The 72,089-nt window shown below is 35.2% G+C and overlaps 1 protein-coding gene across 1 annotated transcript; it reads right to left on the bottom strand.

Moving 5' to 3' along the window:
- Nucleotides 1-28,922: 28,922 nt before the first annotated feature.
- On the bottom strand, nucleotides 28,923-71,849 carry LOC138307533 (ras-related C3 botulinum toxin substrate 1-like). Its single transcript, XM_069248333.1, has 6 exons — nucleotides 71,712-71,849; nucleotides 50,274-50,445; nucleotides 43,896-44,010; nucleotides 42,007-42,124; nucleotides 39,641-39,801; nucleotides 28,923-38,247 (listed from the first exon to the last, which is right to left on the bottom strand). The coding sequence occupies exons 2-6, from the start codon at nucleotides 50,423-50,425 to the stop codon at nucleotides 38,170-38,172; spliced, it is 624 nt and encodes a 207-aa protein (XP_069104434.1). The 5' UTR covers nucleotides 50,426-50,445; nucleotides 71,712-71,849; the 3' UTR covers nucleotides 28,923-38,169.
- Between the last annotated feature and the right edge of the window lie 240 nt (nucleotides 71,850-72,089).

The raw sequence follows: 72,089 nt of genomic DNA, 5'->3' as shown, positions 1-72,089 counted from the left end.
TAATAAAACATGAAAAAAAAATACTTGTGTCCGAACTAGTAAAAAAGTTAACACTTGGTATTTTGAATCAGTCACATACATTATGTTTTTCAAAGGACGCTGGTTTTTTTTCAATCCATAGATCAACGATACGAGCTTGGTTATTGGTTGCTTTTTACGTAAATGGAAGGAAGGGGCGCAACTGCGGTTGACCAAGAGGTGGCGCAGTACGGAAACTTCAACTCAGACGCGGGATCCGCCAAGTGCACCTTTGGCTAGCGAAATTGAATGTCGTTTCAAATTTATGTGTACCATAACTTGGTGACAAATTGTCTTTTTTCAGTAATGTTTTAAAAACCATCAGGTTTTGTGTATTTAGCTGTGATGATTATGTATGCTTAGATGGAAACTTACCTGCAGAAATCACTTTACAATTACCACTTATATTGTGAAAATGTGTAATAAATTTGAAGACCTCATTTTGGCTTCACGGTCCGTCCGTACATGTTTGTACACATTTCATTGCATGTATGCATTGTATGTATTGCAATTCTCAAAATGTTGATACTTTGTGATTAAAATATGAAAAACACCTCCCTTGAATCGTTATTATTAAAATTACTCCATATCTAACTTTAAAGCACATATTTATTAGCAAACAATTACTAGCATTGCGTTTATATTTAAATAGTGACAATAATTGATTAGCACATGATAGACAGGTGAATTCTAATATCTATGACAAACACTTCACACTTGATCCACTTATGGAAAGAACTTATTTAGTCTTTCCTGTTATTCGATACTTTTGAAAAATGCCGTTTGTATATCTAATTTATTAAAATGGAATAATAACTGTATAGTTATGAAATCTATTAATATATTTGTTATAATTTATTGTCAGTTTTAAATCTGTATTTACTGTGACTCCAGTTGTAACATCCGCACCACACCCTAGAATAATCTCCTGCAGTAGTAATAAATTATTGCTATGACTGCACTGACCCAGAGACTAGATCTTTATAAGAGTTGCAAGGAAAATAAACGTAAGCCGCGGTACGGTGAATGTTTCTTAAAGTAATGCGGGTAACATATCTCTTTATCGAATACACTGGCTTGATTTTGTTATCGTTAATTCTATACTAATCATTCTGACCTAATTCCTAGCGTGAATGATAATAATTTGACTTGAATAGTGAACAAACTTATTCGTGTAAAAACAAGAAAAAAAACAACAAAGGGACGAATGTTGACTAGATAAAATTGATGAATGAAATTATCCTGAAAACATCGAACGCATCTGGTACCGGCAGTTGCATTATGGCAAACATGGTGATTCTGTTGCGTTTTAACATTGTACCGGAGCTCGAGAATTTAGACCAAACTCATAATAATCGTCACATTTGATTGATTGATTGTGATATTCTATTTTTAGTCTCACAAACTGATAGGTATCACGGGAAACAAAAGCCCATATGATGATTTTTATCAACACATTTTGAAATAAAAATACATATCATTTTGTCTCTTGCCTTAATTACTAAACTGCAATCTTCGATTATGCACGAGTTGAAATGTGTGAAAAATTATGCAAAAACAACACCCTGTATCCGTATCTAACTTACATAAACTATGTCGTCAAAATACCGAATAATAAAAATAATAAAATCTTTTGAGTCATGCAGATGTCGAGATGAAAGAACTCATAGTACGGAGATAGTTTATCATAACATTAACATCACTCCTCGAATATTTATGCTGAGTGATAAGATCTCTGGTACTGCGACAATTACAACCGATTCGTGGTATCGTGTGCAACATCACTAACATGCAACATTCGGTCGAACGCAATCGTTTCGAAGTCAACGGGCCATAACCATATTCGAAATATGAAGAGTTTTCGAGATAACTGATATTTTCTACTCACTACATTTTTATGTTTGAACTATTACATTTTGTCAGCAAATTCGAGATAACTGGAATTTTTTGTCAGACAATTCGAGATATTTTCTATGTACATTTTTGTACTATGGGTAATTATTATAGTTTGTGCAATTTTTAGATAAATGTTTTTGTCATTTTTATTTTGAGTTCAACAAGTTTTGTGTGTTGCCAAATTCGTGATATATATATAGTAAAGTAAATTGTATCATAATATGAAGTATGAAATCTGTTAATTCGTTAATGTTTATTTTTCAGTTCCTTTTACATTATCATTGATTTGGTTAGGGAGGTTGTGTTCGCAGTAAAATAACAGTTTAATTGAAGATATAGCATGCCGTATATTCGATTGTATGGGTTATTTTTTCTGAAGATTTTGACTAAAAATGAGACAAAAATAAAATGATTTTGAATTTCGCGATTTGGCTATACGTGTATTTATAACGACTGACTACACAGTACTTCATATAGACTTGATACTGATTTACTCAAGTTACATAAAATAACTGAATGACATGATAGAATTTGAAGCAGAATGAATATAAATATACAGGTATATATAATGTTTCCACATATACTATGTATGTTATGAGATATAGAACTAGTTCATGAAAGGCACATTACTTATATTAAAGTACACGAAAAAATCGTTCCCATAGGAAAATAGACATGAGAGACTGAAAGGCTCGGTTAAAGATGTTCCGCCGACGACAGAGCATAAACGATACTAATAATTTGAACATGGATTGGTGTTTACTCATGTAAATGTATAGCTAATATCTAAAATAATAATACAAAAAACTTTATTTGCTTTTGGTGGATGCATAATAAGTATTTTATTCCATACAGGGCATAGTGTCATGGTAGTGTCATGGACGTTTTTCGGGACGCTATGAATTGTTTTTAATATTTTGTATCTTTTCAATGGTGGTCATGTTGTAAATTTTTGTAACTGAAGACAAACGCTAATTCGTCTGCTCCTGTATTTGATAGAGATTTTTTTTTTTCAATTCATTTCTCCACTGCACACTGATATATAGCTGTTGTAGTAAGCAGATAGTGATGTAAGGGAAACAACTCAACAAATAACGCTGTATTTAGAATTTGAAATCATCTTTTGTATCATGATATTTAAAAAAGGCTTTGTGGTAAATTATTTCGTTTTATTTGTTGAAATCAAATACATTAAAATAGGCGAAACACATGTTTTATTGAAAAACAGCATTTGTAGAGTTTTGGTTTAGAAAATAAATATTTATGAACAAGCAACGGAAATGAAAGCATTAAAGCAACTAGTGTTTCAAGATTAGCATAGCATTAATTACCCCGACAAATTACGAAAAATAGAGAAAGGCACTATGGAGAAAAGATAATCAACAGTGGGTTTTGATATTTATATCTGTGTCTTAATCTATAATTAAATTAATTAATAACATTCCATTTTCAGAATGAGCAATTAAGTGATTTTTGTTAATTTTGATGCTATAACGGCGACATAGGTATATTGTTGGTTTAATGTTTTAACACTATGTAATTACAATTATTCAAAGCCATATAATAATATGTATTGTGCAAATAATTCTACAACAGCAGTGAGTTAAGAACCTACATGTATTTACAACCTAGATATTGTCACTTAATGTTTCTATGTTCCTCGATTTATCTTGTATACATATACTAAATGAGATAAAGTTGTCATCAACATGACTTCATTTAAGCATTGGGAAAAATACAAATTTTGAAGAGATATTCAATCTAAGGTGAATGTTAATTTACGCAAAATTATTAACGTAAAGTTTAAATCGTTGATATGAACCGACCACTCTGTCCTAGAGAAATACCAAGAATATTATTAATCCGACAACATTTATTGTAATGGAGATGGCGGGAGAGTTGGTTGTGATTTGAGTCCTTTTATAAAGTGACAAGATTTCAAGTTTTGCAGGATCGAATTTTAAATTCCACATAAATGAGCATTCATTAAGATCGTGATATGAAACATTTGTAATATTTCTATTTGAATTGACAATAACGTATAAGGTATAAATTAGATTTTAATCTTTCGAAATATTATGCATAGATGATAGAATTATCAGATGAGCTCAAAGTATGGGATCCGCAGGTACATGTCCATCAACATGAAATATTTGGCCAAATAAACAAAGGTCTTTCACTTACTTCTTTTTGTTTACGATATAAGATATTATTTTACAACCATTGTAGAACTGACGCTTTTGATTCCTGATCCTATGGCAAAGTTTCGGAAGACCTTTATGCCAAACAACGAAATGTTTTGCTAACATTAATAGATATCACTAATATGTTTTCCTCTACTTAGTTGAGTAGATATGAGTGATGCTAAAAATAATTTGCAGGTGAGTCTTCGTATTTTAATCCCAATTAACGAGTGGAGATAACAGAAAGTTTGAGTTGAATACTTATAAAGACACCTGCGTTTTCCCAAAAAAATAAAAAAAAAATAAATAAATAAAAAAATAAACGAGAACATTATAGTTTATAAATTTTGCGATATAGATTTACTTTCTTTTAAACAATTTTTCTATACATGCTTGACATGAACTTATTTAATCCCTGAAGGAACTACGACAGCAAACGCAACATGTCAGTGAGGGTTCATTAAAATATCAACAGTTTCTTTCAGTGCATGTGTAGTCGAGCATTGTAATATCGTGGGTGAAGGCGTTTCCGCAACCAATATCCTGAAATATGTAAAAAAAATATTCGTTACAAATTGGTTTTGATTTAAAACAGTTACTATTTTTTGTGTAAATGAGTAAAGCGTAACACAAAATGAATCTCAGTACTAAAGTTAAAGTGATAATGGAGTAGAATATGTGTTGCATTACTATTTAATATTTGAGACATTCGGCTAGTAGTACCATGAACTCCTTTTTATTAATTTGTCATGATCAGAACTGTGTATGAATTAAGAATATAATACGTTATGTTGTAGTATTGTTTACCATGTTAAACAATATCTCCCATCGATTAATATTTTGTTTGTTACATTGTTTCTAATGTGTTCCTTCTAATTCATTTCAGCGTTTCAAAGCTACTTTCAATTTCAGAATTTAGCAAAGGTATATATTATCAGTAGATGTAATGTATACTACTGCTTGCTAGTTTCGCATGTATATACCTCTCCATTTAGTAATTTTATATAAGGAATTTTACTTTTATTTTTGAAACTTTGTTTCCAATATTGTCATATACATTATTTTATTTTGCTGGGCGTCTTTAAAGCAGAGTTAATATTGTTATTATCATTCTCACTTGCGGAAAATATATACCAAAAGATTAAGATTATCTGGAATAGCACTTTATGGAGAGTGTACTTTCTTAACAAATAGAGAAAACAAAGTACTCTCTTGGAATTGAAACAGAATTTGAGAATGATTGAGATTGAATTATGCTCATTCTAAATTAGCAAAGATTCCAATCCTAGAAAATTCCCGTGAAGTTGAGCACATCAACTCTTCGTCAACTCCCTATGGACCTATTAATCGTATGAGTTCACACATGATTTATATAATTAGTTAAATTACCCCCAAACTTTTTATAATGTTTATACTCAAATTATAAAACTTCGTCACTTACGCGCTGTTTAAAAGTTTTAAAAGTAACAATAAAAGGTTATTAGCAGTCCAATATCCAATCAGGGCTCATTAACTGTCATTTTAAATGGTCGACAGAGCTAAGAAGAAGGTTAACCTTTAGCAATCTGATGAGTTATGTGAGCCCTGTAAAGTTTCCTTCTGAACCCCCGGCACCAAGCTACAGTAAAACTTTAATCTAAGAATGCAAAATTGACTTCCACTCATAGAGCAATCATATTAATTCACTATTATTCAGTTACTAGCAAATTATATAGCGAGAAACAGTCGGGCAATCAAAATTCAGGAATTGTAAAACGAGCGGAATGTGGGAGGATTAGGAAATTTATTAACCGGAACTTGTCACCAAAGACACTTGTTTAATATGCTTATACTCCTAATATGTTCTGTGTGGTTTTACAATTGGTGGCATCAGATTTAAATAACCAAAGAAAAAAAATGTTATTACATAATTGCAAAATTTTATGTAATATTTGGCAATATTGATAGGCCTTCCTGGCGAAAGAATTTCACCAACATGTCAAGATGGCCTTAAGTGTTTAAGTGATATATAATGTCCAGTTCTCATTTAGTTTTAATTGCATTATTCGGTGAATTAATTCAAGTTTAAATCTGTAAAATTTCAGATACTATAAAAATTAAACGAAAACAAACTCTTAATTGGACTTGTTTTAATGATTGAAAATAAATATAAACTTGTAATTTTAAATATGCAGTCTTAAATATGTCATGTTTGATTCTCAAGGCAAATTTATAATGGTAAATTTTCTGCCATATAACGTCCAGCAAAGCAAAATTCTTTTTTTTAATATCGTACTTTTATAATGTAAAAACAATATAAAATACACTCGATACTCAAAGAATAACAAATAAGAATAAATACAGTCATTCTCTTACACCTGGTTCTAAATTTCAAACATGATAATAATCTAACGAATGTCATCATATAAATCAGTCAATTAATTCATGGATAATATTACATGAAAATACTTAAAACTAAATTTTCGTATTGACGCACTTTTTCTGAATCAGACTGACTTGTGTAATGCGCAACGAATGGACTGTTACACACACAACTGCTCACAGATTGTTGCATTCCCGCATGTCATAGTGCACAGGGAAATTAAATACGCCATTATTTTTTGCATCAAGCGCGGATTGGTTTTGAAAACAAAAGAAATTCGCCAAAATGATTTAAAAGACTATTTTCTTTGCACAATAACGATCTTCTGAGTTTTTATATTATATGATGTTTTTATTGATCTGCCTATCACATAGACTACAATTTGTAACCAGTAGTTAAGGTATGTTTTAAATGATTTGTCCCATACCCCCTTAGTTTGAAAAAAATTGGTTGGGTACAATGACTGTGTAATCCATCAACACTTAAACAGTTTGCTCAAGCTTCAACGACCCAGCTCAATGTTATTCGTAAAGAATGGGAATGAAAATGAAAATGTTCGCTATCGTAATCATAATGGTTAAATCAAATTTTGGCGAAAAATTATTGAGCAGGGTAGCGCAATGCTACATTTTCCGCATCCGTAGTAATAATTGTTATATTTACGTTGTATATATATTATTAACGCAAAATGTGCGGAAATATGGTTATCGCTAAATGTTCAAGTTTCGTGTGAAGGAATCATATGCATGTATACATGTATATAGAGTATATTCCTCATTTCTTGGTGAAGAACAGTTATATATGATCGTATGGGGTGTAAAGTTTGATATTTTCAGTATTGCGAAGTACGAGTGAAAAATATGAAAGCTTTCGCCTCACGAAATGAAACATAACTGTTATTGATCAAGGAACAATGACTTTTCTATTTATCACACAGTTCGCCTGATATCCAGTGATACATCCTGTGTAATATTTTTGCATATACAAATGTATGACTAGTTTAATATGACCTTGGGTTCTTTGGCTGGAAATTCATTGTGACGTCAGACAGAAACAATAAAATGACAAAGTACATAGGACATAAAATATAAGAACTATAAGATAATTATTTGATATCATGTTTTGTGTTAATTAGACATACATATACACGATTACACACCAATTATTGTTCGAATGATGAGAATCTTTTATGCTCTGTCGGCGGTGGAGCAAAAATAAAAAAAACTCGTTGACTCGTTTCATAAAGAACACTAATGTAATATCCTATATTCATTACATGTTTACGACTCTGTCCTAGGTCAGGAGACTCTAGACTATAGGCCTACTGATACAAGTACATATTTATCACATGTTTACGACTCTGTCCTAGGTCCAGAGACTCTAGACTATAGGCCTACTGATACAAGTACATATTTATCACATGTTTAGACTCTGCCCCAGGACTAGAGACTCTAGACTATAGGCCTACTGACACAAGTACATATTTATCACATGTTTAGACTCTGCCCCAGGACTAGAGACTCTAGACTATAGGCCTACTGATACAAGTACATATTTATCACATGTTTACGACTCTGTCCAAGGTCCAGAGACTCCAGACTATAGGCCTACTGATACAAGTACACATTTATTACATGTTAACGACTCTGCCCCAGGTCCAGAGACTCTAGATTATAGGCCTACTGATACTAGTACATATTTATCACATGTTTAGACTCTGCCCCAGGACTAGAGACTCTAGACTATAGGCCTACTGATACAAGTACATATTTATTACATGTTTACGACTCTGTTTGATTCCTTTCCAATTTAATACAAAATGTAAAATAATTAAAATGATAGATATAAAGATAAAAGTCTTAATTACTTTTCTACTAGATGTACATAATGTCAAGAAAAAGATACCAAAGATTTTTCAGCAGAAGGATCCAAAGATTGTTTGTATTCCATGTAAGATCACGAGATCTAGTATCTCAGAGATGTAGTAATTAATCTTGTCATAACGAGCACATGCTTTAATTTCGTTATACCGAAGTCCATGAAAGAACAATGGGACGATCCCTTGTCTTCAAATACAAAATGAACTGATAGGCTGAAGTTCTATTTGTTTTTGTTTCGTCTGCTTTAAACAATAATATGATATCAAGTGTTACATTTACCTATTTCAAAGGGTTATTGCAAGTTCTCTGTCCTGTAACACAGCGATATCATTATCCAACGGGGAAGAATAATTAATAACTATGATATTCTATCAGTTCGTTATTGCGCGATGCCTATTTAGTCCTTTGAAGGGACATGAAGCATGTCCATCTGTTTGTTTACATTCATATTGTTTGCCTTATCATCGAAACATTACATCAATGAATCCCTTTGTAAAACATCGCTCTATGGCAACTTTCATTTGCATGGCGACAATTTATTACAAGTTTGATGAAATCGCGACATCAGTAAATAATGAGGCCCTTTCAACCTCGACCATAAAGATAACACCGGTATATTTATGGTATTCTTTTCATTAAGTTGCTCTGTCGTTTATAGACTATAAATGGTATCACAGGCAACCATGGCGATGAGCCATAGTCTGATAATGGAATCAAATGAATTCTCTGGCAGTTCCAAATATTAAAATCAGCGGCTGCTTCTCATCGACTTATCGTCACCAGTTCCTATACGGCAGCTAATTTCAAAAAGGATAAATGTTACAATTAAATGTGAATTTAATTCTTTTTCTGACACTAGTTTGTAAGGAAATGTAACTCATCGAAATTGAGTTAAAGATTTATATTATTTTTATCTTCATGCCATTTATCAATTAACACGTCTCAGAGTAGCCTTGTGCTGAAAATATTGTGTGTGTAATTTAGACTTTTATTGCCTTTTTGGAATTAAAATTTAGTGAAAACTATTAAATCATGATCTTAATTATAAACATCTTGTTTAAATGTTCAAACTGTTTTATCTCTTGGTGATGTTATATATACAAAATGAATTGGTTTTTGATAAACAAAACCAGCTACATTTAGATAATAGATAAGCTTATTTGTTCTTGAAAATTTATCAAAATCGTAAGCTATTTAGAATCTCAAAGCTGTAAATAAAAATTCCTCGAGAAATAACAGCGAAGCGAAATCACATTATTGGTTCTTAATATGGCGTGTTCGCTCGGTACCAACGCTAATTTGTTTTCACATCAAAAACATTCAACATTCTATTTTAATTCGTTATTGATATGCCTTTATTCAATTTGGAAATCGAATTAGGTCACAGGTAATTTGGTGCGATTCATGTAGTACTAAATTAAACCATCGAGTAATTATCAGCCTTACATTTCAGCTCATACTGGGAAATAAATTCAATGAAATAACAATAGAAACTATTTTATCAAAATAATTCTCATTTATTTTGTAAATATAAACCACCAAAATTCGAGCTGGTTTTTAAGAAGAATTTCTTTAATCTCTTCGCAAACTGTATATCATAAATAGTTCGGCCACACATTAGAGATGGCTTCGTTTCAAAGGTCTTGCATACAAAAGTATATACTTTTATTAAAGTCTATTAACATTCCCCACTGTTTTATATGAAATACTCAAAAAGAATTATTTTTAAGCCATAATCAATTATTTATAGGGTTTAACATAAACAAGTCCTGCCAATTACTATTACCAGTTATCTATAAAAATAAACGAGATAAAAAATAGCTATTTCACAATGCTCTGCTATTTCAATAATTTCTTAACTATTCATCCCTGGAAGTTCACAGTGAACTGTTCAAGCAATTGAAACAGAAGAATTCAAACGTAAAATTAAAAGAACTACATAATTTGGTCACTCGAACTGCAATAAACAACTTGATATGTAAGTATAGATCTAATATAAAAAGAAATCAACAAAATGCAGTATTTTCTTTCATATTAAATCTGAAAATTTTGCTGTTTACTTTTGAAATGTCAAGAATATCTATATGTATGTAAGACGAAAGTCTTGCGTGTGTTTACGTATGCATGTTATTATGTACAGTGCATTCAAGCGTGACAAAGTGATACCTTATGATATCGAAAACCTATAGTTCATATATAAAAATATTGCAATGCAAATCCACGTAACGGCATTAGATCATACATCAGACTGTATCCATTACTGATATATAATTGTGTTAGAGCTTCTTCTAATTTCACAATTCTGTCTATAGACATAATCAGAACTTGTCTCCGTTATAGCCTTTATCTACAACAAAGGCCTTAACAAGAAAAATCACATGCATCATGCAACCTTATGCATTTTTTCGCGTGAATTTATAGCATACAGACATTTTTCGTATAGAATTAGTGAGATTTAACAACTTTTAGAAATTCAGTTTTAGTCGGATTTCTTTGTATGGGATTAACAAATGATGAGGAAGGAAACCTAAAAGGTTTTTACATTGCATTATACGGACTTAAATGAACTTATGTTCACATGAAAATCTCTGAATAATACCAGACTTATGCTATAGTTATCAATATTCACCCGAACAAAACCAATTCTTCGCGTCTTAATTCAATGTATAGGATACTTTGAAAGTGTCTTGCAGAGTCCATACAAAATGTTCTCAACTCTCTCGGCTTTGTGGATTCCATCCTAATGGAAGAGGATAATGCGACATAAAAGAATGCACAGAGACCTCAACACGTCTCAGGATGTGATCTGTCTAGTCAAAGCTCCATACAATACCTTATTATGGTCTGTTTCGACGTCGTATCAATCTCAAGCTATTTAGCTCAGCAATCGGGTAAAATTCCTCGTAACGAGTTGTATTCATTTCTAACCAAAGCTATTTTCTCCTATTCCGTTCATTCCCGCTGATTACTGAAGAACATACACTGTATTGAATATGGCGAATCCTAAGCTGATTTGTTCCCAACATTGCTATGTTTTCTATGATCAGAATTGAAATTTAATTAGAAGCATGGATCTAAGAGCTCTGCCATGCTGTTACGAGGTAGCGCGGTCTCCCGAGAAACGGTAAACCTCATTCCGACAGTAATAATGACTTTCATTTGGAAACGCAGGTATTCAATACCTATGTTTAGTAATTACGAGAGATTCTGATAATAAACTGCATAAAAGTCAATAAAAGTCTTTAGAAAAGATGAAGTGAAAAGAAAGCACTTTCATATTAGAAATTTTCTATTTGCCAAAGTTGCTATGGCAACGAAACGATATATTATCGTTATGACCTTTCTGCAGTCATGTACTATGTGATATATAATATATGCCAATAGAGTTGTTAATGCTTAACAAACAATATAACAATGTATAATTTTTCTTGTAAATTTCATTTTTCGTTGTAATATTTTGTGAAAATGTAAAATTTGAAACAGCGCCTTATACTTGTTTTGTCCTTTTAAGATTTGTCAGTGGTATTACGCCATAGTAAAAATTATTAAGAACATCATACATGCTATAATGCTTAGCTACTAAAGTTGCATGGTCTGTGACTTGTTGTATTTTTGGCATAGAAAAAGCATTAAAAATATTCTACATATATTTCCCCGCCTCTCTAAGTTTCAAACTTACGATATTTACCGACTTTTGTTAAGTTCGTATTCGCAAAATTATTAAACAATTAAATGAAAATAATGATTTTTAACATGTACACGACGTTTATAGCTCGGAGGTATCCGAACTGTTCTGATCTGTACGGGTATTGCCGATTTTGACCACATGATACGGCATGTGATGCAACTCGGTTTTCCGATATTACCCGCGAGTTTGAAACATGGCGTTGACTTTGGTGGTTCTTTCAAATCGTGTGATATTTCCTGTGACATTTACCGCTATGTCAATTGTATGATGGTGCTTTCATGACTCTGAACCATCATATATAAGCATCCATATTCACACATTGTATGTTTTATGAGAGTTTGTGATGGTGAAAATTACAAGAAATACAACTTTATGATAATAGGTAAAACATGTTATACTTTTCAGTATTGTAGGACTCGTCAGTAATGTTAAGTTACAGTGTAAAATACTAACAGACCAATAAAAGACCAATAAAAATGCCATAGTGAGGGTACGGTCATCCTCGATATTCCAGGGGTTCCGATCACTTACGATCTCTACACCCCTGGACTATCTCATAGTAAAACTGGAGGCAACTGGAAAGAACAGGTAATTTAGTCCTTTGATGTACATCAAAAGAACCGTATAACGGTACACTGTGGTTGACTGTGTGACTCTGATGTTAGGCGTCGCTCTCTCTGTAGTCTTCAAAGGAAATCTTTGCTGGCCTGTGATTGGTCAAATGTTTTCAGCTGAGCTGCCTTCAATTTCACTATGAGATAGTCCAGGGGTGTAGAGATCGTAAGTGATCGGAACCCCTGGAGTATCGAGGATGGGGTACGGTAAAAGTTAGAGAAACATAAAGTGATCATGCCCTTGTCAGTGATGTTACGATACATTTGGAATATTAACTATAAGACACTGTCATAATACAGTATCACATCAACCGACTCCCGATCGTCATATTTTATCGACGGAAACGTGAACACTCTCTGCTAAAATCCTCCGCTCTCCTGACCAGTTTAAGGGCCACTTAAAGCAGACAAAGCGTTTGATATCAGTTAGATATTTAGTTATTCTCTATTTTGACTGTTACGCAAACATTGCATCCATTGCATGTCTTGTACGAGGAAGGCGATGTACGATATTTATCAGATTTTAATTCATTATATTGTACTTTAGGCATGGGAGAAAAGTGATCAAACATGGGGCATCAAATGGACAGGTGGACAGGGATATATCAAACCTGGCGTAAGATTTGGACAAGTCAACACTCGGCAAGTTTGGTGACCAGCCAAAATATTACTCTCGCGTTGATGAAAGAACCTGTTCATTCCAGAAGAAGATTTACTTAACTCCTGCCTCCTGTCGTAAAGCCCGTTACCGTATTATAGGCGGTTATTTTCACAGTTCATAAAATACGTGATTTTGACTTAAGACGAGAAAATATTCGAAATTTCGTGATATCTACATTCGACTACACGTAGTTTAATATTTATTATTATTGACAGCATGTTATCATTTCGTGGAATGAAATTTCTCAACAACCATGGTATCTTCCCGACAATATCATACTACAAGATTAGATTTTACCATCAATGTTTTAAAACTAATCATAAATAAATAAATACATAGACAGCCATTTATGTCAAATACTAATTGTTGGCCTATTTAACCCTTGGTCAAATATGAAAAAAATGCAATTAAATTTGTTTACTAACTACTTCATAGGCGGCGGTTATTATCATAGGTCAATACATAAGCGTTCTTTTGACATAAACCGGAAAAAAGTAACTCTCAAAATTTCGCGGTCCAACCAAAAATGTATACATGCATTATCATCACTAATTATTTACAATACAATAATAAACCGCTTTATCACGGAATTATCACCCCCACAAAAAATACCGGCTATTATCAACTAACGTATCATCGCGTAGGTCGCGGGAGGTCAGAAATCGCGAGATTTTTCGCCACGAAAACCTCTAAGCAAAAGCTACAATACACGACTCTGAATCGCGTAATTAAATCTTCGTGAAAAAAAGTTTTAAGACATAAAAAAGCGAAAACAAGTCACCACAAACATCAGCTGGTTTATAGTATATGTACTGTATATGAAATTCGTTTTGTGATATACGCAAATTTTCTTTTAATTATTTCTTAAGAAAAACTTGATAAAAAACTGGAACTGCAAATTTTAACAATTACATATTCGAGTGAGCATGATATTATTTAGATAAGCAGTCTTAAAATTTGTTCATTCATTCGCAATTTACACGAAATGATAAATATTTGATAATATAGTTTTGCTCGATTCGAATAACACTAATTTATAGGGTAAATTTCTGCTTCAAACATAAAATAATGAAGGCAATTTAGGAAATATCAGACCCAGATCTTGTTACTAGTTATATGCTGTAAATCTAGAATTTCTAGGATTTTTTGTAAATAATTTCTTATTTTAAAAATTGAAAATTAAATTTTGGATGATTTACATCTAATGCAATTGCTTTTCTGGTTTATATAATGAATACAGCCTGATGATAATTAATGTAATCTGTCTCTTTATCTCACATCTTTATGTATGTATAGTAGTTCACAAATGTAATTAGGATTTGCAAAAATAAAGCAATTTTCGTATAGATGTATAATATTGAGATTTACAAGTGATGTTCCCAAAACGGAAGACATAAAACCTAACCATTCTGCACGTGTTCTCGCGAGATTCCGCGGGACTTATGATGGATGTACTTATTGATGAAGTGTCTATTTTGTCAGTTTCTGACTTTATGAGGCTAACTTAAACACAATTTTCTTGTTTCTGTGATTTATCCATCTAGTAATGACAAACCATTGGCAAATACATTGTGAGAAAACGTAACATTGTCAGAGAGCTGTCAGTCTATTTTGCGATATTCTTGACAAGTCTATTGTGTTTCTGAACCCAAACACCGCTACAATCACTCTAACATGCAAATCAGCACAACAATCAAGCTGTCTTTTGAAAAATCAAACAATATTCTAATCATGTCTGCCATAAAAAGAATCGATATGACTAAGAAAACATCTTTCCGTCGGTGATGACTTTCATTAAAACAACCGTTAAGCGCTTCAGAGAGCTACACAGTTGACCTTTTCTTCGCCAAACTACATTAGGTGTGCTAAATATTGTCAGTTATGTTTGTAAAGGGAACACGATATCAATCGTAAAAGTTGATAATTATATTTCATCATTGATTATTGTTAGCGAGCCCAGACCGCCGCTGTTCCAGCGCTCCACGAGTAGGCAAAGTCTGTATATTGCTATGGATTCTAATCTCTTTAAACTTACATCAGAACCAGCAAACTCAGCATTAAAATATACTGCAACTCATATAATTTTCGCCTGTCGATTATTTTCGTGAAATTAGCTTTAACATTTTTCGTAGTATAATATTTTTCGCTATGCATTTTTAATTACTCAAAGTTGTCGTGCTGATATACATTTGCATGTAGATCTATATATTTGCGAAGATTTCATGAATCAAGCGAAATATTTCAATTTTGCTTGCAACAAGCATTTTGATTGGCTTAAAAAATTTGTTTCAGTCCATACAAGAAAAAAGTGGCGTCGCCATTTGTAACGATTCTAATTGGCTTAGACAACGGCGTAATGATTTCATGCAAAAAATATTCCAAAAATGAATTTGGAATTCTACAAAGATTATCTTCAGTAAATTGGATTATTAGAATGAATTAATTTGAATATATATTTTTATGTTATGGAGATATAACCCAAAGATGTGAGTGTAATCTAAATAAACCGCGAAGTGGTTTATGATCAGAGTACAATCAGATTTTGGTGTTATATCTCCATAACATCAAACAGTATATTCATTGACAAGTTAAACCTTAAATAAATAAGCAAAACAATTCCACGCCGTAAATGATTTCGCGTTTATAGCAGCTATACAATTTTATTCCAATACCTTTATCATCTTATTTTACGTTTGTGTTCGGTTTGTTGTCACGTTGAATTGAGTCTAAGACCAACATATAGTATTCATTTCCATTGGTTACTTTATTGATAAGCTTATATTTTCACTATTCATATCCAGAACATTAACAAACGTATTGTTACTTTACTGGGTTTATTTTTCTCGAAATTTTTCTTACATCTTTCAACTTGATAATTACAGCTAATTGGATTGGCGGATCGTTTTATTTATCAAAACATACAGCATTGCCATTTTTTGTACACGTCAAAGCTATAGCCACGTTAACGTTTTACAAATACTAATTGTAAAGAATTTTGCGACTTAGATTTATGCCTAACATCCATTTTGTAACAATCTGAGGCATTGATTACATATTTAAGACGATAGTTATTAATTGATTTGAGAGTATTATCTAAAGAAATCATTGTTTTATGAAAAAAGTTTGTTAATGTACGAAAATAACCGGTTTTAATTCCGTATTTTATTTTAATAATCCTTTTTGTTTCAAAATTGTTGTATTATTATTAATATCGGGGCGATGATAACAGTTGGCTCTTGCGTTACTGGATATTGTAAGATTCTTAAAGGGGCAGATCAACTATGTAAAAAAAAGAAAATTAAATCAATAACTTCATTTCAAAGACAACAATTTTGTTACAATATTGCATAGTAACAGGCAAGACAAAGTTGCAGCAAAACCGGATCGAGGTAAAAGCTATTGTTATTTTCCTCACGAATACTGTATTTAATGAGGATCTCGCTGAGGTCTTCAAGACATTAGGCTTTTGAAAAATTATAGTAAAACATATTATTCAATAATTAATTTGAAATTTTGAAAGATTATCTGTAGGGGGATTTATTTGAATATATTCTATGTTATGGAAAGATAACACACAAAAATGTATTTTGTGTTATATATCTCCATTACATAAAAAATATATATTCAAATTAATCCTTAAATATTTGACATTGAATATTGATCATAGTCGTAAGTAAAAAACAATCAACATTGGCCCATTATGCTCTATATATGATATGATGATATTATACCGCTGTTGGTCTTTTGTGTAAAAGTGTCCAGCTATATACACATTTGTGAGACCTTAATTTGCCTTACAGTTCAATGAAAAGGCAGAATATTCGTAGACAATAAGCAGCTGTATGTGGAGAAGATATGACACTTGTACTTAATACACTGATTTCGATAAAACAAACGTTAGAAAAACTTTTGACATTCAATTAAGCATTGGCCAGATGTTACACGAGATAGATAACAAACGATGAAATGCCATGAAACCTTTAAACAGCGTCAGTTTGATCAGAGAATAGTGTACATATACTATGTTCTATGTTTTGCATGTAAATATATCAAATTAAAATAAGTGGTGTGGTATTGTTTTATATTCTTGTTCAGAACTTAGTGTATTTTTATGATTAAAAAAGTAAATCGTTTTTATTTTTCACGAGAGAACTACTTTTTAGTATGTTTTTCTGAAAAGAATGTTATCATTGAAGACCATCAATTTCCAGTATTATTTGAAATTTTTAGGATAATTGCAAAAATTGTGATTTTTTTACTCAAAGCGCGTTTCTTTTGAACAGGTCTTTACAATACACAGTGTTTCGGGAAAAAAACTATTACGACGACGTTTAAGATCCGGGGAACGCTTTAATTAAACCAACACAATATTGTGAAACAAACCTAGAAACCCCTTTTGTAACTATGAAAACAATTAATTATCGTGTGAAAACCGTGAAAAGCACACCTCACCGTTGGCCAAACTTGTGATGAAACACCATTTTAAAGGCTCTATATACACATCTTCAATAAAAATATAATTCAGAGGAAATCTATGATTGTATAACGTATCAAAACTACCTTTAACATAAATGGACTATGTATGGTTTGGGCCCTTTTTTGGTCCCAAATCCATCGATTTTTTAAAATAAAAATTAACACATAATATTGTTTATTCTGAATATATATAAAATTGACTAAATTCCAACATTTTCATACTTATTTTTGCATATTTCGGATGGTAACCATAGCAACTACAACTGTAATGATGGTTAATTATCATACCTATTACATCAAAGATGTACTCGATATTTAATATTCAACAATTTTATCACTAAATAACTGGTTTAAAAATTTGATAGGTTTGGGGACCAAAATGCGGGTAAACCATACATTGTCCTTTACGATGTAGTGCAAACATGATGGAATGTCTCTGTACCCGCCTGTCTATACAAACTATAATTACTGTAAAATACAGAATCAATTTGTTAAAAACTCTAGTCCATCATTAAATGAATAGATACATTCAACAGTAAATTTAAAAAGGATCCATTGAGTTCTAGTATATACTTCTAGTGGAACTCGGTTAATACGAACTCGAAGGGACCGAAATAAAACTTCGAGTTATCCGAATGTTCGAATTAAGCGAGTTCTCATGTCTACTGACGATCTCTTTACTTGTATAGACTAGTTACATATGTCGTGAAACGATGGGTGACTGATGTCAAAATGTATTAGAAATGTAAAGTTACGAACTACTGGTTAGTAAGTTATAAAAATGTGTAAATACATATTCAAATGATCAACAAATCAGACAAATGGGTGGTCGGTGGTTAACACAGAAAACTGCAGTCTACATAACACTTTCTGAAGCACTCAATACATAAAAGTACCACTCTATAAAATGTCTATTACTTTCTTCTTTTATGAACCACGCTGTAACTCCATATATCGCTAACTACGAGCTAAGGGCTCCTTGTTGAGTGCCGACGTGTTTTACTGTGTCAAACCAACCACGATATCAAATAAAAGTTTGTAAAATACAATTAATCAATCAAAGCGTTTAGAATGAAAATAAAAAATGTTTATCTGTTTCAAACAATGCATCAGAACCAAGAAGTAACAGATCACCAATCAAGTTCAAGTTCATGTAAAGGTTTATGTATCAATATGTTTCTAGAGACAAAAATAATGGACATAACAATAAATAGTGTTCAACAGTCTCTTTGGCCTGGGAACATCTATATACATGAGATTGGATTAAATTAACACATTTAAGATTGGAATTTAATTCACTACATTTATGCCTTTATAGCCGAATATGAATTATATTCAGTTTTCTGTTGCCGAAACTTTGCTTTTAATCGTTGAAATAGAATTACAAGAACGTGTTTGGGTATCGATATTATTCCAAAGTTTAGTTGTATGAGGTATAAAATGATTTTTTCAAAAATGCCTAATCTGATTCTTGGAACTATGTAATTGTTAAGATTTCTTAAATTATAATTGTTTACGGTATGTACTGGATTAGACATGAGATCATGTGAATAGGAAGGAGTAAGGTTATCGTGTTTTTTGTAAAACAAAGTGTTAATTTTCCAGCCTTTCGACGGTTGCTTAATGTTTCCCATTCTATTTTATAATATAAACTTTGTCGACTTGTAGAAATAGGGAGACCAGTCACAATTCTGGCTGCTTCTAGTTGGAGTTTTTCTAATTTGTCTAATCCCAATCTTCACAAGCGTATTTCAAAAGAAGTCTTATAAAAACGGGATATACATTTTTGAAAGCGTCACTTTACTTGAGTGAATTTCAATTTCCTTAAAATAGAGTACTTATATCTTCCGACCATTTACAATTTTACTCCTAGATGCTTATGATTTGTTGAAATCAAATTCGTTGTATGTAGTCGTGTATTGTTGAATATAAAATTTATATCAATTAATATAATTATGGAAAACTACTACATCTGTTTTTGAAGGGTTGAAATTAACTTTCCACTTATCAGCCCAGTCTTCAATTACAGCTAAATTATTATTCATTACATGTTTTATTTCTAAAGCATTATTAAAGTGAACAGTCGGGCAAGGATGGCTAAAGTCGGTAAAAATGGTGTGAATGTATCCAGTATAATTTCTTATGAAATGGAAAAATAAAATCTCTCGTCAAAATCTGTCTGCGTACGAAGAAATTAATTTAAAGTATGGAAATTCTAAAACGTCCTCCCGGCTCACTATGTCCGTGGTTACATTTCCACGCAGCCTCGCTTTCAATGCTTTCAACTTTTCTTTACTTTAATGGTCAGAACTGGGAAACTAAGCAGAACTTGACCGTCGTATTAATATGTGAGAACTTTTGGAAGGCCAATGAACGCATTTAGACTGGTTTTCTTTGCCCGACTATTCACTTTAAGAGAAAAAGACCAAGATGCGTCATCGGCAAACATTCTTGCAAGAAAAAGCAAATTATCAGCTTTATCTTTTATAAAAATAAGAAATAACAAGGAACCAAGAGCAGAGCCCTGAGGACCACCTGTCTATAAATGACCAATAGATGAGGAAGTAAAATAACTTGTTGCTTTCTGTTCGTTAGATTGTCTTTTAGTCACGAAAGAATATTTGCTCTGATTCCGTAACTATACACTTTTATTAACAAACCCATATGCCAAACCCTATCGAAGGCTTTTGAAATATCAGAGAAAGTCATGCATGTTTGTGTTTGGATTCTAGAGCTTAGCAGATGTTGTGATATATTTCAATTAATTTGTAAACCGTTGAATGTCTTTCCCAAAGCCGGATTGATATTTATACAATAATTATTATCGCGTAAATATTTATGGGGGTATTTGTGTATATTTCTTTCAAATAAATTTCCGACAGTACTTTGTTATGAAATGGACCGATAATTTGAAGGAAGAGTTCTCTCATTTTTTTATAGTGGTAAGACAGTAGCTAATTTCCAGGCAGAGGGAAATTTAGCTCCTGTTTTGCCAAGAACACATGAAGAGATTCTGCAGTATATTTTATAACATAGTATGACTGATACAATCAATGCCGGCTGCCTTATTTAAAGGCAAAGTTTTAAGAATATCGATGATATCAGTTTTGGCAAATCCTTTCGTAACAATTGATGTATTACAACGGGATGGAAAACTTAAATCTTCATCGATATTAGCTATTGAACAGAAACAGTCGTTCATCACATTTGCTTTACCCTCATCATCATGAACTAAATGTTGGTTTTCAGGGTTATATAAAGTGGGAATAGTTTCTGAATTACCAGGCTTGCCAACTTATTTGTCAAGAGGAAGAGGAGGAGAATGAAGAAGAATTTTGAAAATATGTAATACAAAAGATAAAATATAATTTTGGAGTGAGATTTTATACACGTGTGTAATGTGCATAAAGTAAAAATGCTGAGGACACATTAAATGCTTCTTCCTGTGACAAACGGAGAGCAAGCGATACACTCTACAGCTTTACCAGCCATAATTATCATGGGTGTGAGAAGCAAAGCTTCCCATTAGCAAAATTTGATATATTATAATGAACTTTCATACCAGAATCTGTCATTGCATGCATTTATTATGTATCGTGTTGTAAACAATGAAACGCGAATGCAATCATAAGCATGTCTTTTTATGTTGTTTAATTGTTGTCTAAAGATAATCATATTACTTTTTTCAAGTTCAACTCTCATTAAATTGTCGTTTTACACGTTGTTAACTTTACCATGTCTATGAAGTATGTCATTCCGTTTATTCTCAACATCTTTTTGGTTTACGAAGTCATAGACAGTAAACGGAAGGACGTTCTTATAGCAACTACGTTATGTTCAACTACACATAAGAAGTGATATATAGGCGTACAAAAAATTACTAACAGTCTTAAACCTTGAAGGCCCACTACCTTTCTGAAACGGCTTTTAATTTTTAAATGGGAATGTAAAACGTGATCGATAATTTTGTAGAGTCACAAAAATTATTAGTTTATCTTTAATTCTACACCTATCATCATCATCTGAACAATTTAATCAAAATAAACAAAATGTTAATTTTCATAACGAGGGTCGTCTTATGTTTCCCGCCGTCGCCGTAAATACCGTGCTGTAGTTGACTATCACTGCGCCAGACGGTAAAACAGCGAAATGAATCTCCACTGTTATCATATAATACGCAGGAAATCTTGCATATATTTGATGTTGTTACCTCATCTAAGGACATCGATTTAAAAAAAAAAAAACTTTAAATTTTGATCCAGAAAGGTAGTGGGCCTTTAACCATACGATTGTGAATTATTCAAGGAGGTCAAGAGACGAAATCGTTTCAGCAATAGACCAAACCTAGGTAGACCAGGTGACATACTCTTTGGTCATCGAAAATGGACCAATAGTAAGTCTACCCCATGAATGAACCATTGGTAGCGATAATATTGAATTCTCCTTTACACTCCTATCTTGTCAGGAAATGGCGATTGTAGATTATGCAAATATAGCATGTAGCAGAGATTTAAAAATCTCAGCATATAGTAAGGCATTTCAAATATCTCAAATATACGTCTATTATATGCTTTAAGGAACACTGAACATGAAACAGAGAGTTTTGTGGGAAAAAATGGTTAACTGCTGTATTTGGGGCAAAAATACAAATTTGTGGAAATGCGCTTAACAGTCATAAAACTGATTTTTTCAATTTGGCGGCAGTCGCTTATGCACATGAAATGTAAATATTGACAGGGCCACTTAGGCGCTTAAAAATAGAAATCAATACATTACATCTCTCCTTTTTAATGATATTTTAGCACTGTCACTTTAGGCTGTAATAAAACATTTAACCATATATTGTTAGCCATGTCAAGAACATTTGACCACTTTGAAGAGGAACTTAGGAACAGGTAAAACACTTTTGCTTTTAACACAATCAAGTCATTTCGAACACTTTTAGAACTCTTTGAACGTAATTCTAACTTCACACTGTCAGTCAGTTATCAAGGTCATTGTCACCTAGGTGCTTTGGCGCGTGGATATCCCTTTCAGATCTAGTCTGGTTAGGAGGTCATTGGGGTGCCGATGCTGGTGGTTCACGGCGTTGATCGACGGACTCGAACTGACGTTCCGGAGTGTTAGAGTCATGTTCGGATTTTTGGACACAATTGGATTGTTGTTGTCCAGATATGCTTCAGAGTCATTAGATACTTGCGGCGCGATGATGGCGTTAGACTTTCGCAGGAATTTACGATTGCGACGGAATACTTTCCCGCGTGGCGTTTTTACTAGATACGGGCGTGGTATTTTATCAACACTTTTGACAATTACCAGCGACCATCCTTCGTCTATTTTCAACTGAATCGCCTCTCCTGGCTTTAGCTCGGGTAACACTTTCGACTGACGATTATAATATTTCTTTTGAGTCATTTGTCGTTCTATTGAGTCATTTGTCGTTCTATTAAGATCGACTTTTTATTTGTAGGTTGCAAAAGTGCAAGACTAATGTCAATCTTACTGTCCTCTGCCTTTTTCATAAGATTTTTGATGGTTTGGACACATCGTTCCGCTTGACTGTTTGGTTTGGGATACGTAGAACTTGAGGTCCTGTGTTCAAATCCCCACTTTGTGGCGATATCTGCGAATGTTCATGATGAAAATTACGGACCATTGTCGGAGAATGCGATTTCCGGGATTCCGTGACTTGCGAAAACGGACTTGAGAGCGGTAACTGTAGCACTGCTTTGTAGGCTGTATAGATGAACATCCTTCGGTAATTTTGAATAGTAGTCCACACAAAAGAGATAATTCTTCTCGTGAAACTTAAACAGATCCACACCGCCTTTCATGAACGAACGTGACGTTGGTTCATGAGGGATAAGTGGTTCTTTCGTGTTCGCCTTTGGTATTTGGCGCAAATTTCACTTCGCGACACAATATCCTCGATTTCAGAGTTGAGTCCGGGCCAGATTACCCACTTCCGAACACGATGTTTGCATTTCACAACACATAGGTGTGACTCGTGAATTTTCATGAACGTTTTACGTCGTAAGGTTTTGGGAATGACGATTCGCTGTCCTCGCTTCAATAATCCATCGATTACACTTAAGTCGTCGCTAAATGTCGAAAATGGCGACAGCTCGGGCTGTTTCGTTTCCGGCTAACCATGCTGTAAAGCGAGTATAAGTCTCTTGAGATTCCCGTCCCTCGCTGTTTCGGATTTTAGCTGAGTAAAATTTTCCAGCGTTACATTTAACTTGTGCGGATTTCGAGCGTTGCGACTTCGAGTTCTTCGTCGGCGGTAAGCTCTACTGAGAGCCTCTGTCGGGATTGTAGACTAGTTCTTTGTTGTACTGTTGCAAGGCGCATAAGCATGTGTTGCAGACGAGGCATTGCATCAAACAAATGCATTGGCTTTTTATGTATTGCGACGAGGGACCTGTGATCTGTTTCGACAGTCACTTTTTGACCAAAGATGATATTTCTCCCAACCGTATACAACCGCTAACATTTCACGTTCTATTTGTGCATAGCGTGTTTGTGCTTCGGTGAGGGGTTTAGATCCATACGCGACGGGTTGACCTGACTGAAGTAGGATAGCGCCAAGCCCTTTTGAGCTGGCGTCCACATTGACAGTGACTTCGTCTCTGACATTGCAGAATTGAAGAACAGCTGCTTGTGTAACGAGAGTTTGTAAGTGTTTACAGTCTTTTTCTTGCTCTGGGCCCCAGTTGAATTCGATGACGTTTCGGAGTAGAATCCTCAATGGCGCAGAAACTTCGAATTGCTTAGGAATAAACTTTCCAAGATACTGCACTACTCCGCCATTTTTGTCGACCGGTATTGGCATTTCTGTTATTTCACTCACCTTCTTGGGATCAACTTTCAAGCCGTCCTTACTCAACTTCTCCACGATACCTGAGACAGTGACGTATAATTCAAACCCTTGTAACCATGCTTTCCAATTTCCGTGAGGCTTAATTTAAAAAAGTTGCTCGATATTTCTTTTCAGACACCTTGTGATGTTGGAAGAACAGCTAGCACTTAAGATGGAGCAGACTGACATATGTACTGAACCCTATGGACTTGCAAAATTGAAATGTACAACTTTTTGCATGTTTTGCCAAAATTTACAAATAACACAACCTACGAGTCAACAGTATTATATCTAGAATTAAGGCGGATGAATGGACACTTTAATTAGATCAAATAAGTTATGTTCAAGTACACTTAAAAAGTTATATAAAGGCATACAAAAATCACTAGTTTTTAAACAAGGTCTTAAAAACCTTTAGTACTTCTAAAGCAGCAGCAACAATACTCCAACAATGTTATAGGTATAACACAACGAAACACTTTTGAAACAATACGTCGAGTCGACTAAAACACATATCAACAACAAAACAGTCGATTCTCTAAGACAGTTCTAGCGATCCATACAATGGTCTTACGACTACCAGAAGCACAGCAATAACACAAGCTTGTAATTGCAATTGGTTGATATATCAAGAGAGAACTGTGTTGGTCAAGGTTTAGCGGCTGATGCTCTACCGCAGATGAATAGTAATGTTTCTCTATCAAAAAATAGTAGCAAACGAATGACTATTTTTGTCTACTGTTACAAAAGTTTTTTGTAGACAAAAATATCAAAGATAATTAAATACCCACAAAAATATATATAAATATATTAAAGATAATTAATTGCGTCCCTGGCGCTGCAGGTAGGGCGTTAGAATTATACCTTCTGTCCCTATTGCATGATCGTAAAAGGCGACTAAATTTAGGATCTTTTCTCTTCTTCCTAACTGACTTTATGTTTCCTAATGCCTCCCTTGGCACCGCCTCACTTTTGGCCTTGATTTGAGCGTTCGCCCCTGTGAGGAAGGTTCTGGGTTCTGTCCCCTGGTCGAGACACACCGAAGTCTATAAAAGTGGTAGTTTCTGCTCCTGCTTAGCACTCAGCAAACAGGGAGTGGGACGACTGGTTCGCCCGTTGTCAGTATAATGTGACCGGATGGTGTGTATTGTTTGCTGTCTTCGGCGGCATGCTTCAGTGATATAGCACTATAGAAAGGGCAACAGTTTCACTTTACAAGAAGACACAACACGAACATACCGCAGTCTCCCAAAACACGCACCTCGCACTTCACGCACGCTACACACTGCATACATGGGAGGCCGTCCTTACATGACCCTGGCTGTTAATAGGACGTTGAAATAATACAAACAAACAAACAAATAATTGCGTCCCGAAAAAAATCCACGGCACTATGTCCTATATGGAATCACAGGCGTCTGCTTCTAGTTTGTTAATATTCTATTATGGCCCTTTCCAGAGGGGACTGTTCTTACGAGGGGACTATACCTCGCCAAATAACACTAGAGGAGAACTATTCCCGAGAGAAAGGGCCATAATAGATTTAGTACGTCACATGACATTCATTATGACGTCATATATTTGCAAAATAGACCATGACTGTTATCCAATCGCATTCCTAATATTTATCATGTGATGTACTAAAAATATGATAACCTACCCCTACTATATATATGTTCATATAGTAGGGGTAGGATATTTTATTTTTCCAAAACCAGATGCAGACGCCTGTGGTCGGCGGTAGAGCATCGTTATCAAGCAGCGTACTCTGTGCTCTGCAGGGCAAACTCATCACTTGACGTACATTGAACAAAGAAAGATAACCCCAATGAGAATGTGTGCTTTGATAGTTTATATTCTTATATTTTTGAAGCCGACTTGAAATATCTGTTGGCTGCGCGGAATATTTTTTCTTAGCTGTTTTGAAGTTATGAATTGTTGATGTAAGTAATATTGGATCAAAATATAATTTTTGGTCGTTGTGATTGCTACTGTTTTTTTTTTTTTTTTTTTTTTTTGGGGGGGGGGGGGGTGTTTCAGAGCTTATAAACAATTTTAATCATTCAAATGTATGGACAACCTCACTGTTGTTATACATTTTCAATATTATGGGAATGGATGATGGTAAAAGTTCAACAGGAGTTACCGAGGGGATATAAATCACAACCATGTTATAACCATGTGTAATGTCCGATGTCGTTCAGGTTGGGTAACAGTTGAACCAGAAATTCCGAGCCCTCGTCGATATCTCACTGTTGAACATGCATTATAAAGGGAAGGGGAAGGGGACCAAGGGAAGGCACATCTATATGGTTCTATTGATTTCCAACCCTCGCGAGAGTGTCCTTTAGCCATTGGCTCTTCAAGAGTTTTCTTAATACGACTTTGTTAATGTCCCCTTAAAGATGCTACACCGCTGACAAATGGTATTTTTTTCACTATCAAAAACAGGAGCAGATCTTTGAAAAATCGGGATATTTACTATAAAACAGTTTTATAGTAAATATCCCGATTTTTTCATAACTTTTCAAATCTCGTATTTTCTGAAAAAAAAATCACATGACTGTCATGTATACTCATTAGTCCATCCACCAAATACAAAAATTGTATGACAACATCCATTTTCATTGAGTTGGCCCCCTGTGATAAACTATAGTAAACTTCACCCCCTCACCAGGGAGAAACAGAGACCGGTGTGGATCATATAATTCACAATTATTGTAAAGACCTTTCAATCTATCAAAAGTATCTGATTCTACCATTTTTAGAATTTCGGAAGAAGATTTTTGAACTTTTAGCCTGTTTCCCTTTTGACCCTGCCCTAAGGGGTCAGTCATGGAAAATTTGTTAAAAGAATTCTGACAACATTTGAATTATTTCCTATTACAAATGACCAAAAAATGCTCAAAAATGTGTTTTCCCTGTAAAAACTATAGTAAATTTAACCCCTTGTCAAGGGGGAAACGCGAGACCCAAGGGTCATATAATTCACAATTTCTTTAAAGGACCTTAAGACCTTTCCATCTATAAAAAGTATTTGATTCTACCATTTCTAGAATTTCTATCTATGAAGATTATTTTATTCTATATTTTCCAGAATTTTCAGAAAAAGGTTTTTGAAATTTTAGCCTATTTGACCCCTTTTGACCCCACCCCTAAGGCCCCTGGGGGTCAGTCATGGAAAATTTGTTAATAGAATTCAATGGCAATCTCATGCTGATAATTCTGACAAAATTTGACTCATTTCCTATTACAAATGACCAAATAATGCTCAAAAATGAGTTTTCCCAATATAACTATGTTAAACTTAACCCCCTCCCCAGGGGGAAACAAAAGACCCCAGGGTCATATAATTTACATTTTTTGTAAAGGACCTTTCTATCTATGAAGAGTATTTGATTCTACCACATCTGTGAGAAGAGAAGATTTTTGAAATTTTAGTCAATTTTACCCCTTTTGGCCCCTCCAACAGCCCCCTTATAATTCCCAATTTTGATTTGTCTTATGCCTTTGAAGGTTTGTACCAAAGTTCATTGAAATTGCTTCAGCGGTTTTAGAGAAGAAGTCGAAAATGTTAAAAGTTTATTGTCGCACGACGGACAAAAGGCGATTAGAATAGGTCACCATGAGACTTCATATCAATGAAAAACTTCTTGTTTCATAAAATCTGATATGAAATGAACACTCATGTAAGATCCTTTTTATATAACAGAAGTGATAATAACCCCTGGCATCATATTCCGTCTTTGCATATCACAGAGTTATTTCCCTTAGGTACCAATTGTGACGTCATTATTTTGTGAGCGAAACTCGCGTCATTTTCTCAGAAAAATATGATGTTATTCTCGCTAGACTGAATTGCCTGCCCAAGTTTTCCTACTTTCCACTAGGCTTTGCTCCAAAAATACATTAGTATTTATGAACGCAACCTAGCAGAGAGAATTAGTACTAAGGCTGGTTGGTTTGTTTATTTTTACGTCCTATTAACAGCCAGGGTCATGTAAGGACGTGCCAGGTTTGTTGGTGGAGGAAAGCCGGAGTACCCGGAGAAAAGCCACCGACCAGCGGTCAGTACCTGGCAACTGCCCCATATGGGATTCGAACCCGCATCCCAGAGGTGGAGGGCTTGTGGTAATATGTTGGGACATCTAGTACTAAGGCATGTAATCCAGTCTATATCATCGAAACACATGACGTCACAATCAATACCTACCTGCAAGGGCAGATAATTCTGAGCATAGAGGATGTAAAATAGTTGAAATCAAAACAAATGACAAACAAATTTTCCTCCCATTGGAAGTGTGGATTTTATTCTATTGCACATGTGTGAAATGATATGATATAGATGGCATGTCAGATATATAATATAAAATATAGCTGACCAAATGCAAAATTCAGACTTCGACTAGACTTCCAAATAAACAAATAGGAAACAAAAGGCAATGGTACATATACTACAGTATCGTTTATGATGAATACAACCTGTCTGGGTAGCTCTGAAGGTATAATACTTCTCTCCTTCCAAAAAAAAAATTCAAACTCAAAAGCCAACATTTATGTCTCTCAACTACTTCGACACAACAGAACAGTTTAAATTTTCACACTACTGCAGTTATCATCTGCTGCAGCTGGACAGATATAAATACCTACATCAGATGAAAATCACCTTCAGTAAATGCAGTTAGTAAGACAATAACCAATCCATATTATTGGCGCTATCTTTTAAAACAATAAGCTATTGCTCACATAATTAGTTCCTCGAAAATATCAAGCTGTTGTTTCATCCATGATATATATATTCCAGGGGTTACTATCACTGACATTATATCCACCCCTGGACTATCTCATAGCAAAACTGAAGGCAGCTCAGGAGAAACAATCTGAACCAATCACAGGCCTGCAATGATTTCCTTTGAAAACAACAGATAGAGAAGGCGCCAAACTTCAAAGTCATGCAGCCAACCACATTGTCCCGTTATACGGCTCTTTTAATGTACATCAAACAACTATATTACCTGGTCTGTTGCCTCCAGCTTTACTATGATAGTCCAGGGGTAGATATAACGTCAGTTATAGTAACCCCAAGAGTATCGAGGATGGTTCTTTTTAAGAAATAAGCTTTAGATTACAGAAATGTGTTTCTTTAAAACAATAAGCTACAATTGACATATTTCACCTTCAGTACTAAGCTGCATCATATTGTTTACATATGTAACTGCATTCCTTTCAAACAGTTAATTTTCAATATTCCTGTTTACATCAATACGATTCTTAAAACAATAAGTTATTGGATACAGTATTGTTCCCCTTTGAAACAATAAACAATATTGTTACATGATTACCATATAACACCGATAACAAACACGTCTACCAGAAAATTTATATAACTACCAGTACCACAAGAAAAACAATTGGATTCTGATCAGTAGGTTTTACAAACTAAAATGAAAAAGGTTTTGAAAGTTAAATTAACACCTTGACATACATGATCAAATTCTGCTATTGTTTGCTTTAGTTTGCTTTTATCCTGCATTAACATCCTACTGACTCTTTTATAATTAATCCTCTAACTATTAAAGACCATACCACAAAACTCCAGCATCCTAGCTTAGAAATCTTTGAGTATGCCGGCCTATTGATAAAGTCTTTAATTTTTTCAAAATCTAAATCTATCCTCTCTTATAAACTGATTTATATTGTTATTTCATACACAAATAATTAAAAATTTACATTCACAAATATTTGACCTAACAGTCCATATCTCAATATTATGTCTTTCATATTACAGAGTTAGCTCCCTTTCGTGTAGGTACTAATTGTGATGTCACTATTTTGTGGTCAAAATTCATGTTATTTTCTCGGAAACAGATGATGTTATGCTCGCAAACACATGACATCACAATCAATACTACTTGCAAGGGCAGATAACTCTGTAATCTGCAAATACAGAATATCTGGAGGGAGTATTGTATATATTGGTTGTATTAATTGATCCGTGTAAAGACCAGCTGAAGAAACATTTGTACCAAGTCCAATAAACAAATAAAAATCTTACTACACATCTACATTACAAAATACTTACATGGCCACTCAAAGATGTGGTTAGTAAGTATGTTTTATTACATAACCAATATAGTTTTATTGTGAAACTTTCCTTCATATTCAGAAAAGAAATAAGTGAGTGTAACGTCATACTTTTCTGAGAAAACAACTTCAATTGCACTAACAAATTGATGATGTAAGGATCGATACCTACCCGCAAGGGAGCTAACTCTGTCATATGCAAAGAGGGAATATGTTGTACTGATAATTTATTTTATATCATCTATATAATATTTCTGTTTGGTTATGAAAATACTTTCCAGAAAAGTCAAGAGAACGCTTTTTTTACTACAATGAACAACTAATACTACAAATTACCAACTGAATACTATTTTCTTCTATAAAGCTCAAGATTTGGTGGGAACATGTCATGCATATTTGTTTGAGGTCAATTTTATCTGACGTCCTTTCAAAATTCAGGGTCATTTAAGGACATTCCAGGTGAAGGAGGTGGAGGAAAGTTGGAGTTTTTGAAGAAAACCATCCAACTTCAGTCAGTACCTTGCAACTGCCCTATATGGGTTCTAAAACTTGTAACCCAGAAGTGGTGGGCTAGTGTTAATATGTTGGAACGACTTTACTAATCAGTTACAGTATGTAGTGGCCCCCATACAGAAACACTTCAGTAAAACAGTCACCCTAAATCATATACAACATTACGTTAGAAATAAAGCCTAGGTTTGGTTGATCTATCAGTGATCAATGAATAGGAGTAAATCAAAGAGGCAAAGGTTTTGTTACATCGTTTCTAATTAAATACTACACACATCATCTTTACTGAACTCTGTCAAGTATGTTTTGTTTGCATCATCACTAAAATAGAAACTCTTTTATTACAATGGGCTGTTGTTTTTCCTATCAGACACAGCTAGATTACGCACTCATTTTTATAAACAAATACAATGTATCATTGTCAAAAACCCACAAGTTACCGCTCTATACAGTGGTAATGATTCACGGGTTTTCGACGATGACAACATATATTATATTGTGCACTGTATGGTAAAAATCATTCAATGATCAAAAACCTTAATTTATAAGATATGTAAAGCACAGAGTACATTATATGTATCTGAAACTGATCAATTAATGTTGTAGCTGAAATCTTGGAGGGAAATCATGACCAAAGACTAACTCCATTTGCCCTCATAATCTACTTCTAGATAACTTCTGATCACTTTATCTGTAGTTCTTTTGGAAGCTCTTCCATCGATGGGGTGGAAGATCTTCTGAGAAGACTTCTCTTCTTACAAGCAGAGGGCAAATCAAGTCACCCTCCGAATCTATCTCGATTTGTCCCTGTTTCTCAGAACATATCTTCTGATCACTGGATTTGTAGCTCTTCTACTTCTGGAAACTCTATCAACTGAAAAATCTTTTCAGAAGAGCGCAAATCGTGTTGGCCTCATGCACTTCACATTATATCAACTGACTAAGAGAGACAACTCAACAAAAATCCTGATTAACTAATAATATACAACATATATAAAAGATCAAACGGGCGGAACTCATAACTTATGTAAGTATATTTCATATCTTTTGAAACTACAACCTTTGTAAAGCGGACATCTCTGACTATATTCCTGTACATGTATATGAAGTCACATAACTTCCACTACTTTTAATAAAAAATTTTTCCTTCAAATGATTGAGAAGCTCAATACACAGCCGTTGTCTTTCCTTCAATATAAACAAACAAGCACTATCAAGTTAAGAAGCAAACATAATCTAAATAAATACATTTTCTTTGACAAGTTTTTTGGCTTTTTTTTATATACCTCTTTTATAACAAAACATCTACTATGTCTAAATAAAGTACAGTGTATGTGATTTGGTTTGTTTATTTTTACGTCCTATTAACAGCCAGGGTCATGTAAGGACGTGCCAGGTTTGTTGGTGGAGGAAAGCCGGAGTACCCGGAGAAAAACCACCGACCAGCGGTCAGTACCTGGCAACTGCCCCACATGGGATTCAAACCCGCATCCCAGAGGTGGAGGGCTTGTGGTAATATGTCGGGACATCTTAACCACTCGGCCACCGCGGCCCCCAGTGTATGTGAAAATATGAAGTATTGAAAGTAGTCTATTAAACAAAGATTAGCACTACCTGTATCCTCAAATACATTGCAGATATCTGAATTATTCCCATCTTTAGATTTGAGTACAAAAACTAAGTTCATTAATTATATATACATTTAAAATGTTGTTTGGTTTAACCTAATCACCCCTGAAAATCCATAATGAACTGTTCCAGGTATGGAGTTAGAAGAGTTCAAATGATTCCACAGGTGTGAAGGATACAATATAATCTGTACATGTTTTAGAAGTTAAGTTCATACTTCTGTACAGATTATTAAGGTATTGTGTTTTCAAAATGAATGTAATACATGACATCAGTAACAACTTACAAACTCATATAATAGCAGTTCATGAAGACAAAAAAAAAGTCTGTTGGTTAGGAATTAATAAAAAAAAAATGAAAATCTGTGTAACACTTTGGCTATCCCTTCTTTTTTCTGAGACAAACAGGCTTCCGTTGATTAAACATTTCTAGAGAAAAGTGCATACATCTAGATGGTTCTACACAAACTTACACAGCAAAGGCACAAGCATGGTCAAAATCCTATAAACATTGTGATTTTCAACAAGTTGCATTGTTTAACAAAGTTTCAACTAGATAAACTGAAGGTTCTGCTGGCATAGTAAAATTCTTCAAAGAAATTGTATTTATACATATTGATACCTTAATGTTTTCCTGAATTAATAAGAAAAAAATCCTGAAAAATTATCCTGAAATGTAAGCAACATGAACAGTTTCTAATTATCATTATGAAACATAACAGCTATGTACATAAATAAGTATTAAAAAGCTAGGGACGTCATGAACATCATTGATTCTAATGTCATCAACTAGATATATACGCAATATAAAGACGGCTCCATCAACAGATTTGAAGGTCACTACACAAAATGTGATGACAAACAGTCACTACACACAAACTGATGACAAACAATGTCACTGAAGGTCACTACACACAATCTGATGACAAACAATGCCACTGAACGTCACAGCGCACAATCTGATGACAAACAGTGACAATGACAGTCAATGCACATAATCTGATGACAAACAGTGGCATTGAAGGTCACTTCACACAAACTGATGACAAACTGTGACACTGACAGTCAATGCACATAATCTGATGACAAACAGTGGCATTGAAGGTCACTTCACACAATCTGATGACAAACTGCTGTGTCAATGAAGGTCATTACACATAATCTGATGACAAAAGATTCTGTGAACACAAAATGTATTGATAACAACCCTGTGATGATTCTACTAAATATAGCAATATATGTAATAGTTATGTAATGGCTAGGATATACAAGGAATACTAGTATACTAAAGGATAAAATCATATACATCATACATATCATATATATCATACAATGTAATTCTGGCATCACCTCAATATAGTCCTTCACTGAAGTTAGTCTCACTTTAAGAAAAAAAAATTATTCAAAATTATTCATAGCCCTGATCATCATGCTTCTGATAAAGTTAGACTGGAAAACACATACATGTCACAGGGGTTGTGGTGGCACGGCTGATATGGGATAGTCAGGGGTTTCATTATCTTTCAGGAGTGGTGCGCCTACAATTGCCGATTTCTGGGGGTACTTTTCTATACTATCTGACAGTATCTGTATGCTATCAAATGTAATTTAGCTGAAATCAGGGAGTACAACAGCCAAGTTAAACAGGAAAATAAGTAACGAGTACAACCTAATATTGAAACCCCTGGATAGTATGCTGACATGCCCCATCCAATACTTAGTGACACACGCGAACAGTAAGGCTGGGCCTGATTGCTGGGACACCAGAGTGGAACAAATTAGAAGAGTGAGGCTAAAGTTAAATAACTTTGATTTAACATCAATCAGGGCAGAGCAACACACGCAGATCTGGTCAGGAGATGGTACAAACACAAGATAACTGGACACGTTCAACCAAGGTGGCATATATACCACAGGCAGCTACAGCCTAGTAGGGCAGGGCTAGTCAAAGACACTTTCAATCAGGACATAGACAAAAACATCCTCAGTGGGGCGGGTTTAGGCAGGGACACTTTTGACCTGATCTGAACTATACAGACTGGTTGATTGACGGAGCAAGAGGTCCTTATTCAGGATACAGCTGTCCTCTGGTGTGTACCAAGCTTAGTACACACCAGAGGACAGCTGGTCCATACACTAAATGTAACCTTAGGAGGTAGGGGGTCCCAGTCACACAAGTAGAGGAGACAGAGAGTTAACGTTACACCCTGGTGTGAATGGGCCAATGGAAGTTCCTACTTCATAACCAGTATATACGCTGGGCATGGGTCCTTTTCAGTTGAAACGAGGACCCTAGCCTCTATTTTCTCTCCATTTTTGTGTGCTTTAAAATGGAAACGGCATAAATGCAAACCAATGCAGCTATCTATAAGTTCTTTCCTACACATTTAAAATTTGCTTTTCAGATTTTAAGATTTTATCAATGCACATCTGAACTAAGTTTTATTTTTTGTTTTTTTATCAAAAAGAAAAATAGGGTTTTTTTTTCAAAAATTAAAGAAAAATATCAATCTCATTATAAATACCCCATATATACCAACACATATAATGAAGGGAAAAATAAAAATAACAGTCAGCCAACATCATACATATCATCAAGGAAAAATGGACGTAATTCTATGTAGTATCCAGCTGACAAGTACTTCTGAGAATCCTGACCATCAGATCTGTAAAAGTTTTGACTCAAACTACAACACTACCGCTGCAATCAGGATAAAATGTAATTCTGAAAAACATCTACTCAAGGAAAACTCTCTAAATCCGGTAATGCAGTAAAATTTTTCGGAAAATTCCAAGGCAATAGATTATTCCGAGAAATTCACAGTTACAAGCTAGCTAAAATTAAATGTGGACCGATTTCCTCACAGAGGAATGAATAAACAATCAGAAAAAAAGTCTGTATATCATTTCATATCAAACGCATTGTCTATTGATGATAACTCAACATACAAAATGAAATTGGAAAACTTTTTTAGTGTGGTAAAAATCAGACTAGCTCTTTGTATCTTAAAAAGATTTGTTGAATGTAATAGGTATTTATTCCAGAATTTTATGATGAAAGATGATAAGCTTATAACGAACACTGTACCACAAATACCAGGATCTTTACTGATTCACCCCTGAAGACAAATTTAGATTCTTCTAAATCAAAGAAGACCATGGCCAGTCCATTATGAAATTCCAGGGATGAATTAGTTAAACTCCTGCATGTTGAAATTTACTGATATAGCCCTACCTTTGAGATTCATTTAACAATAAACATCAGATCTATTTCAAGGAGACAAACCTTCGTGAATTTAGATCGCACATGAAGATATAATTAGCATAATAATTCACACTTTACAGAACTGAAACTGGGCATATTTTAAAAGCGATCTTATTTCATTATTTGTTTTGTAGTTGACAAAATCCCCTAAATCATGAATAATGGTATTTAGCATTTAATTAATTATATTTTGTGCAAGTTATTTTTTTTAGATATGATGATTTCTAGTTGGCACACCCATAATCGGCACTTGTACCAAAAAAATGAGCATCCACAAAAAATTGAAGTTGAAAAAATCCACTAAAACATGAATAATGATTAAAAAAAATATATATATACTACATTGTTTCCTTCTGATTATTTTCTATTTACTGTATTTTCCAGAGTAAAAGTCACTACTTTTTTCCCTGAAAATTGGGAGAACCCTATACACTATTTTTAGATATACTGGTTAAACCAGATTCTTGATGCCACACCCATTTACACTCTAAAATAAGCGTCCATGAAAAATAAATATGGTAAAAAGTTTCCCGTAAAATGCTTGACAAATAATCATTAATATTTATATAAGGTGTCTTTGGGATTAGAGGCTTATATCATTAGTTATTCTCCAAGGGTTTCACTCCACTAAGCAAACATAAGTATTCCATGTTGTGCGAAATGCTTGTGAGAAAATCATAACTCTCCTATATAAAGGCAAGCTAATTCCATTCAAATACCGAGATGATGCATGATATAAGAAATTCTCTGATTGTTAAAGATGCTCCACCGCTGACAGAGCAAAAATCATATTCGTCATTTGAACATTAATTGGTGTCTAATCGTGTATATATATGCCTAATTAACACAAAAAATATATAAAATAATTTATTTCGCCTTTGGTGCATGCGCAATCAGTACTTCATTCCATATAGAATAATAGTGTAACAGAATTTTTTCGGGATGCAAATAATTATTTTTCATATTTTTAACTTGAAGTAAAATTAGAAGCTCTAACTTTTCAGTGGTGGTAATGGTGTAAAGTAAGTAACTTTTGTAACTGAAGAAAAATACTTAATCGTCTGCTTCTGATTTTGATAGTGAAAAAATGCCATTTGTCAGCGGTGGAGCATCTTTAAATATTGAATAAATCCACAGAACTGATACATCACATAGTTAACAGCTTTAAATTGATAGTTTATCACTCACATGGGCGTACACCAAACGGTAATTAACCTGTAGATGTGTTAATTACCCACAAATGAAACAATCTAGATACATATAGTGATCAACTTGGTTTCTTCATCATTGTTCATATAATGAACATCATTATTTTTAAGACACTGCATTCCTCGATAGTATATATATTTAGATATATACTTAACTTATTGACCCCTGAAAAGTCATAATGAACTCTCCCAGCCTTTCAATTGGAAAAGTTCAAATGTGTTTTCAGGGGTGAATGAGTAAATATAAGCTGGCCCATATACCCTTTTGTAGTGGTTCAGAAAAAATTCAAAGTAATGTTTAATACATAAAGTTACTTTGGATTCTCACTCTATTAGTTCTTAACATATTGTTTTAACCCATGATATTGCTCTACTATACATTTCACCCTAGGTTTTTTTTAGATCACCATTACTTTAACAGCTGAAAAAGCAAGAAACCAGTAGAAGATTCTTTCACATTTTTTCTTTGAGAACATTTATGAAACTATCATATTTCATTTTCAAAAATAATGCACAAATGAAAATAATACATAATTTTCATATAATTTAATATCGATATTTTTCTTTCTCAAACAATCTAATCCCAACTGGCATTCAATCTTCCAATCCTGAATGGGCGTACGGAAGTTGTCTCCCTTTTCCTTTTTGTAAATCCTCGGGAAATGCTGTTGTCGTCACAAAAGACACAAACCAAGTAGTCACTCATGAATCGAATAATCCAAGTTACAATGACAGAAGGTATGAAGAGCAGACACAGAGTACGGGTCAGCTGATAATGATGAATTTTAAAATGGCCATAATAAGTCACATGGCTAGTCTGTATATAACCACCAATCAGAGAAGAACACACTTGTGATTTTTCGTTCTAATTGGCTGAGGTTGTAAGACAGCTCTGCAAGCTTCATCAAATACCTGTCAATCACAAATATACCAAAATTAACTGTTATACCTTTATTTTGTATTCCCTATACTATTCTATAGTAAAATGAGCCCAATATTTCAGATGTATGCACCCATGAAATGTTGACCGGTCAACATCGAAATGATCACAAATTAATGAATTCATTCTTGGTAATATTTTATTTCAAAACTAAAATGGATGCATTCAATTTACTTGCTACAGCTACCATTCATTATAATTATAAAATTATATGGAGGAGATTCTTTCGTAATCATATACATGATAGAAGGTTGAACTCATACACCAAAACTGTTGCTTTCAACCCCCAGCCTCAGGCAAACAGTGTTTTATGCTTTATTTTTTAAATTAAAATTATAATTTGCAAGATACCAATTTTCTCATTATTTTACGAGTGGCTTCCAATGTGAATTCAAATGTTTCATATAAAATTGTGTCAAACGAATATGTGAATGCACAATTGTCAGTGAAAGACCTTAATTGGTAATTTATATCTAAGTGAATACAATTAAAAATAACGTAGAGGTGAAATATTACATACACGAAAATAAAATGATATTCCGGTATTGATAACTCATATATTTCGTACACCTCAAATTTCTTAGCATCAGCAATAATATAACATAATTCATATCATACAAATAACATTCATACATATTATTTATCATATTTGCATTTCAGATACTTCTTTTGAGTTATGGAACTATCTCTGACATACTTTCAACTTATTGCTGTTAATATGCACCAATGGACGTCGTTAAACCTGCATTAATTAGTCTTTAGTGTTTGTGTTACAAGCATGTAATCTTAGACCTGAAGTTGTCTCCCTTGTATTGTTTTTTGTTCACTCAGAACCATGGCTAGTTTGCAAACTAGTTTATATTAACATGCACTGTAAAAACTATGACTCATCATATTGGTTGCTGTGTCAAAATGTTCTACATATCAAATTATTATCTAATTTTTAAATTTCAATAATTCAAGAAACCAACTTGTTGAACTTGACAGAAAATAACCAAAAAAAAAAAAGATTTGGTTTGCTTTTAGTACCTAATTCCATATAGGGAATAGTGCCAATGAATTTTTTTTTGGACACATTGAATTATTTCTAATATTTTTACATTAAAGAAAAATAAGTAGCTCAAACTTTTCAATGGTTGTAAAGGAGTTCAATAAGTAATTTTTGTAACTGAAGAAAAATACTAATTTCTTTGCTCCTGTTTTTGATAGATAAAAGATACTATTCGTCAGACGGTCAGCAGGGTAGCATCTTTAAATCCAGAAACCTGGGTATACCAGCCAAATATGCAGGTCTCTGTGACATCTTGTTTAGACAAGTTGTGATGTATATTATTATAATTACGTTTGTCTACTGGAGATGCGTACCTGCTTTAATCCGCGTTGCGTAAGAGCTGAGCATTCCATGTACTTGACAGCATGGATTTTGTTGGCCAGCTTAATGCCATGTTCCCGTTTGACAGGTTGTAATCCCTGAGAGGCCAGCTGTCCTATCGCGTCCTTGTTTTCCCGAAGATCTATTTTTGTACCTACAAGGGGAGACAACTTTCATATTACACTGAAAAGAATTATTACTGTAATATCATTTATAATTATGTTTGAACTGAAAACAAGATAAATCCATTTATTCATAAAACTAATTGATCGGTAGAGTTACCTATAAAGCTACCTGAGCTCAGACATAAGTGTCCGGCTGGAAAATTCAAGCTACCTGAGCTCAGACAAAAGTGTCCGGCTGAAAAATTCAAATTTCATCTTCAGATCAACATATAATGTATTGAGTTTTCGTTATTAGATACTATATCAAAAACGAAAGTGACAAAGGATGATAATCTTATGACTTGTGGCCTATGCCTTGAACTCATGATCTTCAGCACCAAATAACCTAGAAAAATATACTGAGTACCTGTGGCACTTGATAGGGTTGCAGCGAATGGTGCTCAGATAGGGCACAAGTCATAAAATTGTCTTTCTTCAACCTTTGTGTTATTGAAATACCAGTATAATTAAATTCATAACTTTTAAAACATGGCTATGATGTCATCTGTTGTTATAGCTTGAGGTATAGTCAGAGCAAAGTCTACTATTATCACCTACTACTGTGGAATAGTTACCTTTTGCTGTGGAATAGTTTGTGAACTATTCCACGGGAAAAGGTAACTATTCCACAGTTGAAGGTAAATGTAGAGGTGAATATAGCTTAGCATGTAGTCAGAAATATATCCTCATTCACTAAATCCACAGTGAGATGTATTAAAGATTAACCCATGTACTTGTAAATGTTGTCGTTATGTATCTGTAAACTTAATTTCATAATACCGATATATACAATTTTCATCACTTCATTCAAAAATAAATTTCATCATTTCATCATTTCTTTCACAGCCTCTGTATTCACAATCCAGAAAAGAATTCACTTTAACAAATCCAGAGGAGAGAAGATTAAGATTAAATACCAAGAGACAAAATGCTGAATTCTCTTCCAAAATGAAATTACACATGCAATGCTCGACATGAATTTTCCATATTTTGTTATCAAAATCACTTCATATTCCATAAAAATGGTGGCATCTATTACACAAATTTATATTCCAACACCTCTCATGGAGATAATAATCCCAAAGGAATACTTTCAAAAACACACTCTTTTGCCATACGATGTCACTTTTTTTCTGCTATATGTACCAGTAGTATTATGATCCAAAATAAGGGTATTTTTTTGTATTTGTTTGTTTTTGTTGTTGTAAATTTTGATTAGCTCCCTCTAATGGCTGTGCTTCATTGGAAAAGATTTTTGCCCAAATCACTTTAAATTTATATCCAGAAATCATCACTTTTGTGTTCAAAATCTGCATACAGAGCTACATATTTATGGTCCTCCATGTTGAACTGTGAAAACTAAACTGAGTAAATGTTTCAGTGCGAGTACCATATAATACCTGTGAATGGTTCTTTCATAAAAAAACATGCAAATCATGATTCTTGTTTTCCGAGTGAGGTAATGAAATGAATCATGAATATGTCTCAAGGTATAAATAGGTAGTAAGGGTTTACCTGGAGCTGTGGAATAGTTAAACAATACCCAGTGTAATAGTGGAGAGTAGCAGTGACTTACGATGCCATGTTTTAAGTATGAGAAACACCTCAAACTACGGGCCTCGTATATGGTATAGAAAGAAAAACACCTGGAACATTTTCTGATTTGGCCTTACATTGTTGAAAGTCCCTATCATTTAAGGACAACTTGCCCTATGTGTAATGTGTTATTTAGCTGTGGTTAATTTTGGCAGACTGAATATGTAACACTGCTTGTAGTAGTGGAAAACTAGTACATTTTCTAGTATGATCTCAGGGCCAAACAGCACAACTTAACAGGTTACAAATTATCTTAGCATAACACTGACAAAGGGAAAATCTTTGTTTTAATACTATTGAGATGAAATGCCGTTTGAGTCAACTATATATAGCGCCTGCCAACAATCACGAGAAGCCACAATGGCAAAGTGGTTTAAATGTCCTGACAGAGGGCAGGTTGGTGGTTTTTGTTTGGGTAATCTGACTTTCCTCTAATAGACTTGGCACACCCTTAAATGACCCTGATTGTTATTAGAACATTGAACCAATCAAACCACATCTTCCCTGACTGCAAGTCACAAATAAATCTCCCTCCCTCTTTACCCAGACAACATGTAAGAGATTGAATCCTTCTCCATATTTCCCTCACGGCACATTACCGACTAAAAGTACTGGAGCATCAGGACAATGATGTTTGACCTCCGGGTTCCACTTTGTTGTCACATTTTCATAGGACGAGGGACTCACAACACTGAAGCATATCAGGAATACATCCGTCTGAAAACGGAGAAAAAAATCAGCAGTGAAAATATTTGTGTATAAAAGCATTTTGTGTATTTTGTTATACATTTGTATCTGTGTATATAACAAATCTTTGTGTATATAAGCATTGAAAAAAATGGCTATAGTACGTATTATGGCATTCATTATAATTAGCCATACGCACATTTTAATATAAACTGTCCCGGTGATGCTTGTGGCATATCTGATTCCCTAACAACACTAAAGTAATATATTCAATGAGTGATTCTAATCTAACTATCTAAACATTTTAAAATGCGCTAAAAACTCTCCGGTTGAAAAGTATAACATATACACATAGAATAAGGGCAGGAAAATCAAATGTTTGAAACTGTTGACAGGAAAATCAAATGTTTGAAACTGTTGACAGGAAAATCAAATGTTTGAAACTATTGACAGGAAAATCAAATGTTTGAAACTATTGACAGGAAAATCAAATGTTTGAAACTATTGACAGGAAAATCAAATGTTTGAAACTATTGACAGGAAAATCAAATGTTTGAAACTGTTGACAGGAAAATCAAATGTTTGAAACTGTTGACAGGAAAATCAAATGTTTGAAACTATTGACAGGAAAATCAAATATTTGAAACTATTGACAGGAAAATCAAATGTTTGAAACTGTTGACAGGAAAATCAAATGTTTGAAACTGTTGACAGGAAAATCAAATGTTTGAAACTGTTGACAGGAAAATCAAATGTTTGAAACTATTGACAGGAAAATCAAATGTTTGAAACTATTGACAGGAAAATCAAATGTTTGAAACTGTTGACAGGAAAATCAAATGTTTGAAACTATTGACAGGAAAATCAAATGTTTGAAACTGTTGACAGGAAAATCAAATGTTTGAAACTATTGACAGGAAAATCAAATGTTTGAAACTATTGACAGGAAAATCAAATGTTTGAAACTATTGACAGGAAAATCAAATGTTTGAAACTATTGACAGGAAAATCAAATGTTTGAAACTGTTGACAGGAAAATCAAATGTTTGAAACTATTGACAGGAAAATCAAATGTTTGAAACTATTGACAGGAAAATCAAATGTTTGAAACTGTTGACAGGAAAATCAAATGTTTGAAACTATTGACAGGAAAATCAAATGATTGAAACTGTTGACAGGAAAATCAAATGTTTGAAACTATTGACAGGAAAATCAAATGTTTGAAACTATTGACAGGAAAATCAAATTTTTGAAACTGTTGACAGGAAAATCAAATGTTTGAAACTGTTGACAGGAAAATCAAATGTTTGAAACTATTGACAGGAAAATCAAATGTTTGAAACTATTGACAGGAAAATCAAATGTTTGAAACTATTGACAGGAAAATCAAATGTTTGAAACTGTTGACAGGAAAATCAAATGTTTGAAACTATTGACAGGAAAATCAAATGTTTGCAATATACATTTTGACTTTTGAAATCTTCGAAATATGTTTTTTTTTAGTTATGTGATGAAAATTATTTTAGATTACTGTTCATTTCATATGAAATTTTATTAAACTTGTCTCGTAGATTTATTTTTTGCTTGCCAAGACTGGCTAAAACAAAGCTTCTATGATGTGTATGATAGTTCCCAGGTGATATGAAAATGTGAAAATGTTTCAAATATAGGTACGTAGTAGAACTAAATAAGTCTCGATCACGATATTAAATCGTGAAAATTTGTTATGTTTGAAAACACAAAATTAGCTAGTCATTGCCAAAATATGTTGGTTAACAGTAACAGTAGCGGTGAATTGTACCTGTGGATATGAAAGTGGCCGAAGTCTATCATAATCTTCCTGACCAGCAGTATCCCACAATCCCAGACTGACCGGCACGCCATCTACCATCATATTGGCCGTGTAGTTATCAAACCTGAAACACAAATCATTGTTAGATAATACATCTATAATTTACATCAGTTAACATCATAATATTTTTTAATAGGCCTTTCAAATATAGGAACGTAAGTTTACAAGGAAATGTTAGAAAAGCCCTAACCTGGCTTTACACTGGGCCTGACTCAGACAAATTCTATACAGGGGCCCATGCTAAATATTCCAGGGGTTACTATCACTATCGTAACTAATATTATATATCCACCCCCTGGACTACGTCACAATAGAACTGAAGGCACTTCTGGAGAAAACAAGGTATCCCAGAAGGCCAAGTCTTGGCACCTGACAAAGAATGATCTATATCTGACAATGAAAGGAGGATCTTTTCTCAGCTCTCCGAACTTCAATTATCAAAACTGAAGATGGTTTTCAGCTGTCGGCCATATTGTTGACTGATAATTCTTTAAATACAATATGCATAACTAGCTATAGGGTCCTAGGGAAACATTTATATAGGAAATTTCAGATGGATCCCTTCGGTACGTACTTTCTGAGAAATAGCAGTAATAATAATTGTTAACAGACGTATAACATATAAAAGGCACTTTAATTTAAATAGTCCACAATCTAATGATGGTATGCTAAACAAGAGGCCCAGAGGGCCTGTATCGCTCACCTGGTTTGTAATGCCAAGTAATGTTCTGAATACAGGTTCATTGTTTCTTTTCTGAAGGAATTTTAATATTAACCTCTAAATCCCCTATTAGGCCCCACCCCTCCTGCCCCCAGGGGGTCAGAGCCAAAATTTATACAAGTTCTGTTCCCCTTCCTCCAAGGATGTTTGTGGCCAAATTTGGTCACAATCCAAGCAAAACTCTAGGACAAGTAGCAATTTATAGGATTTACCTCTATTTCCCCTATTGGGCCCCACCCGTCCTGCCCCTGGGGGGCCAGAGCCAAAACTTATACAAGTTCTGTTCCCCTTCCCCCAAGGATGTTTGTGGCCAAATTTGGTTACAATCCATACAGAACTCTATGACTAGTAGCGATTTAAAGAATTTACCTCTATTTCCCCTATTGGGCCCCGCCCCTCCTGCCCCCCGGGACCAGAGCCAAAATTTATACAAACTCAGTTCTTATTCTCCCAAGGATATTTCTGGCCAAATTTGGTTACATTCCATGCGGAACTCTGTGACTAGTAGCGATTTAAAGGATTTACCTCTATTTCCCCTATTAGGCTCCGCCCCTCCAGCCCCTGGGGGGCCAGAGCCAAAATTTATACAAGTTCTGTTCCCCTTCCCCCAAGGATGTTTGTGGCCAAATTTGGTTCCAATCCCTGCAGAACTCTATGACTAGTAGCGATTTAAAGGATTTACCTCTATTTCCCCTATTGGGCCCCGCCCCTCCTGCCCCCGGGGGGTCAGAGCCAAAATTTATACAAGTTCTGTTCCCCTTCCCCCAAGGATGTTTGTGGCCAAATTTGGTTACATTTCATTCAGAACTCTATGACTAGTAGCGATTTAAAGGATTTACCTCTATTTCCCCTATTGGGCCCCGCCCCTCCTGCCCCCGGGGGGGCCAGAGCCAAAATTTATACAAGTTCTGTTCCCCTTCCCCCAAGGATGTTTGTGGCCAAATTTGGGTACATTCCATTCACAACTCTATGACTAGTAGCGATTTAAAGGATTTACCTCTATTTCCCCTATTGGGCCCCGCCCCTCCTGCCCCTGGGTGATCAGAGCCAAAATTTATACAAGTACTGTTCCCCTTCCCCCAAGGATGTTTGTGGCTGATTTTGGTTACATTCCATGCCAAACTCTAGGACAAGTAGCGATTTAAAGGATTTACCTCTATTTCCCCTATTGGGCCCCGCCCCTCCTGCCCCCGGGGGATCAGAGCCAAAATTTATACAAGTTCTGTTCCCCTTCCCCCAAGGATGTTTGTGGCCAAATTTGGTTACATTTCATTCAGAACTCTATGACAAGTAGCGATTTAAAGGATTTACCTCTATTTCCCCTATTGGGCCCCGCCCCTCCTGCCCCCGGGGGGCCAGAGCCAAAATTTATACAAGTTCTGTTCCCCTTCCCCCAAGGATGTTTGTGGCCAAATTTGGTTCCAATCCATGCAGAACTCTATGACTAGTAGCGATTTAAAGGATTTACCTCTATTTCCCCTATTGGGCCCCGCCCCTCCTGCCCCTGGGGGATCAGAGCCAAAATTTATACAAGTTCTGTTCCCCTTCCCCCAAGGATGTTTGTGGCTGATTTTGGTTACAATCCATGCCAAACTCTAGGACAAGTAGCGATTTAAAGGATTTACCTCTATTTCCCCTATTGGGCCCCGCCCCTCCTGCCCCTGGGGGGTCAGAGCCAAAATTTATACAAGTTCTGTTCCCCCTCCCCCAAGGATGTTTGTGGCCAAATTTGGTTACAATCCATGCAGAACTCTAGGACAAGTAGCGATTTATAGGAAATGTTGACGGACGGACGGACGGACGGACGGACGACGGACGACGGACGACGGACGACGGACGCCGCGCCATGACATAAGCTCACCGGCCCTTCGGGCCAGGTGAGCTAAAAATGACAAATCAAAGATCCAAACTACCTATCTCATCTGTTTTCGCACACAAAGCCTTCAGTTTTTATGACTGGGGTGGATATGATGATAGTGATAGTTACCCTTGAATATTGAGGATAACTCTGGGCCTGACACTTAACATAAGGACATTCCTATGATACCAGACTTTGGCCTGACACTGATCAGACTTTGACATCCTTCGGCCAACGGTACTCCTAACCAAACTATTTTGGTCTAATTTATATATTTTTGTATGAAGGATATTTTGTTAGTTGTAGAATTTAAGGATTGCAGTTATTTTGTTTGAAAAATACTCCAAATCTTGGATGTAAGCCAAATCCCAGGCCTTTAACAGCATATGATCTTTATGGGTAGGAGCTGAGAAATGGTGCATTTTAACCACTATTTAAGGTATAGGAAATGTGTTCTGTGTGCATGACTCTGCCATAATTCCATCTTTCGAATGCACAGAACATACCTTGGTATTGATTTTTCGAAAATTTCACATAAAAGTTAAACTTCACTATCTTCACAACCCTAAACACATCGAAGAAACAATACAAAGTGATAGAAATATTTACAACATACAAAATTTAGCAACAGTCTCATTTTCAAGAAATATAGATTCCAGGTACAATTTCATACAAAATATAAATGCCCACCATCAATGGTACCTGAAGTACAGTTAAGATGGAATGAAAAAAGGAAAAAATTCTCCCTCCCTTTCCTTAAACCTATATAATTACCTAGAATTAGTGATGTATCATCTGTTTGTACTCACCAGTAGATAGGGGAAATAAAAATAATAACACTGGTATCCTCAGATTTATTACTGAAAATGTTTAAAATAGCATCATGAAATATGATAAAACACCCTACCTCCCCCCTCCCCCACAACAAAAAAATAACACAGAAAAGAGGGCATGAATGTCACAAGATATCAAGATATTGATGTTAAAGACAGGAGAAGTTCATTTCTGTTTCTCTTTATACACGGTTATTACCGTATTTTACCCAATGAATGTAAGTGTTCAGGGTGCTGCTTCCAAGCTTGAAACAAGAGGCCCAGAGGGCCTGTATCGCTCACCTGGTTTGTAATGCCAAGTAATGTTCTGAATACAGGTTCATTGTTTCTTTTCTGAAGGAATGAGAATATATACCTCTAATTCCCCTATTGGGCCCCGCCCCTCCTGCCCCTGGGGGGTCAGAGCCAAAATTTACACAAGTTCTGTTCCCCTTTTCCCAAGGATGTTTGTGGCCAAATTTGGTTACAATCCATGCAGAACTCTATGACTAATAGCGATTTATAGGATTTACCTCTATTTCCCCTATTGGGCCCCGCCTCTCCTGCCCCCGGGGGGTCAGAGCCAAAATTTATACAAGTTCTGTTCCCCTTCCCCCAAGGATGTTTGTGGCCAAATTTGGTTACATTCCATGAAGAACTCTAGGACAAGTAGTGATTTAAAGGATTTACCTCTATTTCCCCTATTGGGCCCCACCCCTCCTGCCCCTGGGGGGTCAGAGCCAAAATTTATACAAACTCTGTTCTTATTCCCCCAAGGATGTTTGTGGCCAAATTTGGTTACATTCCATGCAGACTAGTAGTGATTTAAAGGATTTACCTCTATTACCCCTATTGGACCCCGCCCCTCCTGCCCCCAGGGGGTCAGAGCCAAAATTTATACAAGTTCTGTTCCCCTTCCCCCAAGGATGTTTCTGGCCAAATTTGGTTACAATCCATGCAAAACTCTAGGACAAGTAGCGATTTATAGGATTTACCTCTATTACCCCTATTGGGCCCCGCCCCTCCTGCCCCCTGGGGGTCAGAGCCAAAATTTAAACAAGTTCTATTCCCCTTCCCCCAAGGATGTTTCTGGCCAAATTTGGTTACAATCCATGCAGAACTCTAGGACAAGTAGCGATTTATAGGATTTACCTCTATTACCCCTATTTGGCCCCGCCCCTCCTGCCCCCAGGGGGTCAGAGCCAAAATTTATACAAGTTCTGTTCCCCTTCCCCCAAGGATGTTTCTGGCCAAATTTGGTTACAATCCATGCAGAACTCTAGGACAAGTAGCGATGTATAGGATTTACCTCTATTACCCCTATTGGGCCCTGCCCCTCCTGCCCCCTGGGGGTCAGAGCCAAAATTTATACAAGTTCTGTTCCCCTTCCCCCAAGGATGTTTCTGGCCAAATTCGGTTACAATCCATGCAGAACTCTAGGACAAGTAGCGATTTATAGGATTTACCTCTATTTCCCCTATTGGGCCCCGCCCCTCCTGCCCCCTGGGGGTCAGAGCCAAAATTTATACAAGTTCTGTTCCCCTTCCCCCAAGGATGTTTCTGGCCAAATTTGGTTACAATCCATCCAGAACTCTATGACTAGTAGCGATTTAAAGGAAATGTTGACGGACGGACGACGGACGGACGGACGACGGACGGACGGACGGACGGACGGACGGACGACGGACGCCGCGCCATGACATAAGCTCACCGGCCCTTCGGGCCAGGTGAGCTAATGAAGGGCAGTTGCATTTCCCTTTCATTAAAACACATAGCAAGCCATGCATCAATTTGCAAAAGAAATTAATATTCTTCATATTTTTGGTCTGCATTTAATGTGAAGTTAGTAAAATTGAGGCGTCAACAAGGGGGATGGGCTCTTACAGGGACGGGGGTGTTTATTGGTTTGAATACTGTATATATGTATCCTTACTGTATGTGGGGCCTCTATGTATACACTACTATTATAATAAAATATTTTTTTAAATTTCGAATGGAAATTTCTGGTAATGAATAAACATCTTATTTAAATATCTTTTTTCTTTTTCTTGTAGCATCCATTTGTATAATATTTATAATTACAATAAATATCAAGCAGCACTTGCTTGGCAAGTGTGGGGATTCTTTAGCGCCAATGAATGCCATAGTGTATATAATGTGAGGGCTCCATTATAACCAGCTCACAACACTTTATAGTTGTAGTTTAAAATGATGAAAAGAATATTTTAAGAAGTTGAGTCAACTAGAATTACAACACTGTTTTATGTCTAGCTAGCCAATTTTCCTAGCTGATTCCAGCTAAATAAATAATACTGCCGTATCAAAATTGCAGACTGCATAACTAGCTCCTGACGACTTCTACGAACATGTGCTGCTCAAGAGTTTATCAGAAACTGATGGTTTCTATTATTTTTTTGAAAATGTGTCAAAATGAAGACATGGACATGCACAGATATATATGTTTCTCCATTGCTTAAGACTCAACAACATCTTGAGGGAGGGGCGGGCACTTTTTATTTCTTATATTCATTTGAGGAGATATCAAAATTGTTAGGAAGCAAATATTTAGAAGTAAAATAAATTTTCAGAAAATGGACAATTTATTTTTATATTGAGCGGTGAGATTTGTTTGGGCTCAGCCATACGAGCAAACATATTATGCTATTTCTATATGAGCCATATTTTCCTAGCATGAATCTAACTAATTCCGAATAATCATTCTAGATTTATTAACTTCATTTATTTTACATTGATTGGGAAACAAGATATACATCTTATACAAATCACTTTCGATGGCCCCGAGAAAAGTGCACCAGGGGTCTTAAAAAAAGAAATCTTCCCTCCCCCCTTTCAAAAAAAAGAGGGAAAGAAAAAATAGAAGGAAAATGATTGCCTGATTGTTTGTCACTTATTACTGGTGATTTAGCTAGACTTACACAGTGGGGACGTATTCCCCAGGAAAGCTGTCTGTCGTGTACGAGATGAGCATGCAGGTTTTACCAACGGTACCGTCGCCTACGACCACGCATTTGATAGGTCGTCCCTGTGCCATGCTGTCCGACAAATGGTTGCTAATAATCACAGACATCCGTCAAATTTCTGTCAAATCTGAAATCAACAAATACAGAAAATTACCATCAAATCAGTATGAATTGTTTTGTCAATATGCAAAAACGATTACAAGACATCTGTCAAACTTCAGTCAAATCTGAAATCAACAAATACAGGAAATTAACATCAAAATCATCATCAATGCTAATCTTGTTAGATTTGTCAATCCGCAAAAATGAATACCAAACTGTATAATTAATACATACTTGTCAATTTTTTGGAGGAGAACATTAAATGATTATGCATATGGGCCGAGTCATTTGTCTTTGCGAACCCAAGGATCTGTTAGGAGGAAATCTGTGAGAAATGAAGACTGACAGTTGTGTCTCATATACCAGAAATCAATACTACTGACCTCTCTGTAGATCTTCTGTACCAATAATAATTCTAGTATGTAAAACTACACCAACTCTATTCAAATCACTTCACATAATTGTTCTCATTTTTCATTCACTTTGAAATCAATAATAAAAAGTCTTATCAAAATGATTCATCTTAATAATATTTGGTGTGTTTTATTAAAAACTAATATAATGAATCAATATACTATATTAACGACCTGGTAAAATAAGTAAGCTAGTTACATTATAAATTATCAAGGGATATCTTTCTTCACTAGACCAATATCATAAATAACAACAACAATAACTATACCTAAAGCGTAAGTGTCATTCAGTCTACATGTATATGTAATCAATACACTGATACATATACTAAGTCTCCAGTTTCTGCTCTTTAACGACATGTACACATAGGAACCATGACCTGTGATGCAGACATGTACCATTCAAGGGATTTTGAACCCACGCCATCGACAAAAATTTCATGGTATGAACTTTAAGTTCTTGTCAGCGATTTAAAAGAAATCATTTGAAGATGACTTTGAAGCAGATGTAAGAGAGAACACATGACCGCTGCTAATTAATGTTCAAAGAACACAAAATTCAATTATGAATGGAGGAATTGAAATTATGCTACTGTATATAATTTGTCATCATTTTAACGTATATAGGTTTTGATGTACAAGACACCAGTTTCATATCTGTTCTACAATATCTGATCATCTGTAACGGAATAATTCCTATATCAACACAGATAGCCACATATAATGCAGATCATTTTTCTCTCTACAGCTAATACATTCTTCTACTTCATTTACATGTCGTTATCTCATGCATTATTCACGAGAATTCCCTCTCTAGTTTGTTTGACCTCTGACCTGCGGCCTTACAGTTCCACTACATTATATAGACTTGATTGAGATACAGTTCTGATCATTGTTTTTGACAGGAATGTAACTCAGTAATTGCTCTACAGGCAAGCCCACACGATCATCCTTGACTAATGACCTTGACCTTTGACCTGGAATAGCAGGGGTAAATTAGAAGTGACCTGTAACTACAGTGAATAATGGTGTATTGTAATTGAGACTTCAGGGACACCCCTCCACACCAACCCCCAGGGAGTGAGGCTAGCTGAATAGGTCCACAGTTCTAATTAAAAACACACAGATTCATTAGTGTTGCTGTGGCTATACTGCAAGTGAATGGATCCCATAAATGAGAACACGGTAATTAGCTCAACTTTATCTTTCCTGTATGGGTTCATGAAACAGTCTGGTATCCATAAATCTAAGCTACTATAATGTATAGTAAGTGATGTCTGTTACTGCATTGTCCTGATAGTCATAGTAATACCATCGTTACGTTCAACAGAATGCATCAGTTAAATAACATATAGTACATGGTATACTATAAAATTGGTAGAAGTTCTACTCTCAAAATCAACAAACATCAACATAACTTCAGATCTGAAGGGTACCAAGTTCTTATATATAAAGTATGAATAATCATTCAACACAAAGATGCCAGATTAAAGCTGTCTGTTGGTTGTTTGATTGGAATTTAATGTTCAATGTCCTATAAAGTTTACATAGCTATATCAGGTCATTTTAAAGGACAGCTTCATCTCAAAGTTTACGTGTAGCATATTATGATAGGGTGTGTGTTTGGGGAGGCTGCAGTATAAAGGTTGTGTCACCTCGTAATAGTGGAATCTAGATAGAGATTGATTGATTGATTGTTGGGCTTAAAGGTAGGTTTCGCCAAACCAAATAAATATTTTTTTGTGAAATTTGATAAGCGGAAGAAAAGATGAAAAAACATATTAAAATATCTCAATTTAATTTCTTTATGTGTTTGAGATTGAACAAATGTGTCTTGAATACAAAATTGAAGGAAATCCTTGATTTATTACGGTGTCCGTCAGACAAAATAATATGCAAATGAAGCTGCGATGGATTGTGTTGTCGAAGTTTGGCGCATGCGCATTGTCACGCACTAAAAGTAAACAAAATGGCTGAACGAAAGTGTGCGAGATGAAAAAAATATATCTGAATCGGCAACAAAGTGGAGGAAATTATAATGGATTCGGTAGCACCCTAGGATATATATCTATAGGGAATTGAATTCAGAGATGGCATGTAGCAATAGAAGAAACAGAATTAGCCACATCTCAAGCGGAACTTGCCGGGATCTGTTGGGACTCGTGTAACGGCATTGCACGTGGTGAGTTAAATTTCAACACATATGCCAGCGCACAAACAACCGCAGACTAACTACATGTATATTTGGTGTACACAATTAGCGAGCGTATGTAAGTAACATGAAGTGTTTTAGATTATATGATATGTATAAACAGTCCCTCGCACTTCGATTTGTTGTTGTTGTTTTTTAACTAAACATGCCGTGGCAAGACTGTCACTTCTATTTGACATTTTGTTGCACGCTTCCGTTTGTTGCTGCGGCCTCGTTTTGGGAAAAAATACGTCATGTTCTATGTAAAGCTTGACTTCGCTCTATTTTTAGAGGAGTATTTTCCTGGTCAAGCTAGGCAACTGACCACCCATATCGTTCGCTGTATGCATTGAAAATGATCTGAAGATTATATCTATGTATAGGATAAATTTCAATTTCGTAGTCTTTATATTTCATTGGGCGAAACCTACCTTTAACATCCTTGTTCTGGTTATAACTGAGCCTATGACACTAAAGAAATTGGATGGGGAGGCAACTTCGCAATTTAATATAATGCAAGTTTCAAATTATTTGTGTCAGAAACAGACCCCAATTAACGTCCCTTCCGAAGGACAGATAGTGGAACTAGAACTAGTGTTAGTGTACTCTTGATCCCCATTTAGTTGTTTTGGGTGCAGTAAAACACGCTTAAGTAACGAACATGCTTACAACAAATTCATGGTTATAAAGTAATGATTTTCATACCTGTCAAGGTTATTAAAATATATCTGCAATCTGTATATAACAAACTATGCTTATAATGGAGTGATTTTGTTGGTCCACAAAAGTTCGTTATAACCATATTCTACTATAGTTGCCAGGTAGCCCTACTGACCGCTGGTCAGTGGGTTTTTCTCTGGGTACTCCAACAAAAACAGGCTGCTAAAGAACAAAATAAATCAAAGTACTGAAAGTACTAAATGGCTCGGTCTTGATGATAGGAGAAATATATTTTTAAGGTCAATACTACTGTAGTTTTGTACAATAAGAAATATATTTGGCTGGTGTTCCTTCCAGTTTGGACTTTTGAGGATTCCTTGGACACCAAGGTGTAAAATAAGAGACACATACTAAAATCTTGGAAGCCTATTCTAATATTTCCTATGATGTTATATGTCAAATGATTTTATAACACATTCAGCATTTTCCTTGTTAATTTGATGTTAATGAAAATATCCATTCTTAATGACTATTGTCATCAAGTTCCTGGGACCACAGTATCAGTTAACAAGTATCGTTTGCAGCAGAGAAAGACAAGAGGCGTACTTTTCTATGACAAAATGTCTTAAATATAGAATATGTCTGTCCTCTAGAAGACTTATCAATATCACCACGTGATTTTTGAATAAATTGGTCAATTGGTCTACTTTTAACAAGTTTTGTAACTATTCTTTTGTAAAACAGCAAGTTGATTGATATACATTGTATCCGAACTTCAATTCAAACCGGATAACTTGTTAGCTCACCATAGACCATGAAATTGTTTGTACACTTTCTTAACTTCAGGATTGTTTTACAAAATTACAATTGAATTTTTCTACAACATTTTTTTTTATTTTCAAATCCCCATACCTCTGATGAGTATACTAAAACTGTCATTACAAGTGAATCAAATATTTTCAGTTTAAGATGAACAGGAAGAGATACATTCCTTTATTTCTTAAAAATAGCAAACACCGATTTAATTGTTTGTTCAGCAGGTTTTTTCCCTTTCTTTAAAAACACTACCATTAACATTATGTTCTGTACCTAGATATGTAAACAATTCTTATAAATCTAATTCTGTATTCCATAACATCAACTGGTGTTGTGGTACCGATTTACGTCTTGAGAATATCACAATTTTTATCTTTCTGATATTAAGTTCTAATTTCCATGTTATGCAATATTGTTAAAATTCAGGTAACATTTGTTGTAGACCATCAAATATTTCTGATATCATAACAGTGTTATTGGCAAATAATATGATAAAAAGTTTGGGATACATTTCAATATCATATACCGTAAAAACTTGTATAATTTGCGCAGGTACTTTTTAGGGCTGAAAATGCTGAAAAAATCTTCTATCAGTATATTTTGCGCATCAAAAAATGGGGAAATACAATGTCCAGGGAGTCCCAAAACCGATGTATGAAGGTGACAATTTCAATGCAAAATATTCCCCATAAATGCTTGACAACTTGCACAAAAAGTGTTGTATTTAGAAGAAATAACATATGAAAACCGCATTGTGTTTGTTTTCTTTTATTGGCCACCGTAACCTGAAACTGAAATATCTAGCAGATGTCCAAAACATCGGCTGTCTGGTCCGCCGTACTCCGTGCACATGTCGATGTTTTGAGATATTACACATGAATAGTAATCAGGAATATTTGAAAAGAGTAGAATATATTTACATTGGCACAATAAGTAATTAGTGTGTTTGAGATCATTAACAATCAACAGTAATCAGCTAGCGGATACGTAGTTTAGCTTGCAACAATCACAGTGTGCATAATTTGTCGAGATTTGTAAGACAAAATATTCTTTTCCACCAGGTAAGATTCTAAGTCATAAAGGTAGATTGAAAATAGGAAGGGAGATAAAATAACCAGATAAATATTTGTAGCGGGATCAGACTGGGTTGACTATCGGTGATCAGGTAGCTCAGTCCGAAGAGCTATATTTTCTTCTCTCCTGTTACAGAATTGGCACCCAACTAAATAACCAACGGTTGTGGTGTTTGAAAGGGTCTCGTATGTATTCAAAAAAGGAGGGAGGAGTGTAGCGGGACTGGACTGGGTCGATTATCGATGACAAGGTAGAGCACGGTAGAGCACTTAGCTAGTGTTCGGAGAGTCCCGGGATTGAATCCCGGTCTTGCCGCTACATTTTCTCCTCTCCTGTTACATATGGTACCATACTGTGCATGTAGATATTCAAGGTAAATCAACAATGTTCGCTGATCTTGCAGAATTGCCTTACAGTGTTATAATGAATGCAGTAAATGTATGTCTCATTGGTGTGATTGATTTAAAGGCAGTTCATGTGGTGACCGAAAAAAAAGTAAAATTAATACATTGATAGCCAAGGCGGGGAAAACATAAGACGACCTGTGTTATACAAATTAATGTTTAATTGATTTTCATTAAATTGTCTCGAAGGTGATGATTAGTGTGTTATGAACGATAAGCTTAAAATGTTTTTGACAAAAAATATACCAGCTAATGTCATATTGTGTTTTAAATTTAAATTATCTTTTATTTATTCATTTCATTTCATTTCAAGCATGTACATGTCATAGAATATAAACAAATGTCAGGTATATGCTTAAATCATATTACAGTTAAATTCACAATAAGGAATTTGAAGATGATGATAGTAATTTTTTCGGATTGATAATTATTAAAATATTAAGCTTCCACAGTGGAAAATTACTTCTTTTTGTTCACACAATTCTTCTCCTAGACTGTTTCCAGTTGAAATGAAACATGCATGCTGACATTCTGTAAAACATAAGGAAACAATAAATGTGTTAACAGAGTAATTACTGAAAAGGCTAATATCATATAATTAAACATTTTAATCATAAATACCAATACCAGCATAGAGGAAATATTATTGAAGTTTAATTCCCGCTGTTCTTCAGTCCTCCTGTTCTTACATGTAAGAGTTTTGTCCTTCATAAATTGTTTGTAATATAGCAGTTGTTATATAATGTGCACAAAGAAGTATAAATATACACACGTATGCATGGGTACAGTGGTAAATTAATAAGTTATACAGAAAATGATGGTGCTGATCATGAAAAGCGTAAAGTCTATTTTGTTGAGTGAAAAGTTAAAAAAAAACTAACATTGTTCACACCCTAAGATGTAATCGCACTAAAAACAGTGATCATGTGGGCTTTTGTGCGATTGCATTTCTAAGACTGTGCCAGGTGGTAGAGATTAGTTCCGTTCGAGTGATCACACAATGCAAGTGAGAGTCGGGAATATGTTTATGTAAGTTTTGATTGCTAATCTCTGATGCTTGTTGGTAAAATATAACTCAGGATAATTGCTAAACAATTAACAATTAATTTCTCTACATTTGTTACAGATTGAAACAGCTTTTTAAGTGCCGTTTTACGGAAGAATTATGAAAAAGAAATCGGCATTTTCGTCGATCTAGTAGTCCAAAAAATATCACTTCGAGTTATATGAACATTCCATATATGATTTATGTCATTCGGCCAAAAATTTACTTCGTATTACCTAGTTTAATGAATATGCTGTATGTATATGATCAAAACGTCAAGCTCCTGTGGTGAAAATAACTAAAATGTTTTAAAAGTATGGTTAGTGGTAATCTCTGAACGTACTTTAGTATATGGATATAATCTGATATTTATACATGTGCTTATAAAATTATCGATAATTATGGATGTGGTAAATATTCATACCTTATTAACTGCCGTTAGTTTTAAGATTACGCCATCCTTGGACATTTACAAAATGTTCACCGTCTGTCACGTAATTATTTTATCAGTAGACCAAATTTGTCCAAAATTTTGTTAGAGTTGTCTTTCTTCCATTGTAGTTCCGGATGAACGCCATGTGCCATAACACAGCCGTGATAAATGCATTTCCATTTCGCCATGAAATGTATTTGCTCCGAGACAAATTTGATTCAAATTACAAAATGCATTAAGGTATCAATTTTGATGTTCGAGGTGAAATATTGATTTCATTTTTTTTTCCATTGCGGGATAACTGTCACTAATAGGGAGTAAACGACTGGGGGGGAACCAGCTTCGAAGCGAAGCATTTTTGGGACGAAACGTCTTCATTCATTGTAAACACCATTTTGGGAACGAAAAGTCTAGATACTTTGTAAATAATTCAGGTGAAAATTTTCAAACAGAAGATCTTTTGGATAGTGTATATAGTAAGGATATAAAAGCCGTAATATACTATTCCTATTTCAACGTTACAGATACGCTTATATCAGTAACTTTCATATTCAAAATTTGCTATTTAAAATTCCCGGTAAAATCAAAGTTGTTGAATACACTGCCGCTAGGAGCGCTAGTATCTGCGAGCAATTTCTAAGCCAATCATATTGAGGAAATTGACTGTAAGAGAATTTTGCAACCAGGATCACAATGGCGAGGTGATCCTCGCCAAAATTACACCTGACTTCAAAGGCTATTGCTTCCTCTGTCCCTTCATGAGTGGTTGTAGACACTCTATAACACAAATATGGGTGTATTCAAAAGCTGTGATGCAGGTTTGTAGATTTAGATATATTACGCACAAAGACAGAGCAGAAAAAACAGGTAGTGATCCATCAAGTATTCTGATGGAGAGACTTTTAGTTTCTCTCACTCTAGTAGCTACTATAGCTAGTATATCATGGTTCTTAATAACCCCCCCCCCCTCCCAAAAAAAAAAATCTCTGAAATACACATATATCATACACATCCCACTGAAATATACATATCATACATCCTAAAGTTTGTAAGACTGACTGACATTCCATAAATAAATGAAGCCCCCCATACAGAAGCTGTGAAGAGCCCCCTGAAATCTGACACAGTCAGGCTATACTGTGTAAATACAAGCCTTATCTTAGTACTCAGTGCTAGGGCTGAGGAGCAGGCAAAAAATCTCTCCATCCCAAGTGTGAATCATCCTCCCTCATCAAAGGGGGCCCCATTTTTCACCAGCCTCTGCAACACTAGACAAGGGTCACAGATAGTTTCATAACACTTAGTACATGACAAATACCATGTAATCTTTCCAATTTTATTCACCATCTGTAGCTATGAAGACTGAGTGCTTGGTGCTGCAATACTCAAGGCTGCAGTCTAGCCTCCTTAGGCTTAGACAAGACATAATGATTTAATTTGTAAATTCAATTTTACGGAAAATACCAAAATTACCGTATCCAGATTTTTTTTGAAAAGTGTGATGTTCAAAGAAGACTCAATGTGCTTTACTTTGCAAATTAATTTTTTCTAGGAATGTCTGTAAAATTTTAATTTCTTATATTTAGTACAGTGTTATATATTTTATGACAGATTGATTGTACATATCTAGCTATATAGATGAATATCGTAAATTTGGGTATGTTCTGTCAATAGGAAAACTGTAACCTGTGTGAGTCTTCCTATTGTGCAAAAATGTATGTAATTACTAATAGATGTCTGACAATTAATCACTTGTCTTTATCGATATGACTTCAAAACTAATTATTTAAGTTTTTAATCATTGCAGGATATATCTGTATAGACAAATTCAATCTCAGAGTTTTTATCTTTTAATCAAATCAAATTATGCGCCAAAATCAACACAACATAGTGCGTAGGAAAACGCTAAATTTAAACGCATCAAAATTTAACCACCCTATTTTGATTCAAAAATGCCAAACTATCCCAATATCGGTATTCAAACTATCGTAGTGTTTTCCTTTATAAAGAAAATAGACTCATATTTAGAAAATTCACTGTAGAAATTAAAGAGCATATTCATTCACAGAATGCACACTAACATTTATTAATTTGACTTTTCAAGTACATAAGAACTTAAAATTTCATAATAAAATACACATTTTTAAAATTCCAAAGCCTTATCTAGAATTGGGAATGATGAATGACATTATTTTTTGCAAATTTTAAAGTAGAAAATTTGTTTTATCTGATGAAAACATTCAAGATGATATTATCGTGTGCAGAAAATTTCTCATCATTGCAATGCATGACTAAAAGCTATCAGAGATCAGCAAAAGTTTAATGAAATTTTAAGAGGGACAAATATGTGTCAGAGAGCCTTCAAAACATCTGTTACAACTTGTCTCTGTTACATCATGCAGTAACAGTATATGTACAGTATATATATGTGTCGTGTAGCCCGTAAATACCATAATATCTATGTATAATGCAATATTTATATACCGTATCATACCCATTAAATGCCCACTTATAAATATCAAACAAATGCAGGGGTGCCTATAGGACCAAATCTGGTATAACTTTTCATAAATGTATTGCACAAAGCAAGCAATAAATCAATTTGCAAAGCTTAGGTTTTCATATTTTCAAAACACGCTGCATCTGCTGCATGTAATTTGTCAATGATATCATAATAAATATACATTTGGTCGATCAGATTAAAATACAGACTTATAACCACTCTGTTCAATAGAGGATCTGACAACATCCCATAAGGGGTCATGTTCGGATGACCTGTATACCACGTGTACTTCAGATTAAAGGCATTTTCTAAACCTTGTAACATCAATAGTAAACATCATTTTGTCCCGGTATACTATATATACATTTATAGCTTTGTTGTGCTGTTTGGGCCAGAAGATATACACACACGAAAATGATTCTGACAGATTTTTCAAACTTATTCGTCCCCTGAAATTCACTTTCAAGATTCTGAAGAAAGCAATTTGATTGGCCATTTCCACTTTCTAAAGGTCATCTGGACATAGTGTAATATTGTCAGATCTTCTTATCAAACGTAATAACAATAAGGATCTGTATTTTAATCAGACTGTATATTTGGTACTCTCACATTTTTGAGATTAAATGACAAAGAATGGTCCAGATAGCATGATAACCTCAGGCTCACCCTCCACATGTACGTAATAGACAGAAAAGAACAGTCACAACTGGACCAAGTTTGTTTTGTTTGGTTTATTACCATACATCTGTCATTGTCATTTAATTATACGGATGTGCTAGGTCTAGAAGGTGAAGAACCTGGAGAATACCACCTGCAGTCAGTACTTAATTGGCATTACAACTGCCCCATGTTTCAAACTCACAACCTAGGGGTGGAAATTCTGTGGTAATGAGTAGACAGTACAGAACAGATATATGGGTATACACAATGAACTATGATACAATAACAAGAACATGTAGACAACATTTGTTTTTCCATTATCGTGCCCGACTCCCTACTGAATATATCCTTGGCTAGCAAAGTTGGACATATAACAAAGTGTTCCAGCTAGATTGGGTTAACTATCTATCTACTGTTGGTTGTATATCTACTATTATATAACCTTTATCTAGTAATGAATCTCGATCTAGTCATATAAGTGCGTTTTCACTTTAAAAGTTGTCCTGTATGATGTCTACTTTATGTAATCATAAATGTTTTGTATGTAAATGCCCCGTGTGGGACCTTGATTGGTTTAATAAACATTGTCTATTGTCTATTGGTTAGCAAGGCGCGTTGCCCTGCCCTATAAATTCCCTGTGCCCTGCCTGTTTTCCCAAAGTCCACATTATTATAACATATATATAAATATATTTTACTGAAGCCAAAAAAAATTCTGATGAAACAAACTATTTCATGTGAGAAACTGAGAATTTCCTTTTAATAACCTGAGTTGTATTATTGGTGTACCAGTATCAGAATTTGACAAACCTTTATAGTGTATATATACAATCTGATTAACTCTATATGTAATCTGGCATGATTTGTTTCTAATAAACACTGCTCGACCTGAGGAAATCTTCTGAAAAGAGGAAGAATCACATCCTGTGAACACTACTGTGTACGTGTGGCACACTAGATGACACCTAGAGCCCGGATTACGTTCCTTCACGTAGAATGACAAATGTACAACAAGGCATGTAGATAAAACTTTTACACAGGAAATGAAATTACTGATACCAGCAACTTCTTAAATTCCCGCATAGAGTTTTTTGGATACGATACAGAACATTTGTACCCTCCATTCAAGCTTTTGTTCCCAGATCTAGTCAATGAAAGAAAGGCTTGAAACTCCCTATCAGAACTTAAGGTCATTTAGGGGTGGCTTCCAATTATGTAGGGTCCTGAGAGTCTTTGTGTGCATTAATGAAACATGTTTCGAAGATCAAGAATATAGACCCACACCATCCTAGCTAGCTATATATATATATAGCTGCATGGTGTTAGATTTCCTTTATTTTATAGTGCTATCTTACTGGAGCATAAGTCTACCATAGACATTCATCAGTGAACCTTGCTAGTCACATAATACCATTTTAGCTACAATTTCTCGAAACAAAAATGCAGACTTTTAATATAAGTCAAAACTTAAGTCTTTCTCCTTATGTAACTTGTATGAAAACTTTAGACTTAAGTGAGTTTGTTTAAAAAAATTGGCGCCTGATCTATCAGAGTTACTCCCCTTTGTTTTATGCGAGAGTTAAATGAAGGGAAGTAAATCTTGTAATTGATAGACTTTGGTTTAAATTTGGTTTTATTAGTTTAACGTCCTATTAACAGCCAGGGTCATGTATTGACATGCCAGATTTGTTGGTGGAGGAAAGCCTACCTAGAGAAAAAACAACTGCCAGCAGTCAGTACCTGGCAACTGCCCGACATGGGATTCAAACTCGGGACCTAGTGGTGGAGTGCTTGTGGTAATATTTTGGGACATCTTAACCACTTGGCCACCGTGGCCCCTAATTGAATGCATGATACTACATACCAGGTATAAGTGTACAGGCAATAAATGTGAAATTCTGCTCCAAAAATTGTGATGGCTTCCAATTATATTATAAAATTGCACATGGGTATAAAGTAGACAGGGAAAGTCATCAGGAGACTAGACAATATTTTGGCTAGACATGTAATATATCCCAAGTGACTACCTTCATATAAAACCATCTAAATTATGGATTTAATCAGAAATAATATACACACCATATTGCTCCAAATATAATGCCATATTTGACCAAGTAAATACCCCTGACCTAATTATAATATAGTCTCATTTTATAATTTATTGCTACAATGTTTACTACAACATTGAATGGGTCCATTGTGAGCACAATAACTTTTGGCAATCATTCATGATCATGCAGTTGGATACATTTTTCATCAACAGAACATGTATGATCCACGAAAATAAGGTGTGATCCAGGATGGCTTCAGACAGCATGTCAACAAGATCTAATTAGGTATTTGATTCTGTCTCCCGAATTCCAATACTACAGTTATCTCCCCTTTATTTGAAATAAAACAATATATATATGACTACAAAATAAACTAATATTTCACTGATAATATCTTATGTACCGTATATTATAATTCATGTAATGTACAGTATATTATAATTCATGTAATTTACAGTATATTATAATTCATGTAATTTATTGTTTTAATTAACTACTTACCAGTAAAATTTTAAGTCTCACTCTCGGTAATTAAGATGAGATAGCATCATCATTACGTAATCATCATTCTTTAGAGTCTCATTCTTAAATAAATTTTGTAATTTGACTCCAATACATACACTGATACATGTGTATGCTCTATAGACTCTCCCTGCATTTCCCTAATTTATCAAAAAATCCTTTTATAATATTGTAGGATATTTTCCTTATTTCACCAGAACTTTGAACAACATAAACTAATATAACCTTCATCTAAATAAGGAAACTAAAAGTGATGCCATTTAACCTTAAAGATTGGTCTCAGCTTTTCCAGGAGGCCCCAAATATAGCATGGTGAAAATACATTAATCAAGGTGAAATACAAACGTACCTAATTCATACAAACAATCCCCACTAAACTGCAGAATTCAAATCAGATCTAATAACCACTAAAAGCTTTAGAATCAAGTGTTACCTTACACCTTTCGTGCAGTTTACCTTGACCTTTTATAAATCAGTGATCACATGTTAAAACCATGTATCTATGTGTAATGAGTAACGGTTGACAGAGACCAAAGGAAATGCTTATTTATGATTGACACCTGGATTTCAAACCTGATTACCTTGTGTAAAATTTAATTTGGACATTTCCTACTTATAAACTGATGCAATCCTGATTAACTTTATATACCATACTCGACCAAATAAGCACCCTCATTCGTCAGAAAGCACACCTAACACTTTTTAAAGTCTCAATTTCATTTACCTGCAATATAGACTGAAAATCTGGTGGCTTAGTGGCTAGTGTGTTTCAATATATAACCATCTCCCAAGCATCTGGGTTTCACATCAAAGTTGTGAACCTGCTGTACTGTGTGTGGACATACAGTTAGCAGGTACTGACTAAGTCAGTGTCTTTTTACTCTGGGTACTCCAACATTTCTCAACATTCTTAAACAGCTGCATGTCCATAAATGACCCTGGCTGTTAATAGGGAATTAGACAAAATAAATCCAAAGCCCACTAACTGAGATCACTTTATAAATGAAATTCCAAATTTTTCATCATAATTTTCTCCATTTTGACCACACTTTATCATATGTTTGAGAAAGAAATATGCTGCGCCTCATTGAATACCCGGTAATGTGCCATGTCATTGTTATTTCAACTACAAGTCAACTATAAAACGTAATTATCCTTATAATGAATCATTCCAATATTTGATCAATCTCGTACAATACAATGGACTATTCCATTGTTTCATATGTCCCATCAATGTATCTGTCCCCTGTATCGTATTTCCTTTACACAACCAGCTGGCAGAGCGCCCTGAGAGTTGATGTTTTATTGTAAAACATGGTGGCTGGCAGCTTCCTGATGTTAGATAGCCAACCTTTCACATATCAACACAAGCCATCAGGCCCCCAATGTGTGAAACCTGATACAAGGCCAATACAATATACAATGGCTACAAATCACAATATTTGTTCTCATTTGGGATATTTGACCTTTACAGATTGTTCAACTTATCTAGACAATTGGTAATAAAACAAGGGAGGATACACATCACATATCAACCATCACTTAACATCTGAATTTCCATACAGGCATATCAATTTCTTGTATTCCAATTATAATAGAATGTAGACTAGTGTTTCTTGATAACCTATGTAACAGGAGTGGAGAAAATGTAGAGGCAAGAGTGGGGTTCAAACCCAGGACATCCAAACACTAGCCAGATGCTCTACTGATTAAGATAGCTACCTGCAGTTCATTGATGATTGACCAAGCCTTGCTGTTATTGCGATTTATATGTATGTATATGTTACTGAATTGGGTGATAATGCAGAACTATTGCAAACTAATTATAAATACTCTTCACAATGCCATGGAAATTGACCAATATTCAATGTTGTAGTAAATATCATAGAAAGTGTCGCCACCATGCCGCACATCAAGTGATAAATCGGCGGCCATGTCGTACATTTAGTGATGAATTGGCCGCCATGTCGTACATCTAGTGATGGAATTGGCCATCATGTCGTACATTTAGTGATGAATTGGCCGCCATGTCGTACATCTAGTGATGGAATTGGCCATCATGTTGTACATCTAGTGATGGAATTGGCCATCATGTTGTACATTTAGTGATGAATCAGCTGCCATGTTGTACATTTAGTGATGAATTGGCCACCATGTCGTACATTTAGTGATGAATTGGCTGCCATGTCGTACATTTAGTGATGAATTGGCTGCCATGTTGTACATCTAGTGATAAATTGGCCACCATGTCGTACATCTAGTGATGAATTGGCCACCATGTCGTACATTTAGTGATGAATTGGCTGCCATGTTGTACATCTAGTGATAAATTGGCCACCATGTCGTACATCTAGTGATGAATTGGCCACCATGTCGTACATTTAGTGATGAATCAGCAGCCATGTTGTACATTTAGTGATGAATTGGCCACCATGTCGTACATCTAGTGATAAATTGGCTGCCATGTTGTACATCTAGTGATAAATTGGCCGTCATGTCGTACATTTAGTGATGAATTGGCCACCATGTCGTACATCTAGTGATGAATTGGCCACCATGTCGTACATCTAGTGATGAATTGGCCACCATGTCGTACATCTAGTGATGAATTGGCCACCATGTCGTACATTTAGTGATGAATCAGCAGCCATGTTGTACATTTAGTGATGAATTGGCCACCATGTCGTACATCTAGTGATAAATTGGCTGCCATGTTGTACATCTAGTGATAAATTGGCCGTCATGTCGTACATTTAGTGATGAATTGGCCACCATGTCGTACATCTAGTGATGAATTGGCCACCATGTCGTACATCTAGTGATGAATTGGCCACCATGTCGTACATCTAGTGATGAATTGGCCACCATGTCGTACATTTAGTGATGAATCAGCAGCCATGTTGTACATTTAGTGATGAATTGGCCACCATGTCGTACATCTAGTGATGAATTGGCCGCCATGTTGTACATCTAGTGATGAATTGGCCGTCATGTCGTACATTTAGTGATGAATTGGCCACCATGTCGTACATCTAGTGATAAATTGGCTGCCATGTTGTACATCTAGTGATGAATTGGCCGTCATGTCGTACATCTAGTGATGAATTGGCCACCATGTCGTACATCTAGTGATAAATTGGCTGCCATGTTGTACATCTAGTGATAAATTGGCCGTCATGTCATACATTTAGTGATGAATTGGCCACCATGTCGTACATCTAGTGATAAATTGGCTGCCATGTTGTACATCTAGTGATAAATTGGCCGTCATGTCGTACATTTAGTGATGAATTGGCCACCATGTCGTACATCTAGTGATAAATTGGCTGCCATGTTGTACATCTAGTGATAAATTGGCCGTCATGTCGTACATTTAGTGATGAATTGGCCACCATGTCGTACATCTAGTGATAAATTGGCTGCCATGTTGTACATCTAGTGATGAATTGGCCACCATGTCATACATTTAGTGATGAATCAGCCGCCATGTTGTACATCTAGTGATGAATTGGCCACCATGTCGTACATCTAGTGATGAATTGGCCACCATGTCGTACATTTAGTGATGAATCAGCCGCCATGTTGTACATCTAGTGATGAATTGGCCACCATGTCGTACATCTAGTGATGAATTGGCCACCATGTCGTACATCTAGTGATAAATTGGCTGCCATGTTGTACATCTAGTGATGAATTGGCCACCATTTCATACATTTAGTGATGAATCAGCCGCCATGTTGTACATTTAGTGATGAATTGGCCACCATGTCGTACATCTAGTGATAAATTGGCTGCCATGTTGTACATCTAGTGATGAATTGGCCACCATGTCATACATTTAGTGATGAATCAGCCGCCATGTTGTACATTTAGTGATGAATTGGCCACCATGTCGTACATCTAGTGATAAATTGACTGCCATGTTGTACATCTAGTGATGAATTGGCCGTCATGTCGTACATTTAGTGATGAATTGGCCACCATGTCGTACATCTAGTGATAAATTGGCTGCCATGTTGTACATCTAGTGATGAATTGGCCGTCATGTCGTACATTTAGTGATGAATCAGCCGCCATGTTGTACATTTAGTGATGAATTGGCCGCCATGTCATATATCTATTGATAAATATGCCTTCATGTTGTACATCTAGTGATGAATTGGTCGCCATATCATAAATCTAGTAATGAATTGGCCACCATGTAGTACATTTAGTGATGAATTGGCCACCATGTTACATCTATTGCAGTGTTGGTTGAGAGTTACTTCACTTTACCTGCTAGCATCCAATCAGAACTCATCGGATGTAAAACAATATGTAAGAACATTTTCTTCCCTGGAAAACCTAATTACACGTACACCCTACCTGCACATAATGAATAGTATTGGAATGTTGAATTTCTATAGTGGTATTTTAAGAAATTGAAATTTAATGTAACCATTTATCTTTCGAGATGGACAACATATACAGCATCAATGAACTAACATTTTTTGAGGGGTTGCGTTCTTGGTGGCAACCAGTTGTTATGAAAAAAGGCCCTTAGTCTCAAAATTGATTCTCTTGTGTCACATCCGAGGTCAATGTATCAGTAGCAACTCAGTCCAAATTAAAGAAAAATATGTGACAATTTTTACTATTGACATAGCTTGTTGCACTTTTGATGATTGTCATATACTTGTTGCATTTGCTACAGACAGATCCAGTTGAAAAGCATACAACCACAATATATTGATAGTCTGATGTATTGTTATACCCTAGAAAATATTGATGAGTCCAGTATTCTTTTATACTGAACACCAAGACAAGCATATAATCCACCCCAGGTATATATGGATTAACTGTGATCTTCTCATTCTATACATTCACTATATGCAGTGTGTAAACATAAATGGCTCAAGTATTACAGCTATACAGGTGTCTCAACATTTTTCAACTAGCTGAATCGCACAAGCTGTAGTCATGACCGTGGGTTCAGCTATAGGTGTTCTAACATTCCCCCACTAGCCAGAGCTGTGGTGACCAAGGGTTCAGCTATAGGTGTTCTAACATTCCCCCACTAGCTGGAGCTCTGGTGACCAAGGGTTCAGCTATAGGTGTTCTAACATTCCCCCACTAGCCCGAGCTGTGACCAAGGGTTCAGCTATAGGTGTTCTAACATTCCCCAACTAGCTGGAGCTCTGGTGACCAAGGGTCCAGCTATAGGTGTTCTAACATTCCCCCACTAGCTGGAGCTCTGGTGACCAAGGGTTCAGCTATAGGTGTTCTAACATTCCCCCACTAGCTGGAGCTGTGGTGACCAAGGGTTCAGCTATAGGTGTTCTAACATTCCCCAACTAGCTGGAGCTCTGGTGACCAAGGGTTCAGCTATAGGTGTTCTAACATTCCCCCACTAGCTGGAGCTGTGGTGACCAAGGGTTCAGCTATAGGTGTTCTAACATTCCCCCACTAGCTGGAGCTGTGGTGACCAAGGGTTCAGCTATAGGTGTTCTAACATTCCCCACTAGCTGGAGCTGAGGTGACCAAGGGTTCAGATATAGGTGTTCTAACATTCCCCCACTAGCCCGAGCTGTGATGACCAAGGGTTCAGCTATAGGTGTTCTAACATTCCCCCACTAGCCCGAGCTGTGGTGACCAAGGGTTCAGCTATAGGTGTTCTAACATTCCCTGACTAGCTTGAGCTGTGGTGACCAAGGGTTCAGCTATGTGTTCTAACATTCCTCACTAGCTGGAGCTCTGGTGACCAAGGGTTCAGCTATAGGTGTTCTAACATTCCCCCACTAGCCCGAGCTATGTTGACCAAGGGTTCAGCTATAGGTGTTCTAACATTCCCCAACTAGCCCGAGCTGTGGTGACCAAGGGTCCAACTATAGGTGTTCTAACATTCCCTGACTAGCTTGAGCTATGGTGACCAAGGGTTCAGCTATAGGTGTTCTAACATTCCCCCACTAGCCCGAGCTGTGGTGACCAAGGGTTCAGCTATAGGTGTTCTAACAGCCCCCACTAGCCCGAGCTATGGTGACCAAGGGTTCAGCTATAGGTGTTCTAACATTCCCCCACTAGCTGGAACTGTGATGACCAAGGGTCCAGCTATAGACGTTCTAACATTCATTCACTAGCTGGAGCTATGGTGACCAAGGGTTCAGCTATATGGAACAATTTACAGGCAAAAACTAAACAATGTGGTAATAAACACTGTTACTGTACACATATTTTATAAACCTTCAGGTATATTGTGACTCTCTGTAGGAAGGACAAATTTCCTTCAGTTTGAGACTAAATTTGTTGGCTGCAGGCCACATACCAAGTAACAAATAGGCATAATATCTCATGTGGATATTGTATAACACAGAATCACAAAAGTATAGCAAGGGAAGTAACTCCGGCATATCTGTAACTCTAACCCCGCTAACTTGATCTGCACATGTGTGATCATGAATAAGTTAATCAGGCTTTATCTGCTCACAGGCAAACGTGGTATATTTTTAAATGTATGCAGTACTTATTCCAATGCTGGAAAGTGCGAGTAAATCCCACCATACGTACAGAAAATACAATACACTACTAATGTCAACGTATGCCCCAGGGAGGACAAACCACAGGCAAATCTGCATTCATTATCTCAACAGTATTCATGCAGTATGTAGACTTTTAAGTTTACAGATGTATATATACCCTATTAATGTCTCATACAAGAAGTCATGGGATAATACAATTTCAGAAATTAATTAATAATATACAAGGTAATGATCACCATGAAGACATATTGTGACCTATTTAATAGTATACATATGTATAAGATCAACAATTAGATAAAAGACACTAAATTAGAATGGGACAACTTTAGACACGATTGAATACACTGTGTACACAACACATTATTGCTCCTCACTTATTTTATCTTAATTTTTATAGCAGGGACATTAATATCAAAATGAATTGATGACATTGCTTTTGTTCAGTTTCTGAACAAATCTTTGATACCTAATTCACGAAAGATCATCTGACTTAGAGACTACATATGAAAAAAGACCACCTGCTCCAGAAGACAATTTTGTTTAGTCCTGATTCAAAAATGGCCAATGTTAGCACAAATTGTACAATTTGACCAGTGTATGAAGACCACTTTGCTTTATATAAGAGAATCGGAAAAATGCACAGCCAAAACCAGGGTTCGAACCCGAGACCTCCAAACACAATGAAGCTGGATGCATATGCTTTATATATATCAATTGATTAAGTTATATGGTCACTGGCAATCCGGAATGGTACATTATATCTAGATATTTTTGGTTCCTTAGTTTGGTTGTCTTTATAGTTATGACAGGTTTTACAGTGTGTGTACCGTAAATGACATGCAATTTAAATTTGACAGGGTCTGACAGAGTTTGCATTGATGCCTATCACCACATCAATTGTTATATAGGAGATTTAATTATATAACCATTGAAAAGAACCTCACTTTTTTTCTTAAAAGTCCATTCCAATTGTACAAGAAAGATCCCATCCTATCTATAAAGGACCCCATTTATGGAACACCCAGAATGAGATGTCAATTCATATAACAATTAAATGGAGGATTATAAATAATTCCACAAATAAATATATTTAAAATCAAATAAGAGATTCCTAATTTAATAAATTTGTTGTTGAATTGTTCTGAGTAATTTTAAATAAATTCTAGGCGATCATTCAATAGATTTGAATGTGTGAGGAGCTATAGTTTTACTTGTTAGTTGTAGCTGCTTGTTATTTATACAAATGGATGTGATAGTAAAGATATGCTCAATATGTTTATTGTCATCTGAGAGGTTTTGTATAGGTCTTCATCAGAGGATTCAGGGCACCAGGGATTATTTACTGCTGCAGATAGACAGTAAATCATACTGCATCACTTGGACAGCCATAATACTGATACAGTACACGCAATCAGCACTAGGGACCGTTTGGAGTCGAATTACACGTTCATTAATCAACGTTGGGGAGACCATGGTCAAGGTGATAACACATGAGTCACGCACTAGGTGCTACCTCGTACACAACACACTTCATGAATGATACACATGTGTCACACACGCATTATTGTCTCCGATGTGATGTTTGATGGGATATTAGGCCCAACGCTGGAAAACGATAGAAATACGCGAAATGATGTAAACACGAGCATACTTTGCCATAAAATCCCATCTTAAGCTAATCGTGATATGTGACACCGGTGTTGATCGCGAAGACAAACGTTTCTTTGTGTTTGGGAGCACATTGAACAAGGGGGTCGGGGGCAAAATCGGGTAAGCTTTACGTTGTATATTTACAGAGGGATGTTTTCTATGTTTAATCAAGGTCAAACACGTTATTTAGCAAGAATCTGATGTCAAAAATTTAACTTATTATCACCATTCCGAAAGGATGACTCGCACTTCATTCGCCAGCTCATTCGAGTCTCTCTCCAACCTCGCCTCGCCGTTAGGACGAAGGGATGGTTTTACTTTTTACGTATTCACAGACACAAACAATTCACTTACCTGATAAAAACAATAACCGATGAACACTTTCAGATTCATATTAAAGCATCACAGTATAACACATGGTAGATTTTCATACGGAATCCACTGTATCAGTAGCCAAACCTTCCAGCTGCCATTTTATTTCATCAATGCTGGCTATTTATACCGACCAATCAAATCGATCTATTTGCTCTGTCGGCTTCTGCGGATCCCGAAGTAACTTCCGGTGAAGTTGCGGCTGCTGATTTCCTCAGATAAGCGTGTTTTGGTATTTTTACTAAGATCTATGAGGATAAGAAATTAATCGGCACAGGTTCTATGACGATGAGTAATGTCTACTGAAACTTTATCTACCGGATTTAACTTTACAATCGATGCTTACTAATCCATTTCAAT

The sequence above is a fragment of the Argopecten irradians genome, chromosome 14 (genome assembly GCF_041381155.1).
Source record: "Argopecten irradians isolate NY chromosome 14, Ai_NY, whole genome shotgun sequence".
Classification (NCBI taxonomy): Eukaryota; Metazoa; Mollusca; class Bivalvia; order Pectinida; family Pectinidae; genus Argopecten; species Argopecten irradians.
Note: the sequence above shows the minus strand (reverse complement) of the source record. Positions and strands in the feature narration are given on the sequence as shown.

Bases quoted from the DNA above. Each gene is read 5' to 3' on its own strand.
- LOC138307533 (XM_069248333.1), bottom strand. From the start codon at position 50,425: ATGTCTGTGATTATTAGCAACCATTTGTCGGACAGCATGGCACAGGGA. The intron at 42,125-43,895 runs GTACAATTCACC...CTCCGTTTTCAG, and splicing joins GGCCACTTTCATATCCACAG to ACGGATGTATTCCTGATATG. The intron at 38,248-39,640 runs GTACGCATCTCC...TGTGATTGACAG, and splicing joins CGCAACGCGGATTAAAGCAG to GTATTTGATGAAGCTTGCAG.